General features: G+C 38.4%; 1 protein-coding gene across 3 annotated transcripts; it reads left to right on the top strand.

Annotated features, from left to right (window-relative positions):
• The first annotated feature begins 20,886 nt into the window (after nt 1-20,886).
• Nucleotides 20,887-55,797, top strand: MRPS9 (mitochondrial ribosomal protein S9). Of its 3 annotated transcripts, none has more exons than XM_071577082.1 (11): nt 20,887-21,017; nt 28,859-29,038; nt 37,386-37,448; nt 37,545-37,575; nt 39,796-39,875; nt 45,906-45,988; nt 48,662-48,737; nt 51,332-51,500; nt 53,114-53,222; nt 54,069-54,238; nt 55,592-55,797. In XM_071577082.1, the coding sequence occupies exons 1-11, from the start codon at nt 20,898-20,900 to the stop codon at nt 55,681-55,683; spliced, it is 1,173 nt and encodes a 390-aa protein (XP_071433183.1). In that variant the 5' UTR covers nt 20,887-20,897; the 3' UTR covers nt 55,684-55,797. The 3 variants fall into 3 exon arrangements, with proteins under 3 accessions (XP_071433183.1, XP_071433024.1, XP_071433115.1); XM_071576923.1 differs by having other exon boundaries at nt 20,898-20,975; XM_071577014.1 differs by lacking the exon at nt 20,887-21,017 and adding an exon at nt 27,407-27,487.
• The last annotated feature ends 16,292 nt before the right edge of the window (nt 55,798-72,089 follow it).

The following is a 72,089-nucleotide window of genomic DNA, read 5'->3' as shown; positions in this document are numbered from 1 at the left end:
CAACTGCTGCTAGGCAGGCAATAGCTAAGTATGCTTATTGGGTTGATTCTCTTCCTAACTTTGTATATCAGTCAAACAAAGAGACAAACTATGAACTCAGGATTTGTTATCTTCTTTCATCCCTTTGGGTGCTCACTTTTTTTCCAGCAGACATAGAGAAACCTGAGGTAGCAGGCCTGCTCCAACTCTACTCCTATCACCAGGATATAGAAGATACAGGACACCTTGATGTCTCTTAATGTATTGTGGCAGCAGCATTCCTTTTATTTTCAAAAAGATTTTGTGTCTCCTTGGACAGAATCACAGAATAATAGAATGGTTTGGGTTGCAAAGGAACTTTAAAGGTCATCTAGTCCAACCCTCCTTCAGTGAGAAGCCAGGAAGTTCCCTTGGGTTATGTAATTTGGTATTTCTGTGCACCAAGAATAACATTTTTGAACAGCCACAATGTCCTTTGCCTTCACAGTTTCCTTTCTGTGCTCTATTGCTGGTAATTTTTTTGCACACATCTGTTATTTGAACAAAATAAAATGTTTTCAAGTGAGTAAGTATATAAAATCAAGTTACTTGTATTTTGCTGGGAAGGTTAATGGAAAGCAATTAGAAATGTTTTTATGCTTAGCAAAATAAGCTGAAGATGTTATCTGCTTTGAACTGCAGAACCAGAAAGTGCAAACTCTTTTGTTATTTGAGACAATGTGCCACTATATAAAGATTGTTTTTATGAAGGGAAAGCTAAAAACTCCAATGATATTATATTCAGTTACTCTGAAACTGCAACCATTCCCTCTCCATCTCTGCTTCTACCATCATCCATTTAAAGCCCTTCTTCTTACCACAGAATATATCAACTGCAGGTCTCCAGTTAACTCATGTGTGAACTGTGCTTGATACCAAATGAATGGATGATCATAAAAACAGAGTTCCTGTTTCCTGGAAACAAAACACAGTGCTTATACATATTGCTTCTGTTTTCAGCCAAAGACTATAGTACCAGATGGCTAACACAACCATAACACCTAGCTGCATCTGGATTAAAAAGTTTGAAGGGTGTGAGCTAATCTTTAAACACTGCTAGACAACTTTTACCTCTTTAAATCATGCTACTGCTCACACTATCTTAGGACTGTTCAAACATGCCTTAGTCATGATCATTAAGCATCATGAAACTGAACAATAGGCTAGTAACTATCTTTGTCAAGTCAGAGGTCATCTTTTGGGATATGACCCAAGATCCACTGAAGGCAAAGGAAGATGTCTCACTGATTTTTGGCCTCTGAACTAGGAGTCTAGTGGTTATTTCCCTTTGTCCACATCTATTATAGCTGCAGATGAAACACACTGGTTAAGTTTCTTTTCCTCTTCTGTCTCTTTGTATAAAATGACTTGGCTTTTCACCCTTAAATGTACTTTTTCCCATGAAAATAAAGATGTTTGGGCTAGCTGTGTAACCTGAATACTGATCAGCCAGAGAAGAAATATATATTGTGGCTCTATCTGATTATGATATACCTGAAACAATAATTTGAAGGAAGGCCCTAGGCTTAGCTACACACACTTGCTTTGTGACAGTCAGGTACCAATTCAAATTAATTTTATTTCAATATCCTTCCAAATCAGCTAGAAATGAAGTTCATAAACTGTTGGACAGGAGAGTTGTTAGCAAGGGCTTTGAGGAAGAAAGCATTTTTATTTTGTGAAGAGCAAGACCAAAGTCTGTGGGTGATGAACTAGATACAGAGAACACTGATCTTTTTCTTTAGAGGCTGTGCCAGGCTACCAAGCAAGATCCTCAGTGCTAGCATCAGCTTTGCTTTTTCTTTCCTCTCTCTTCTTGTAATGGTAGCAGCATAGCTTAAAAATTCCACAATTCCCCATCCTAGTCTTTGCTATATTGTCAGACACTTGATGGTAAGAGTCTCACAATCACTCAGTGTTTCACGATGTTAAAACATCATAAGGATCCAAATAATTTTCCAAGTGAGAACATCTAAAAAACTTCATGACTCACACCCTGCTCCCCTCCCCCCTTACCCCCCCTCCTCACTCCCTAGCCCCTCTGCACCCCAGGACAGAAAAGAGAACAGCCTTGCAATACATTATGCTGTTTCCCGAATGTTAGCTATATTAATGGGGTCAGCAGTGACATTTGTCTTGAAAGCCACACAGTAATAGAGGGAAGTTCTCACACAGTCTTTCTCACAGATGGTGAGACCTGCCAGCAGTTTTATGGCTTGGCAGTGAATGGCTCTGCAGCTGTACGGGTATACCTGCTGGAAGGCTGCCCAAGCGATACAAACAACACGTGCGTCAAAAAACCCCATCGCCGCTGGTGGCTTCCTTTGTTTAATCTTCCTCCAGCAAACAAAAAGTGACTTGGCTTCAAAACAATGGGAGGGAGGGAGAAAAATAAGAGGAGAGGGTGCTACTGAAAGATTTAGTTAAAGTCTATTCTTCTCTGGTATTTCTCATAGTAGGGGTCAATGGTTTAAGTACAACAGGCTTGATTCACTGCCTGGATGAAGCAGATGGGGCAGATTGCCAGGCAGCGGCTTCCAAAGAAAAGCTGTGGAAGGCAGCTTTAACTTTCCTTGCAGACCAAAGGGCCATTATAACAGTGAGAAAGTGGGACCTGACCTGACTAAGCTTTCACTTCCATCTGTTCTGGAGAATTCTTCGTACAGCAGTTTGGGTCAGAAGTGCCATCTGAACCATCTCTCTTCTCCACCAGCATACTGGAGATCCAGTACAGGAACTGACAGACCATCTTCCTGCACAGGGGAGTACAGTGATTGTGTAAGACAATCAGCCCCAGTACGTTGACTTAAATTCTTACCTGGAGCCCACTTTATTCTGCAAGATAAGGTACTGCACCAGCAAATCGCAAAAAGTCCTCTTGCCCGAAAGACAAGACTGTCTAAGCATGAAACAAGAAAGAGCAGTGGAAACACAGACATTGAGATGGAAACACAAAGAGTTGAGCTTACTTTTTACAGCATCATGGCCAGCAGCCCAATTGTTGCTATATGTGTTGCAGACATCATGATGCTCTCAAAGCAGGGAATTATGTAAGTTTACTTATATCATTCTGCTGGGAGTTCTTCTGAGAGAAAACTTGAGTGAAGGGGTAAAAGTGCTTATTTGGAAGGGTAGCAAGTGGGTAGCAACTGAGATTTCATGGGACAATTAGACACAAGAATCAAAATGATGGCAGCACTTATAGGTCAAGTAGGAATAGGCAGTGAAGATCCAGAAAACTGGAAACAAGCAGTTTATATTAGAAACCAAGATGGAAACGAGAAAAGAGAAACAAAAAGATAAAGTCCAGTTGCAGTCTTAAAAGAGTAATTTTTTCAGTAGAAGTCAAAATACATTTTAGTTGCACTCAGCTTTCCATGATTTGACTGTGATGCTTGTACATCTATTATCTAAGACTCCTTTCCCTTGTCAAACCTGAACAGACCATAAGAAATCCCTCAGTGACCTGATTGAGGAGTGTCTGGAATTAATAAACACAAACAGATGCTTCTTATTGAAGCTTTTATCACCAGTGGTGTGAGCATCACTGTCAGTCTATAGAGAAATCTACAGTATGTAACTTTTCTAGACTTTTAGAGACCCTGCCTTTGAGCTACTAGTACCCATGTTGTTTCCCAAGCTTCTGCAAAGCCTGAGTTATGAGTGTCCATAGTAATAACTACACGAACCTCTAATGAAAGGGTATTGTACAGATTTCTTCTCCATGTATGGAAAAGTGTGATTAAATTTTCCCATGTTTCTTTCGGCTCATATATTATTAGCAGAAAGACTGAAAGACAAATAGATAAAAATAAATAGTTCAACATATTGTATGTTCAGAATATTCTACTGTCAGTAAAGCTATCCATATTCCTATAATAACATTTTTTTATTCACTGATTCATAATTTTTTCAGTTTTTTCACACCAACATCAGCTTGTTTCTTGAATCTCTGAACAAGTACAGCTAACTGCATTTCATATGTCCAGCATCTACTATTGCCTTTGCTTCCAGCCACAGCTTCCTAGACTCGAAGACAAAGCATTCTTCTGTACATGCTCAAGAGCTTTCGTCCCATACATCACACTCTGGGCAGTTACTTCCCACACAGTTGTACTAATTCCCACATTAGCTCTACTAATTCTGAAGAAAACTACACTTGCTGAAGTCCAAAGGGATCTTAATTTGGGGTTCTTGTTTTCCATGGGAAAACAAGTATGCACCAGACTACAGATATCCAGACACAAAAAATATTGCAAACAACATCTACAGGGCCAGGAAAAGATAAAAATTATGGAGGAGTTTGATTCCATGGTCCTGGATCTACAGGGCCAGGAAAAGATAAAAATTATGGAGAAGTTTGATTCCATGGTCCTGGGACAACAGCAATCCTAGGACCAGGTAAAGTCATCATTTCTCCTTTCTGCCCTGCCCCTGCACCTTATCATCAGTGTGTAATTCTTCAATTACCTCTCGACTCAAGCAATGAAACCTTGACTATTTTGACTTCAATTGACTTTAAAGAACTGGATCAGAATGCATGTATGACAGATAATAACTTTAACTATAAAAGCAATAAAAATATAGAAGGCACTAGCTGTGCAATATAGTCCCATTAACATATCACACCAGAAATCTTAATTTTAGAATTTCTTGAGGTAAATTTAACTATGCAGTCTTCACATTACACTAGAAGTCCTCCTTGCATAACACCCAGGGTGGCACAGCAAGTGTAGCAGGAACTGAAACGTGGGTTTCTGAGCTTAGTGACTTTAACCTCTGCTGCCTGAGCTTAAAGATGACAGTCAGGAGAGACACAGAGTGCCAGCGTGGGTTACAGTAGCATATTCTTTAGTTTTCTGCTTCTCACACGCTCGTTTTCACAGCAGAAAAGGAAGATAACAGGCCTGAAGGAAATAGGATGCCAGTGTTTCTGGACTTGAAATAAAACAGTAAGACTTATTCTGAGTATTAAGACACACATGCATATATGGGGGTTGGGAGTGAGCTAAAGAAAAATACTCAGCACGGGTGTTATGGAGAGAAAAACAGTGTCTGCTTTGACAGTTAGTATTTGGTGCCCTCTTCTGCACCCATCCATATTTTTAAAGTTCTTTAAAATGAGGAGAAGAGCATCTGTCTGTCGTCCATTTCTACATAGCAGTGCTTTGCTGCTAGGGGTAAAGGGTCATCCTAGCAGATGTCAGCCATCGTGGCGATGGGGAAGGTAGAATCTTTTTTTAGGTGAGAGGAATGAGTGTGTTAATAGAGAATAAAAGGGTGTGAATAGAAATTAAATAATATTTAACTGAGATTTCAGTTATGACATCTAAATTATTATATTAATAAAAGTAGATTGTATCTTGATTGTGACTGAATAAGAAGCATACCATGTATATAAGGTATATAATCAGTTTAATCACATGCTGATCCCAGGACAATCTCATCCCAACTTTTTATGAAATTACAAATAACATAAAGTGCACACAATTCTTCATAGTAATTTAAATGTCACTTTGCTAAATGAACTTGAAGACAGATTTGCACTTCCTGAATGCAGAATCATTTCAATATTAATTTCTATTTTTTCCATTACTGAAAGATAATTTTTTGCTAGAATTTCAAATACTTAAATCCAAAAGGTTCACTAATTCTCGTCTCAGCTTTTGAGACCAGAGCAATTGAAAAGCTTTTTTACTAGCTTTATTTTTCTACCTTGAACTTCATTTTATCTTCAGATGCAGAAAGCATTGCAAACATCTTACAACAGTTCTCCAGCAGTCTGACACAGCCTGGGCAGCTCCTGTTTCCTACAACAGTATTCATTTATTTTGAAGAGGGATGATATAGATGTTATCATTGTGCCAGCTCACAGTTCCTCCACTGAGTACTGAAGAGAACAGTATCTAAACCATAGATGTTGTTGTGACAGTGACAAGCCTCGGGTTCCTGTGCAGCAGTCCACCCGAGCCACTGACCCAGGTAGGGTTGCTCAGAAACATTGCAAGAAACAGAAGACTGAGGTCTGTTTTTACCCTTCCTGGTATGTCTCTGCTCCTGTTTATTGCTGGTTGACTTCATGAGAAGAAATCCATTTGACATTTTAAGAGATACTTTCTTGGATACATAGGTTTGAGCAGCTGCTGCTAACCTCCCCTACAGTTTTGAAGCCAGTTTGTTTTCAGTCAAGTTAAACCTTAGAGCCAAAACTGTCAAACTTGGGTGACTACATTCCACAGAGAGACATGAAAGCAATTGGACAGATTTTTGAGGATGAAAAACAGTCTGAGTTTGGATCATATAAGCACCTCCAAAATCAGGCCATTCATTTAAGTGAGCAAATATGTATTTAGACTCCCAAACAGATTTTTTTTTTAATTAGGAAAGGCTGGGTAGTATTTTCAATTTCCTCAACAGTGGACTGGCATCCTCACTAACCTGTCCTTGTTACCTTCCTTCTTATTTTTTAACTTTGGAGTAGAGAAGATACGTCTGTGGTGTAATGATGAAGTTTTATATGTATGTCAGAGAAAATGTAGAATGGAGTATATGACAGAACAAGGCTTAGGAAAATATGCAGACTAGCACTCTGAGCAGCCGTCCGACCTCAAAAGCACACGCAGACACAGGCACACAGGCGAGCTCATCCCAAATCTGACATATTATTGTCACTAAGCAGATCTGAGCAATATAAGGAATTTTGCTATATTAGATCTGCATCTTACTGTGAAGGAGTGCAAATCCCAAATGCAAAAGCATCTCTGCAAAGGTAACTTTAGCTTAAATGTTGCCTGAGTTTAACTCATACACAGGATCCTAACCTCATCGTGGCGAAGCCTGTGGCGCTAACTAGCTGGCCCACTAATGGATGCAGCCTAACAATTGATCTCCCTGTAGCAGGGACATATGTTTGCTCCATGGGAAAACTCCAAGGGTATACAGTCCTTCAGTGCCTTCTGCTCATCTAAAGTGGTCAGCCTTTTCTTACAGACAATTAACTGGGGATGTTTTGTTTTGTTTTGTTTTGTAGCTTGCTCCAGTAAAGAAATCCATAGGATGCCCATCCACAACTGTTAGTATTACATACAAGCATAGCGTGGACAAAACAAACTCTAGTGTTATTTCACAGTGTGGTTGCTTTCATGCAAGCAGTGCTTATACAAACAGAGTAATTCAAGCACGAATAATTCATGTTAACTTTTCACTAAAGACACATCCATCAGAGGTACATAGGAAGTGATTTTACCCTTGCTTTGTTTTCACTTAGGTCTCTAATTAAGAGAAGTTAAGCTAAACAAGTTTGAATAGGATTCAAAGTGTCAGCCTCAGGGATTATTTTCTAGTTTACCTAGAACAAATAAAATTAAATGATCTAAACTTTTGAAACTTTTCTAGCCGGGACAAGATCATGTGTGTAGTAGCAAATATAAGCACAGACTGCAAAAATAGATTCAAGAGCTTAAAGCACCTTTTTTTTTGTAATGTCTTATATTTTATATCTTATGGCCATCTGCAGCTAAGTGGAGCTGGCCATCCAACAAAGGGACCACTCAGGTCACTGAAATATGGAGTTGCCCTTTGCTTGTATTTGGATAACTCTGATGGATAAAACATTGCTGAACATTATTCAGGAATGACATCAAACATTTTGCCTGCATGCACAAAAAAGAGTAGTCTAGACTGAGAGGAGGCTTTCAGCATTCTTATTTTCTACTCAACTTTGCCAAAAAAGCCTCTTTTTGAATTAGTTATTAAAGTATTTAAAAATATAAAACCAAAACTGCATTTAAATCTCAAATAAGGATAAAGTACTAGTGGAAAGAGGAAGGACATTTCCTGCTTTTACCACAGTACAGTTTTTGAAGGTGATTAACTGTTGAATGCTCTAATATTAAAAGGATTCCTAAAAGGCATTTTATTGTGAGGATTCCTGATTTAATGAGGTGTTTTAGGAAGTAATCAGCTGTTTTACTATCCTCTTGAGATAACTATTTCTCTGCTACTGTAAGCTCAAGTAGTATTTATATCAATGTAAGCAACGTTATGGCATACAATCTGAGAATAAAGTGTGTGGAAAGTGGCTTCTAATATTGCATCATCTACATAGTAAAAATATATTCCATTAATAGAATGTATTTACAAAGACAACAAACAAATATCATGGGTAGGCTGCTTAGCAGAAATGGGCTTTATCACTATGTGATCAACATGTTCCTCTAACTTAATATAACAAAAATAACTTTGATGAGTCAATTAAGAACATGATTTCAGAATCAAAACAGAGTCTTCTTTTTCAGTGTCAGTCTGTGTATGGCAGATCAACTGCCTCAGTGTTTAAACTGCTTGCCTTGTGTCATACTGCATCAACCAAAATAGGCAGAGGGATTTGTGCTAGAAGTCTCTTCTTTAAAGAGGAGCCTTGCATGGGGTGAATTTCAGAGGAGTTACACTGAGTTTGGAAACCATTCTCTGTATCAACTGGTTTATCCAGGCTATTTTTGCTTGAGTTTGTTCTTACAGATTTCAGAAGCTAGTTCTTCTACTAGGCCTGGCAACAAGATTCTGAAAAATACCCTTTTTAACTCTAAATATCACCTAATACAACCAGAAGTTAAAAATAGTAGCAATAGTCTCAGTCCAAAGATCATGAGGAAAACACTCTAACCTGCTATCTAAGGTGGCTCTGCACTGATCAAAAAACATAGGCTCCTTAGGAGAACAGCTTCATTGATCTAATTCTAAATCTATAGTATTCTGCTTACATATGCTGATAAAAGGATTGAGGCCAAGAGCTAAAGTGTCTAGTAGCTGTATCCTGAGAAATTAACTTGGATATCACCTGAATAGAATGGGCTGTGGAAGTGTGTGTTGCCACACAGCTCCCCAGAGATCAGGGCAAATGTTACCTTATCTAACATTAACCATGTCAACACTTTGAGGGAGACAAAGCCAAAGCCCAGGGCTACCCAGTCTGCAGCATGAGGAAAACATTTCCCAGCAAAGGCAACACCTGTACACCAGGACCTCAAAGTCATCATGAAAGGTAATCTTAATATCAGTAGAGGTTTTCTGCTATGTATCAGGATAATAGCTGGGGCATAGAAATCAGACTCCTTGGCCTACATCTACACAATTCTTGGTACTCTCTTACTGAGCCACTCTCTAGGATTATGTACCAATAATTTAAATAGTTTCAGGAAAAGTTCCCAGGCAAGGGAAGTCCACCAGCTATACTGTAATATTACAGCTAGAATAGTTAAAAATAGTTGGAATAGTTCCAGACACAGCTTTGGTCTATGCTGAATGGGACTGTGTGAAACATAGTTCAGCAGGTGGTGTGGATGTGTATCCTCTTTGCTGAAGGGCACGAGCTTTGTTAGTGTAGTTGCAAGGCACTCTGTGACAGCTGGTCTCAGTGCCAGAACAGGGCCCTAGGATGCTTTGCTTACCACCAAACATAGTCTAAGCGCCTGCCAACTGAAGACATGCTTGGCCTTTGCACAAATTCAGGATCAGATGTGAGACATTCTCCAAAGGCCTGGAGACACTGAGAGAGTGGATGATGAATCAGACTACTTCATTCACCCTCAGAACTCCAGGGCACTCTCTGACATGCCTGTGGAGAGCAATACCTTGTCCACATGTACTGCTGTTAGCCTGAGTTACATTTCCTGATGAAAGTGAGGCAAGTATTGTTTTTCATGGCTATCAGAAACAGAAATAGAAACACATGGAGCACGAGATTGCTGCCATTATAGGCAATACGAAAATGAAAAGGGTTATATATCTTCCCACTTAGGTGTTCATTTCCATAGTCATAATTTTCAGATGAAAGGATATGTCCTGCTGCAGTTTTAACTTACAGAGATATGGCTTTTAATAAATACATACTGTGGCCCATAGAAAGTACAAATCATGTCCCTTGCTACTATGCAATAAACCTACTGGATACCTTTTATTTAATTAATCAATGCATAGTGAGATTTTTATTTTAACATCAAGTCACTCCTTAACTATTACAGCTCACTCCCTGGAGAGAAATGTCCCCAATTACCATAATTATCATATAGTTCAGCTACTGGAATTTTATATTACGCATTTAACTTCTGGCATCATAAAACATGAAGAGCAAAGTACACATGATGTGTCCTCCTTCACAATTTAAGAGTAGCACCACCTACTTTCTAGCTTTGCACACTTTTTTTGTACTTTCGATATGGGATTACATTAACACTAGCCATTTTTCTCTATTACTAAAGTAAGAGAAAGCATGTCTTGGTTTCAAAACCACTTGCTCTAAGCTATTCCTCCACTATGGCAACCAGTCAAAAATTGTATACTCAATTTTTAGAAAAACTGCCAGAGAAATTTCTGAAATCACCATAACAGGCTAGGTTGTGAACTTTTCTTTCAGAGCTTACATGTATAAAAACTTCTCAGACAAAAGTCTTCTGTCTATAGAGACATTCATTCAACTTGTGTGACTTTCCCCACTTATCTTTAAGAGGTGGGAACCATCTCTGTTACGATGGCACTGACATACCAGGACCCCTCCCAGCAATAGTAACATATGAGATGCTTTTCAAGAAAGAATGGTTTCTCTGCAGTGGTAGCCTACTGGCCAGATGAGTTATCCCAGAAATTCACTTTGTGAATATACTTATTCTTCTGTGTCTTCTTCAGAAATTTTTCTAGATATTTACTTGAGGAAAGATCAGGACAGGTCACAGTTGGAACTTTTAAGATAACCTTGCCACCTGAAACATAGAATTGAATTTTTCAATTAAATACAATTCACCTGTATTTTGTACTTTTGATATTAGATGCTTTAATTCTTGGTTAAGTAGCCTAAGGATGTATTTAAGAAATTTAATCTATGCCTTTTTTAATATGATGTTTTATTCTCAGTCTTGTTTATTTATGTGTTTTGGACACATACTACAGCTTCCTTTCTGCCAGACTTCTGTCCCACCATCATCATCTGCTTATTTTTACTCCTAAATGCATATTTGGAATTGTCACTGAAGAGAAAGCGTATTTTGTCAACGTCTTTTTCTGTTCTGCTTTACTCAGTTCTGTTTATTTTCTTTCCATATCTTCACTTCCATTTCTTTAAATATTGACTTAGAAATTCTTTAAATCTTAAGTAAGAAAAAAGACAGACATCTTTACTGCTTTTTGTTAGAATTACTCATAATATACTATATATGCCCATGCAATAAATAAATTTTAAAAACAGATTTTGTTCTAAATCAAGAAAATCTACCACAAATAGAATCATAACAGCTTGTTAGCAGAAAGTGAGAATATTGCCATGGCACAAAGGTTTCTAGATTTTTCCAAAGATAAGTAAAACAATGAGATAGTGGTGTGAAAAGGAAGAATATTCAGATATGGAATATGGAGGAAGGCTCAAGAATGTGATTTCATTTGATGCTACTAAAAACATTATCCTATTCCAACAGTAATGTTTTTATAGATTAAAATCCTAAGTATAACTACCAGTCTAAGGAGAAGTTATTTTGAAAAGATGAACCATCTTCTTATAAAATTGGTTTTCATTATTTGAAAGCATTTGGTTACCATCTGCTACAAATTATAAAACAAGCATGGAATAGGTACAAAAGATGGAATATTAATTACTCCTTTTGTTCTTTGAATTGATTTATGGATATAATCTTGTTTTAGCATAAACAAACATTATATATTTTGGTGTAATGAGCATATTTTTAAGTAAAAAGAAGATACTTCCCTGCTCACTCCCTTTTACAGCTCCTCTTTTGGATTTTCAGATGTTCAGACATCTTTAACAGGGTTCAAAAAGGCTGCAAGCTGCCTATACATAACTACGTATAATGAATCAACTATTTATTGGCTGGCACCCACAAAACATAGCTGGGATTCAACATTTAATCACCGGTGTGCTTGCCATGCTGGCAAAGCACCTGCTGAATCTTTGCTGGCCAGGCCACCTCAGTCATGGGGGAAAGGCTGATCTCAGGGGCTCCTGAGGATGGTCCCTCAGCATGACAAAGCTGCCATATCCCACCTCAAGCTGAAAGTCCCTGGCCTGAAAAATTACTACTAATTGATCATGGACGTGGTTTCTTGTTTTGTATGGCCATTAATGGCAAGAGCTTTGTTCATCAGGTAAGAAATCCTTCAAACAAATACGGCAGCACAATCCTGGCCTTGGCTCTGTTGTAAAATGAATTTCAAGAGAGTGGAATCCTTCCATTTTTGCAAATATGTCCAGGTTCAAAAAATGCAGTGCTATTTACTTTCAATTTTCTTATAATATTCAATCTTGTATTTCTGTTAATTTGTTTCACTGACCTTAAACTTAACTGCTGAAGAGTCCTAAATTTTACACTTTTCTGAATACCATATTCCCTAACAGTAACAGCAGTGCCATTACTCAGTGACAGTGATAAGCTGTTCTATGTATTCTATCAGGTAAAACACAGCATCATCTAGAATTAAACCTTAACTGAAAGATCTAGCAAATATTGCAAAGAAGACTCAAGAACTTGTAAAGGTCTTCTAATATTTTAAAAAAGACTCACTCAGATACGTTGATTCTTTTTGCTACATTTGCTCTACTACTGGAGTGAAGAAGCAAAATATTTCTTGTATAATTTTCAGTGTGAATATAAGACCAAAATTTGATTTTTCTTAAGAATGTCAAACAATTTCGATTTTGTATATCAAATGCATTAATTTGAGAAAACATCTGAAGTTCATTTCATGTTTGTGAACATTCTCAGAAGAATTAGAAGGTGCTTAAAACCTCTTTCAATAAATATAAATAAACAATTTAAAAAGTAACAATTAAACTACATAAAATTTGCAGAAGATTTAAAACCAAAAAAGGCAAAACAACTTTTGTTTCCCTAAGCCTGTTCCTCATTGCAAAGCCAACTATTTGCAGGTTCCCATAAGGTATTTAAAAATGTGAGTGCTATCCTAAGTATGCTTTACCAAGTAATTCCTCATTTAACTTCATGTAACAGAAGAGTTAAATGTAGTTGACTCCTCTCTCCTGTTATTTTTAGTGTTTGAAACTGTAGCTTTATTTTCAATAGTATCACAATTTCCCTGACAGTACTCTCTGAAAAATACTTTTTTTTTCTGAAGGCTTCTTGCATTTAAAAATGTATATTATTTTTTCATATTTGCTCAGAATTGCTACATTCCAACAGAAACTCTTACTGAAATTCCTGTTTCATTAACTGTTTTCAGCATATCCAGATGAGTGAAAAACTAGCAATCACATCCCAGAAGACAGTGAAGACCTTTCCCAAGAGATATTTAATCATCTTATGCATTTTTCCTTTTTTTTCCTTTTTTTTTTTTTTTTACGTGAACAGAAATAATGTAATCTGGTTAAATCACATTGTAATCTAAGTACAGATTGACCTTTCCATGTAACTTTATAAATGACTGAGAAGGATTGGCCTAAGAGACAAAATGTCTGGCATCTTTAAAATATGTTGGAGCCTACTTACCTCTGCAAGGTTCAGGATAATTTGCTGCCAACCAACCGTGTCCAGGTGGATTGTGGCAGCACATTATAAATGACACCTGACTTATATCATCAATAAGTAAATCAGTCAGCTTGTGACTATGCTTACAGAAGCTGGAGATCCTTTTTCTTTTCCCACTCAAAATCTGCAAACTTTTTCCTCCGTTTCACCTCCCATTTTGAAAATCTGAAAAAATATAGTTGCTTGCTGCAGATGTTCAGATTTAGGCTGACATGCAGTATTAGATTCTCACATGTAAGGAGGTGATGATTCAGACAGTTTCTACTGACACTTATAATAATCTTAATTACGTGTGCTATCTCGTGAGTTAGCTCCAGACTGCATCATTTGCCCTCTTAAGAGCTTTCATTGATGGCTGGAGATGGTAGAGCAAGAGATGCCAAAACAGAGACTGCCTTTCTACCTGCAGGTCAGGTTGATAAGGGAAAGCGTTCAATAGCATTTCCTACTTTTCTCAGGATTATTTCCCTCATCTGGAACTTGGCCCAAAGCGGCCAGTGGATGAGAGGTTCTTCAGGTAGGCACAAAATACTTGTAAGCAAAACTGTTTTCCAAGTGCCAGCTTGGTTCTCCAAGAGCAGAGTACTACTTCTGCATTTGGGTTAGCTACTGCACTGATGTGTGAATGTTAAAGAAACTTCCCATGCATACTTCCCTCTCCAACACACAAGATTATTGTGGACTAAGCTCTTCTACTTGTCCAGCAGAACAACGTCCATGTGTCATGCTGACTGGGTCTTCAGTACTAGCACCCACAGGGTAAACCATAAGGTAGTGCCTTGTTCCTCCAGTAAGAGAGAAGCCAAAAAGAATGACCAGTTCTTTAGTCAGAATATGTGGGTTAGACAACTGCAGTATGTCAGACATATGGTTTTGCTGGACACTTTATAGCCTTGACATAGATTCAATAGAAGCACATGAATTCTGTATATTGTTCTATAGCAAAAAAATGCAAATTATTTTCTTTTTATTTGAATATAATGGGCAGAATCTTGCAGCAGTGCTTGGTGGTTTGAGGGTTTTTTTCACCTGCTTAACCAGATCCAATTTATCATTCTCTTTTCTTGTTATTTCTGGTAAAGATGGACTGTATGTATTTCTTTAGACTTTCTGTAGAAGGCCTGATGACTCAGAAGCTTCTTTTGCTGCAGATGTTTTAAAATCTGAAACCATTTAAGTCACAATTTCTTGTACTTCTTTATTTCAGAAACTGGTTCAAAGCCTATTACAATAAAGTTAAAACTTCTTTTTCAGCTCTGAATTGGTTGATATTTTGGTCATTTTTTTCATTTTGAGAGGGGAAGAAATTTAGTTCTGAGTAACTACCTGGTCCTCTTTAGAGCATCTCCAAGAAGCATGGAAAAGTGCAAGGTGTTGGATCTGCCATTTCCTGAATTCCAAAGACACTGAGAAACCCACGTTTATTCTCCAGCATTTTGGGTCCCATCCAGCTCTCAGAAGGTGAGTGCAGCCTCCTCTCAGACTAGTTTGTGGCTAAGGTGACCATGTCCTCAAGAACTTGATCTCCTCACAGCATTAACTGAGTGTCTGGAACCACAGCACTCTACAGGACAGTGTTTGGACATTGATCATCCACACCCTGCATGATTTTAATCCAGCAAGGAAGGATGTGAGGCCACAGGAAGGTGCACACCAGTCTTAAAAACAAAATGGAGCATGCAGTCTGACAAAGATACTGATAAAGTTCACACCTTTCAGCAGCATCCATAAAACTGTACAATGGCAAATCCCTCATGTTGTCCCAAGGAGGGTGTGTTCTGAGATGTACTTTCTGGTTTGGTCATCTGGTGAGGTAGACAGGACTTTCAGTGTCTATTCCCCATCTATAAGTGAATCTTGGGAAGCATATACAATTTGAAAAACTTCTGTTTTCACATATTTATTCTGAATATATGTATGTATATAGCCCTTAGAAAAAATCAGTAATGAAAAGTTTATAAATTTGAACAGGTTCAGACATGGGAATAGCGATAAATTTCCTTCTGCATGATGAAAGGATAAAACTACTATTCCTCTGTGTCTGTTTGCATTTCTGCTTCTATTTTGGGCTGTTCCCAGGGAAGGTGGCCCTAATCAGCACTGATGTGACTCGATTGAGGTCACTTTGTCTCTAGGCCAGTCCTTAGGCCTCTTTTATTTAGAAGTACAAGCACTGCTTCTGGATATATTGCCAGCTCTGACTCAAAGATGCTGCTAGGATCAGTAATGACATTAGTCTAATTATACAAAGACGAAAAAGTCTGATGCAAACCCTCGTCTAAAGAACAGCTCCAAATGATTCTATTATTGAAATACTGAATCAGCAATAGGAACAGTGATAAACATATGGAGGCAAAGTGTATGGTAGACAAATGACAAAGACACATTGCATAGTCTAAAAGCATTTGCCAACTAAAAATAGGCCCAGACACTGCATTTAGTTCTCTTTGGGCTGACTCTGGCATTCATGTGGTATAAAACTATCTTCAGATGCCTTCAAATTACATCCATACAAGTTCTCTTTCTGAGAACTGTTTGTAAATGCAATGGGGTCTACCCAAGCACATAAATTATGGCAGAACTGGAACACAATATTGCAGAAAAGAATGTTTCTCAAAGTGCTTTGCAGTGCTCAATCATATCCATAAACTGGGGGGGGGGGACCCCAAAACCAACCAACAACCCTCAGACTGTGAAGAAAAGATGAAAGAGATTCAGGGCTGTGATCCATAATGTTGTGAAAATCTGGATAACACCTTCTTTCATGGAGAAGGAAAGCTGTGGTAAAGAACAAAACTGGGGGCACTACTTTACAAGCAAAAATCTCTGGCTATTTTTGATTCACCTTTACTAATTCTATGCTCAGTCCAAACCATTTTCAGTATAAAGTGAAATATGATGCCTTTGTATTTGGTGTTGTCATGCCAGTTTGCTTTATTTTTATGTTTGATAAATAGTGTTGGAATAATGATTCTTGAAATCTCTCTCACAACAGACTTGATTGACAGCCCCCTAAGTGCTGTGCCTTTTATAGTGTAACATAATTGACAACCCTTAGGTAGCTAGTGCATGCAGTCTATGAAATGAAGTGTGCTCGTTCCACATTTGAAGAAAAGCAGGTGCAATGAAATAGCTGTTCTTATTATTAGCCTTTTAAAATAGAATTTATGTGTTTGCATTAAAGAAAACATGACTTCTGGATATATCAGCCTCAAGCCTTTCAATAGTGATGAAGAAGAGCAATGCAAAACAATTTCTGTGTCAAAAAGCACACACATGTCATAAAATATCTGGAAATCGCTTAACTGGAACAGAATTAAAATACTGCCAAGTTTTCTGCATTTTTAACATGCTTTTTTTTTTTTCATAGTGATCAGCTTCTGAAACACAAAGGTTTCTGTGAAGCCACCCTTCTCCAGTGCTTTCCCTAGCCAAAATCTCCAACTTTTTGTTCAGCGCTGCACCTGGTTGTTCCTAAACTTCCCTAGGTCTGAAGAGAATCCAGAAAGTGGTTCTGGTTAGGCTCTGAAAAATGTTCTTGGCATGCGGATGCTCTAACATTCTCAGACTCTGCCACCTACCACTCAGCCCCTGGATCAGCTTTGGTGATTGCTGCCCCTTTTGGTACACATGACCCAGAACTTCAGCCAAAGTACTTATAGCTTAAAGAAAAACACCAGGAAAAGAGAAAATAGTTTATAAGAAGAATAACTTTATTTCAGAATTCCAAAACAAATCTACACTTTTATTTCTGTTTAGAGAAAATTAAAAAAAAAATAAAATTTAGGCATTTCTTCAGAAATGGATTTGGATTAGGTCATCCTGGAAAATTTTAACTTTCCTATAACTATTTCCTTTGTTTTCTGATGCATGGAGTCCCACCATCTCTGCTGCAGGTTAGCTTGTTCTGTTGCAAGGCAGCAAATCCTGCTACATCCTTCATCAAGTTCTTACCTCTTCTCCTGCATGAGTTTCTTTCATACCTAAGACTAAGATACAGTCTTTAGGTCATTACCAGTCAGGCTGAGCCTGTTACATGCATGGGTCAGAGGACAGCCTGAGGGGCACATCTGTAGTATATGAAAGTTCTTGAGCACAAACCTAAGGCTGAGCTTTAGTCCAAAGTTGCTGATTGCTTATATTACCAGTCTACATGCAGACAGGCCTGAAGGGCAATTCAGGATGTCCTGTAACTAGAGACAATATTTGTAGATAGCATGAGCTGAGGTTACTGATATGGGCGGTGATGGAGATGTGTGGCTCTTCAGCTCACTCTTAGATATGTAGTAGAAAGGATGGCAAGGATGGAAGTACTGGGTCACACCAAAGGTCCGTTGAGCCTGATGGATGGTTCCAGAAGTCCACACAGAGGCACCATTTTATTAATGTCAGGCCATCCCTCAGAGACACCACTCCAAAGCTTTTACCATGCCAAATCAGATGCTTAGTCTCATTACCTAAGTCCAAAACAAAAGCAGGTAATGTGCTGCAGGCAGCAGTCCCCAGTTCTGTGATTCCATAGAACATGATGAGCAAGCTGCACAAGGAAACAGATAACCAGGTTTACAGTTGAAACAGGTCCCTGGAGTTGAACATTGACCTGCTGGGCTCATAAAGGACATCTCTGTAACACAAGTGACTAAAGATACTCAGAGGGCTTAGTGAAGTATTGGGATAGTTTGCATGAGTTACGTAAGCACGTACAGTCTGTCAAATAAATGCAGAGATAGAAAGAGAAGCCCTCTGGAGTTAATCTTGGGATAAGTAGATTAAACATGGTTTTCTTGCATTTCCCTCCACCTCTGCCTTAACAAATTTTGACAGAAAGATGGGGTGCAGGTGGTTGAGCATGTAAATAACCTCTGCTCATTTTTATCCTACTTTGGCTTGTGCTAAAAACTGATTTTGAACTGGCAAACCCAGACTCCTGCCATTCAAGCAGAAGTGGCAATCCTTCCACTAGAAGAATCTTTCTGAAACATACCAGCAGTGACCACCACAGAAGTACATTTCCTTCAAAGCATCCCAAGCATCCCAACTACATACACTCCTGATCAGTCTAGAAACTACTCACTCAGACACCTCTGTAAAAGTGTCTTCCAGAGAGAAGAAAGCACAGGAAAAATTTTTGCAGCAGCAGGATTTTTGGGAAATGTACCTGAAATTTGTGTAAAAATCTTCTACCTTGAAGGGGCAGCCATTAATTTCTAAGAGCTGAGAGCTCTAAAGATCTGAGACCCAACATGGCCCTTACCTTTAATTGCTGGACTCCACACACACCAAGGTCTCCAGTCAGCAATATGCAAGAACAATTCTGCAACCCCCAACTGAAACCAATGTCCTCCAATAAACTGAAACCAATAAATTCCAATGAACCACAATGTCTTTGAAATCATGTTCCAGATTGCAAAAGCATTTAGGATTTTTTCACAGTGGGCATAGGAACAGATAGATGTAGGAAGTTAAGTTAGTTGGATTTGCATCAACTAGTTTCAAGTATAAGTGGGCGATACTTTATAGATGGCCTGCTGCTAGAGTTTAATTTACAATTAATTACATATGGGGAATAAAAACCATTCACTCTGGCAGTGCTTTGTTTCTGTAGAGCTGACAGGGGTGAGAGGTAGCAATTGCTCAGCATAGCGAGGACCGAAGGGCTCCTCTGCTGGTGAACAAAGCCAAGCCATGGGGTGACAGATGGCAGATGAGATTCACCACAGGCCTTGAAGAGACCATACCCATCATTGGCATTCTCCACCCCTTTAGCTCTGCTGGCTGCTTCAGGAGATGGGTCAATGGGACTGTGACTGTGACCCAACCCCCTTTTTCTCTTCTGGAGAAACAGCTGGTAACCAAATGCCATTCCTACATACCCTGTGAATCAAAGCATGGCTGCAGTTCCCAGTGCATGGCCAGGTGTGCACAAGAGACGTCACTGCTCTCCTTTGGTGGAAAGTTCAGTGTAATGAATCCATGTCAGTAAAACTACTGACATTTTCATTTTCACAGTTGGCAACTGCAAGAATAAATACACCTTTTCAGGTATCTTCTTCTTGACCCCCCTGCATGGATGACTTCCCTTACCCATGGCTAGTTTTCTTACAACTTCTCTTATACTCTGGGGGGAAATCATACTTACATGTGTGTGAGGGGAAGTAATGGCCACCTATGAAAAACAGAATAGAAATACAAACGTGGAAAAACAGAGATTCACTTCCAGAACTTCATCTCAAATAGTAACTGCTTCCAAAAGGAAGGACCCAGTAAGACTAAAGTAGAATTTTTTAAAATTCAGTTTTTAATAATTTCTACTTTTCCAGTAGTAGAAAACACTACTGACAAAATCCAATCACCTGTAAGGGTGTATCCTACCTTACTTGGGAAAACAAGGAACACTCTCAGGCTCTCAAAATTCAATGCCCAGACCGACATCACTTTGGGAGGTGACAGTGTTGACACCTGCCTCCCCACAGCAAGGCCAACTGCTGTGTCTCTAAATATGTGGTCTAGAGAAGGGCAGTGGAGTTGGTGGAAGGTCTGGAGCACAAGACCTGTGATAAGCAGCTGATGGAGCTGGGGTTGTTCTGGAGGAGGCTCAGGTGTGAGCTTATCACTCTTTACAACCACCTGAAAGGAGGTTGCAGTCAGGTCAGGGTCAGCCTCTTCTCCCAGGCAACCAGCACAGGACAAAAGCACATAGTCTTAAGCAGCACCAATACAGGTTTAGGTTGAACATTAGAAGGAATTTCTTCACAGAAAGGGTGATTAGGCATTGGAATGGACTGCTCAGAGAGGTAGCAGAGTCACTGTCCCAGAAGGTATTTAAGAAAAGACTGGACATGGCACTTGGTGCCCTGGTCTAGTTGACATGGTCGTATTCGGTCATAGGTTGGACTTGATGGTCTCGCAGGTGTTTTCCAATCAAACTGAATCTGTGATTCTGTGATTTTTTTTCCATGGGAAGAAACCTCCAAAACTCCCAAAAGACCCAACAAAGAAAAAAAAAAAGCAGTGAAAAAACAGGTGAAATCTGCCTTTTGCTACACCTCTTCAGAGCAGTGGAGTTGCACCACATACATTGCAAATCCCGGCACTGTCTGCGCAAACAGGAGTCTTCACTCAGCGCTGTCCTCCGGAGCCGGAAGACCGGCTCGGGTACAGGGACATGCCGGGGTTGTGCTGCTGACCCGGTCACCGTTACAGGTACAAACCGGGCATAAAGCGAGACGAGCCGGGCTATCCAGCCCGAACTCACACAGCCCTACCGAGCCTGCCCGGCTCCCGCCTCTGCTTTCCGCGCAGGCGCAGCCCCGCCCCCGGCCCCGCCCACCAATGGGCGGGCGCAGCGGCGCAATCATGGCGGCGGCCGTGGGGCGCGTGCTGCTGCCGAGCCGGCAATGGGGTGCACAGGTGAGAGCGGGGCCTGGCGGGCGGCGCGGGCCACGGGTTCGCGTCCCTGCGGGGGAGTCCCTGTCGGACTGTGTCCCTGCTGTGGGTGGGGGCTGTCCCTGCCGGAGTGTGTCCCTGCCGGAGTGTGTCCCTGCCGGAGTGTGTCCCTGCCGGAGTGTGTCCCTGCCGGAGTGTGTCCCTGCCGGGGGTGGGGGCTGTCCCTGCCGGAGTGTGTCCCTGCTGCGGGTGAGGGCTGTCCCTGCCGGAGTGTGTCCCTGCCGGAGTGTGTCCCTGCCGGGGGTGGGGGCTGTCCCTGCCGGAGTGTGTCCCTGCCAGGGGTGGGGGGTGTCCCTGCCAGGGGTGGGGGGTGTCCCTGCCAGGGGTGGGGGGTGTCCCTGCCAGGGGTGGGGGGTGTCCCTGCCGGGGAGGGTGTCCCTGCCGGGGAGGGTGTCCCCGGTTGGGGGTGTCCCTGCCGGGCTGACATTCCCTGGGAGGCCGCGGCTGGCACTGCCCGCGCCCCTGGGCCCCGGCGCTGCGGTGGGATGGGATGTCAGGGGCCGGCGCCGCGTTGAAGTTGTCCCTTCTGCCGTGAGCTGAGTTTGATTTCCTTACTGCGAAGCAGAAAAAGCGTGTTTAACCCGTGATGTGTTTTATGTATCTCGTTAGAGTTAACGGAGCTGTGTATAGAGCGAAGGCTACACTGAGGTGCTTTAAGATGGCAATTTTTAGGTTGATAATTTTGAATGACAAACTGCAACTGAAGAAGTTCCACCTCAACGTGAGGAAGAGCTTCTTTACTGTGAGGGTGGCAGAGCACTGAACAGGCTGCCGGAGGGGTTGTGGAGCCTCCCTTCCTGGAGACATTCCAAACCCACCTGGTCGTGTTCCGGTGTCACCTGCTCCAGGTGACCCTGCCTTGGCAGGGGGGCTGGAGTGGATGTTCTCCAGACATCTCTGCCAGTCCTCAATATTCTGTGAGTGGTTGTTCGGGCAACAGGTGAGTAAATAATGAATCTAGAATCACAGAAAAGTGTGGATTGGGAGGAACCTTAAAGGCCTTCTAGTTTCAAGCGCCCTGCCATGGACAGGCCTCCCATTAGACCAGGTTGCTCAGAGCAGGTCTCTTGAATACCTGCAGTGAAGAGAAATGTGCCTCACAAGTGTAGTAACTTCTGATTAAACAGCATCACTTTGTTTTGAGAGGGATGGATGTTGAGCTGATTGCCCTGTAATTGCAAAATATAGCTGCTGTCAGTATTGTTTGTGCAGTGGTATTTGATACACCTGTATATATATTTAATCAGTGACCGGCAAGTAAGTAAAAAGGCATACTGGTAACACTTTCAAGTTACAAAGTAATTTAGGATAATAAGTGCTGAAGAGCTGTTCCTGAGTGAACTAAACCAAACTATGCAGTAACAGAGGATAGATGCAGTGAGGAAGTGAAAGGTAATACTGGAAGGAGCAATTTGAACTGTTTATATTGGTTACTTCTAGATTAACTTTACCCATTATGGATGAAGACCTGGTGCCTGTGTGGGTAGTTCTTTATGTAGCAGTCAGGAATACATTCTCTTAAAGTGTGGAAGGAATGACAAAGAGAATGACTGAAAACACTCAGTTTAAGTTGCTTTAGTTATCCTGTATCAAAGGTAAGACTATGACAGTAACTTGGTTTTCCTGGCCAGGCATATGCCTGAATTTGAGCTGAAAACGATTTGTATTGTAAATGAGGAAATAATCTCTAAGGAGGAGTCACTGTAGAAGCTAGACTGGAAGGGGCCTTGAAGGATCATTTGTCTACTCTTCTCACCCCCAGAGATGGGATCAGTACAGAATAGCCTGTAGCTATATACAAATTCTGTAGTTGTCTGTGAACTGAAGGATATGAAGGGAACTAATGGGAGACAGGGCCTGGAAAACTTAAAGACTCTTCTTTCCGTTAGGTCTAGTTAACTTGTGAAACTGGTGAGGATGTTCAGGATACTAAGTATTTATGTGAATACAAAAGGCAGGTTGAGAACCTGAACTACAGATTGCTAGAAACCGGGCAAGTACCCTGGGAAAATTATCAAAGCCTGTTTGCCCTGTCCGTGTGCCTCTGATACAGGCTGCTGTTGAGGACAGGGGAATAAGATGATGAATCCTTGTTCTGACCTGCTATAATGATTTCTTACATCAAAACCTTATCTGTCCTTACTGTTCAGAAACATTTTTGTGGTACTTGTCCTAAAAATGCTTTGTAGTAGTTTAATTCATTATTTCTTGTCTGCCTTAATGGGGAAAAAAGTTTAATTTCTTGGATTTCTTTTGCTTTGTTTTTTTAATTTTGAAGTGTCTTGCATTGAGAGAAAAAATGGAAGAGAAACGTAATTCCAGTTCCCTTAGCTTTGACTGAGCAACAGGATTAGTTTCCTATTCTTCCAATAAGCAAACTGCAAAGATCTACTACAGTTTATAAAGAAAAAGCAATCTAGCTTAGTTACTATCAGTCACTTCTGAAGTGACTGAATAGCTGTTCTCAACAGAAGAGTTCAGAGGGCCACACATCTATTTAATTTGATTGGATTAAGTACTTTATCTAAATCACTGTGGATGGTGTATGTATTGATATCAAAAAGAGATAATACTTTGGTGACCATCTTTCAGAACTACATAATTTAAATGGAGAAGCCTTTTTTGCAGTTGTTAACTAAGCTGGAGTTGGAAACCTGTTAGTGCTTGAAAACTTGTGCCTCAAAACAACCAGATGTAAATTCTGTTCCCTGTTACGTACGTCTGATACTTGACATGTATCTATACTTTCAGAGCTATCTTTTATCTTTTTGCATGATCAAACATGCACAGAAAGTAAGTTTTTTGAATAGTTGAGATACAGTTTTATGGTTGTCTTTCAAGGGACTTAATTTTGAAAAAAAAAAGTTTCTTCTGATATTTGTTGATTCTTTTTGAAATCAGTTATAAAAAGTAATATAAAAATCACTTAAGCATATTTTCTGACACCTTATGATACTTTCTAATGTGTTTTGCAAAAGGTTTCTGAAACATAAACCTGACAGTGGTCCATGTAATTAGTTTGTAGCCCATCTGAAATCGGAGATTGTATAAATGTTTTAAATAAAACAATTGAAACACATTTTTGTGAAACAGCACACTAGAAATCCAAAACTCACCTGTTGAGCACAAAGCAATTCTTAAGAAACTGGGATGACTCTAAGCATTTATATTCTGTATGATTACTACATAATATATGCTTTTTCTTGTACAACAAGTGATCAGAGGGGTGTTGGTGGTGTCTTGCATGTGTACTGGGTTCAGTAGCACCAGCTATGCCAGTAGTTGGAGAATTGGACACCAGGCAGCTTTAGTCCTGCGTGCAGATGCGGCTACACAGCTCCAGCTCCACATCTCTTAGAGAAGCCCTATCCTAGAGATAACATTTTAGTGCAAATTTGTTTGTGCACTGCATGGTGTTGGAAAAAGAAGTGGTTGAAGTCTGCCAGCTTAGAACATGGAAGCAACACGAAGATGGGGAACAGCATGTGTACTGCGTCATGTGGTGTTGTCTTCTGTCACTGTAACTGTGTCTTGTAAAGCAGGCAATTTCCGCTCTTGGATTTAAATCTCCCCACTCTGAATCACCTTTCCGCCCATACCAAAAGTGCAGGAAACTTGTTTTATCTGTTAGTGAGACATGTTGGGTTTTATATCCATATAGCTCTGCTGAAGCAAAACGAACTGAATGAGTAAACAGACAGGGCCTGATTATTTCTCTTCTTGGAAAAAAAAAAAAAAAGTAGGCCAGACGAGCTGAAGTTTCTGAAAATGCTAATTTTTTTTCTAAGGCAAATTTAACGTAAGCTGATTTTCTATAAATTTATGGTCTCCCTCGAAAATCAGGATTTGCCAAACTGTTTCAATACTAGGTTGCTCAGAAAGTTGGGAAGGGAGGGTTAATCCCAATGAGCTGTGTCCAGAAGTAAAGGCTTTCCCTTCTCCCTCGTTCTGGTGAAAGAGTGTATTATTTTAGGAATACTGTTAATGTAGGCACTTAAGTGCCTGCCTGACACCCGATTCCATCAGGTCTGGGAAGCTCACCAGGGTCAGCCCCGGTTAGTACTTGGATGGGAGACCTCCTGGGAATACCGGGGTCTGTGGGTTCTAGTCCTGAGGACTTCCCTGTCATTGTCCGAGCTCGCTCGGCCGTGGCAAATGGACCTCAGGACTTAAACGGTGGGGCCAGTTCTGCGCACGCTGTGCTTCACCTAAAAAATCCACTGGGCAAGCTGGAAGGGCACACCCATGTGGGGAGAGCCCTGCCCAAATCTTCGTGCACAAAGACCAGCCATACAAGAAACTGTTAATGAGCATAATGACTGTTTTAAAAATGGTGAGGCTGCTGTCTGCAGTAATGCTTTATAAAATGTGTAAGAAGTGAATGCAGAGCTCTGTGGTTTCCTCTACAAAGTAGAAGAGCATGGTCTCTTGTTTGACTGAAATGCCAGAAACATTTAGCTGTGCTTTGCAGATCTTGCCTGTGCCACCCATGAAATAGTGCTCTTATCCCAGAAGAGGTACCCAATACAATAGATATTAATTTGCATAAGAGGCTGTTTTCTAATTATGAACAGTTTGTGTGTCCAGGGACTTTTGATTAGTGACGAACTGAAACTAGTGAAGAATATGAATAGCTTGAGGGAAGGAGGACAAAAATGAGAAAATTACAATAGAAATTGACATGAATAAGATGAAAGCAATCCTTTAAAAAGTATTCTGTTTAAAGCATACCAGAGAAAGCTATTTTGGACCAAGTAATAAGGAATCATATGTTCATTCATAAGAATTACAAATAATTAGTTACTATTAAGTAAGACAGAAGATGAATTGAATTCTTTCCTTAGGAGTGAATAGGAGAGAAGAATAGGGAATATGTGGAGATACCTCTGGTTTTTTTACTGCTTTGTAAGGAAATCACCAGAGCCTTGCCTGTGGAAAATGTGTACATTTAAAATTTTGATTATTTTTCTTTTAATTCTGTGTGTGTCAGTGTAACCTCACAGAAAATACGAGTATTAAAAAGAAAAGAAAAAGTAAGGGGCAGACTAGGATTAGTCGTACATACTATAGATATATTAGCTGTGGAGAAAATGAAGCAACAACAGGCTCTTCAGCGTCAAATATTGCCTTGGACTTGGTTTTAAATCATTTGTGGCAGAGATATTGATTACTTTCCTGAGGTGCAAATCTTTATCCATGTCAGGTTGTAAAACCATAGATGGTCAGTTCTTCCTGATTCATGTGACCTTATTCAAAGATTACTTTACCTTTTATATCAAACCTGATTGAATTCATAGAACTCATCCTGCAGCTCAGGCATATACTATATACAGGTTTAAGGCAGGGTATTGTAGTCTTAACTTCAAATTGAAATTTCAAGTGGGATTTTTAAATTTTTTATACTGAAGACTGTGACAGTCATGGATGGATAAATTGATGATGAATAGCTTTACATGTGTGCACCAAATTGGATAAGTTGCTTTGGTCCATCCTGGGCTGCCAGATGTCCAAAATACCAAGTGGGCTCTGTGGAAGTACAGAGAAAAGCTGTATTTCATGTCCTGTTCATGTAGGACTTGAGCATGTAATGCAGAACACCAAAAGCTCCTTGTCACAGGAGAAGTTCATGTAAGCTGACTGCATTACCAACAGAAGGTGGAACTTTGATCTGCTTTTGTGTTTGTCTTGCAAATATATCCATGTAATCTTGTTTTAAAGAGACGTGTTTGTATCGTTGTTATAAGTGGGTTTTGAGATTACTGTCATATTTGTATTAGTTACAGGATGGTAGCAAGTATTTTATTCGTATTAGCTTAACTCAAAAGGGTGAAATCAATCAAAATGGTCAGCATGTCTAAAATTGTGTTCTGGAGAAGACAATTTTCGTTACTTGGAAAGCATTTCATTATTTCAAATACTACCTTTATTCTGTTCCTTGTGATCAGAACTCTGACTAGTTCACTTTGCTGTGTGTGTTTGGGTTTTAATGTTTGGCTAAAGATATCACAGATGTACAAAATAACCCGAGTTGGAAGGGACCCACAAGGATCATCATGGACAACTCCTGGCTCTGCACAGGACCATCCCCAAGAGTCACACCATATGCCTGAGAGTATCATCCAAATGCTTGTTGAACTCTGTCAGGATTGGTGCTGTTCCAGTGCCCAACCACCCTCTGGCTGAAGAACCTTTTTATAATACCCAACCTAAACCTCCCCTGATGCAACTTCAAGCCATTCCCTCAGTCCTGTCACTGGTCACCACAGAGGAGAGATCAGTTCCTGCCCCTCCTCTTCCCCTCATGAGGAAGTTGTAACTGCAGTGAGGTCTCTCAGTCTCCTCTTCTCCATCCTGAACAGACCAAGTGCCCTCAGCTGTTCCTCATATGGCTTCCCCTCCAGGCCCTTCATAAGTAGACTGAGGCCGCAGTTCAGGAGCAGCAGGAGCAATTTAATAATTTACTCAAAGAAACTAAGGTAAGGAGAGGACTCCTCCTCTACTTTCTTGCTCCCAATTGTGTGTTTCTGCCACCTTCTTGTGCCAGCTTTGGCAATTCCCAGAGCTCTCTCTCAAGTGCCTGGACTTAGCAGCTTGGCTGAGAGCTGCCCACTTCTTGGGGTGAAGCAGAAGTTGGTGTTCTGCCACATGTAGGGAGCTCAGCTGGCTTCCAGAGGAGTCTCAGTGCCAGAGCTGGCACAGGGCAAGTAAAGGGAGTGGAGGAAAGAATGCTGGCACAGGGATGGACTGTGAGACGGGCTCTTTCTGCCCTGTGGAACTGCACTATCTGCTCACAAAGCCAAGCCATGGCATGTTGAAGGGACGGGAGTGAAGTGTTTCAGGATACTATCTGATGAACAGTATTGGGCATTTCTCTGAATCAGAAGTGATTCTTTTTCTGTCTTTGCTTTTCTGTCCCACACTGCCTTCTTTCATGTGATTCCCTCCCTCCCGCCGCCCACAGAAGACCACACATAATCAGTTCTCATTCAGTTCGTAGAATAATTAAGCTGCAGAGGACTTTAATACTAATGTTGGAGAGCCAAAATAGTGCATAATATTGGCACTAGGCCAGAATTGGGACATTACAACTCTGTCAGTGAAGCTCCTGTTTTCTGACAGAGAGCTTGGTGGAAATTAGTCATCTAAAGTACTGATTGTCTTGATAGAAGTAAGACAAAAGCTGTGTGCCACAAAGATCTGAAGATAACTGTCCCCTGAGTTATGACCTCTGAGCTAGTACAATACTCAGTAGTGATTGCTGGTGAGAACTACCCTACTAGTTTTCTAACTGTTATACTTGAGACAGTGAAGTAGTTTAAGAACCATTCTGGCACTGCAAACAAGGAAGGAGCACCCCATGGCCTTTCCAGAGCCTTTAGCAGTATTTGGTCTGGGGCTTCTGAAAGGCCACTAGGGACCTTCCCCACATATTGTTTTCATACTTTGTTTTGGGATGCCTTTAGGGGAAGGCAAAACCTGCATGTTCACTGATGGATTTTTGTTTTCTTTTAAGGCTGCGTCTCTTTATCCAGTACTGTCCTTTGCTTTTGCAAATGTTTCAGGCGGGATGCTACATTTCTCTTCATCAGAAAAATGTTCCGAATTAAAGTGTGGAAATGTGCAACTTTTAGAATAATGTGTTTATCTGTTTATGGACATTAAATGACTGGAAGAAAATGGTTTAATGAGTAACACTGCTTTTCCTAACTTATTACTCTAATGTGTTGCATCTTGTTACAGGTTGTTTTACTACTCATTTTTTCATTTTATTTCGAGCTCACTGTGCCAGAAATGTAAAATAAATCTCATGTGTTTGTTTTTTTTTTTTTTTTTTTTGTTGGTGTTAGATGTTAAGGCTGATCCATACCACTACAGGAGTGCAGAGGAAAAATGTAGGAGCCTCAGGACCTGAAAAGTACACGGAGGCATTTATTAAAAAACAGATTGAAGAGTTCAACCTAGGAAAGAGACATTTAGCCAACATGATGGGAGAAGATCCAGAAACTTTTACCCAAGAGGATATTGATGTAAGTATAGTTGCTCTGTTGAAGAAGTAATTTACTGTAGAGTTTCACATATTGAAAGCACTTTACTTCAGCATGAGCCCCTCAGCTCTATGTGAATTTTAATCAAACTGTCAGGATAAGGAAGAATGCTACTATACATTGCAAACATTGCAACTGTGACTATGAATAGAAATTCTCCCTCTGTTACCATGCAAGGTCAGACATCACAGTATAGAAATGTATGCTATATCTTGCTAAAGCACAGGAGGTTCTTTTAAAAGTGCTAATGGATAATCCCTTTGATCTGAGGTTATAAGAGGCACTGTAAAGGTTTATGTAGCATTTCAAAACATTTACCCACAATTTGACCTGCTGTGTATATTTAGTTTTCTTGTGTGATATGGTGGTTGCTGGTAATGTAAATTAAGTTTTATAGAGTATTTTACAACCAACACACTGGTTTACCTTAAGGATTTTAATCTAGACATGAATTTAAGCTCGTATCAATATCTACAAACATACTATTTTATTGTCATTCCCTCTAATGACTGGCATATGGCTGGCCTCCTCTTCCTCTCTGTCATTTAGGCTCATGTAAAGATATGCTCCCTTTCACTCAGAAAAATGTTTTGTTGCATGGATTTTTTCTTTTATGTCCCACCTGGTCTTCACTTCTGTCATTCCTGTCTTATCACACATCAGAGGTAGGGAGAAGAAATGTCATTTGGTGACATTCACTCTTAGATGAAGCTGCATGAAGTCTCATGGCTGAAGTTTTCTTTGCTCAGCAGCAACACTATTACTATACCCATGGCAGCCCAGTGTTATCAGCAGTGCCCTTAGGACAGGTGGAGTAATGTGGCAAGTGCAAAGAGAGAGCTGTCTGTTGTTTAGTTTTTTTCAGTATGAGGAGACTCTTTGTTGCCTCTCTCAGTGGCAAAATTCTGTCTGCACAGCTATGTCATGTAAGAGGTCTTGACAGTGTGCTTAGGCCAAGAAAGAGCTACATCTGCACATGGTGATACAGGCTGATTTCAAATGTGTTTGACAGGCTTCAAAACTAAGTTCTGAAAATCTCTCTGAAAATAGGCAGCAAGGTAGAGAGACACAGAGTTAATGACTTGTTGAGAAAAAGGCTGAAATGAGCCTTGAGTTTCATCAGGTATCAGAAAATCCATAAAGGAAGCTTGATTTCAACTCACAAATCCATAGGAAATGATTTTATGAGTACAAAGCTATGCACTGATACTGTGTCTGCTTTCATTCAGAGTTGTAGATATCGCTCTGCTCTTCTACAAACAAGTGCCTGTGCAGAGACCCTGCCAGTCTCAGTGTAGAGTGGATAAGGTCAACAGTCAAAGTATTCATCAAGGTCAGCAGTAATAGCAGGCTGTTTTCTTACATTGGCTTTTTTATTTCTGTGCAAACTGCAGAACTTCCTTTTCATGTATTTTTAAGAGGTTTCTTCTTACCTTTAATGACCTTTATCTTTTTGAGTTACTTTTTTTAAAGTAAACATGCACAGACCTACCACCAGAATGCCTTCCATGTTAATACAGCACAGAGATGATGCTGATAGTTCAGTTTGCCTGAAAGGTTAATGGCAGGAGAATGCATTAATTGTAGTCTGGCTTCCTTTCTTGATAGGGTCTAGGGGGAAGGCCTATAGAAAACAAGACTGCAAGAAATGCAGAACGATCATATCTAAGTAGTGGTTTCTTCTTTGTGAATCCACAGCACTATGATCATTTGCATAAAATTAACTGAGCTCCACCATTAATAAAAGCAGACTCATTCTATAAATTAGCTTTTACAAATGCAGTGAAGGTGACAAATATGGGACTTCTTTGCAGACTGTTACTGAAAAGTGGAGAAGTGGAGCAAAAGAGTAGTGTTTTATTTGGTGAAACCAAGTATCTGTGTTACATGTTTGATTTCTTCATATTCTGTCAGGTGTTAGGAAATAATTAGAGTGTGTAATAGTGTCTGCTATGCATAATTAAATTTCTGTTATAAAAATATAAAAGCTCCTTAAGCACTGGCAGGAGAATTATCAAGCTTTACATTTTGAACAGCAGTAATTCTTTCTGATGAGTGCTTATATACCTCCATGTCTTCTGCTGTTAATCAGTCTTTGCAGTGTATTTCAAAAGTAGACATCACAGGATTCTGTCCTTCACTGGAGTTTTAGGTATAGTTTAATAAAAGCTAAACCATGTGAAGTTTTAAACAGGAAAATAAGTTGACTTACTTGCTAATCCTCTGGATGTTGTGGAAGCAGAATTGCCTCTTACTGATGCTTTTATTTAGGAATGAAAAGTTAAGCTGTGCATTACAACAGTATTTCTGGAGGAGAAAAAAAAATCCAGCAAATTGATATATAACTCTGCACAAGTCTACCAATTGCTTTTTAATTGGTATTATAGACCTCGCTCTGAAGCTAGGATGTTTTATTCTCCTATGTGTGAATATGTGCTATGAAGTTTTTCTAATTGATTTGCTTTGCCCATTCCATTTGATGTATCATTTTTCACAATATTTCATAATTTGTGCTCATTTCTAATGAACAGAGTCGTTAGGACAGGCATGTCTAAGTACAACTGACAGCTAACATTAGGTGCCAGATGCAGTTTATAAAGCTATGTAGAACTGCAGAGAACAGTTTAAATAAATTAGCACCTGTACATTAGTCTCACTTGCTGGTAATTTATAAGCGAATCAGTAGAGATGACATTTAGGTAAGTCATTGATCAAGTTAACAGCTGCATACCCACTGCCCAGCTGGGATACCTAATTAATTGAGATTGCAGTCCTGACCTAGTGCTTTCCCTGTTTGAGTCTGTAATCCTTTAATTTTGTGCTTTAACTTTAACTTACGGCTGTAGTAAACAGCCCACAGTCATTTTCCACTGTCAGTTCTGTGATATTCCAATTTAAAGCCCGGAAATCTAAGTAAGATTAATACAAGAGGAGCATCTTAAGCTTCATGACCTATTTATATGCCAGTATTTTTATTATTCATTTTTATGCAGTCACTAAATGCTCTCCCAGATAGGAGCTCATCATAAAGTAATGCTCTTTCCCCCTAAGAGTTAGTAAAACTCAAAAGCTAAAGATCTGTGTTCCTTTTCTCTTGTTGTCTGTCTTACAACTTAATAGATTGTTGTCAAGCAGATGGAATAATTTGAATGTAAAATATATATTTTTCCCCACTAGCATATATACTCTTGGAAAAGTACCACTAAAGATTGTTAACTATGAATATGTTAAATGTGGAAAAACTTAATTCCCCGTAAAGTATAGTTTCCTTGCATAAATTAAAACCCCTTTAATGAAAAATATCTTATATTCAATTGCTTAAAGAAGTGGCTCAGCACATCTAATTTCTAAATAGTCTTCAAATTTTAGCAGTGCAGGGTGCTAGAAATGAGTCAATATTGGCATATGTGAAATGTCAGAAGTATTATTCAGAACGAAATGCATTTTTGAACTTCCTGTTGTCTGCAACAAGAGGGTCTTGTCCAGCATTGTTCTTACAAGAAATAATTTATTTTGTATTGTTTTTTAAATAGTTGAAGATAGAATGCTTTTTTCAACTCTTTTTTATTATTTTTTCCCAGTGGAACCAAACTCTGCATCAGTGTTGTCTTCCTTTTGCATCAATCAGAGTTGATGACTGCTGTACTGGGGTTTTTTATTCTTTTTAATACTGTTCAGTGTTTTGAAAAGTTGAAATGAAGATGGAAATACTGTCTGTTTCTTTCAGCAGGCTTTTGGCTTTTTTTTTTTGCTCTGCAAGCTCTAGAGAAGACAATTTTTGTTTTAAAAATTGTTAGATATAAAAATAATATAAGATGAAAAGAAGATGGTTTTTTTCATGTAATGTTAGTCCGTTGCGGTTTTTTCTTTTTTTTTTCCCAAGTGATGAAGTTAAAATGGTATGTCACTTTGAACTTGAAACTTCCCTCTGTCCAAGCTGTAATTCAGCTTTAGATAAACAGTGACAATGATTGGGGTGGTTTCAATAAATTTTAGAAGGTGTTAGTGGAGGACTTTGTTTTACAGTAAAAACTTAGATGTGTCAGTGATTCTTATTTTGTTGTTAACTTTTTCTGTCTTGTTAAATAAAAAAACCAAACCCCTATTTTAGAGGTAGCCTTTTGTGTGCCGTTTTTGTTTTATTCACTCCTGGGTTTGCCCGGAATATTCTGGATTTTGGGTGCTGAAAGCTGTTAAAGAATACTGCTAGTGTGGTTTGAAGGAAAACAGCTGTTCCAGAAAGCATCTCGGTCTGAGAAATGATGAAGTACAGTGACTAAATGATGTGATTCAAGAGGCACAGTTTAAGAAGGGAAGTGGTTCTCATGTGATCAAGTTGAGGAGTGGAAGAAGCTGAAACAGCTTTTGCTCAGGTGTTTCATTAAAATGTTACGACATAAAGTGTCACTTCTCCCTTCAGTATTTTGGTGATTAAAGTTTTGTATATATTTAAAAAGGAATGAGCTGGATTCTTGAGCCCTCTGCCAAAAAGGATGCTGTTGCAAAGGAGCCTCAGGCTGGAGGTTTTTGATTTTTTTTTTTTTTTACATTTTTTTCCATCCCTTATTTTTTTCTTGTTTTCTATGAACTACTTTTCCTCACTGGACATTACTTAGATAACTATCTTTGCACATGACTTGAGCAATGAGAATTGGTGGAATGTTTTGTGTTTGAGCTGTTGCTTCAACAAGTGTGGGAAGACACCTGGGCCGGATCAATTTAAGAACTGAACTGTTGTTTCCTCTTCCTACCCCAGTATGACAGAGTCAACTCTATTTGACTGAATCAACTCTATTGAAATTTTAGTTTCTCAAGACATTAGGAAAAAAGGAAAAAAATCAGTCTTACTGACCCAGCTGAACTTGTTTGATTGAGACTGAGTGAACAAAACTTTTTGACTTGTAGAGAGGTAGGAGGGACAGGAGGATCAGGCATCAGCATGTGCAACATGCACAGGGAAGAGCGAAGTGTGGCAGTTACACTGAATTTGCACAACATGCCACATGCAGTGCTAGACAGATTATTTAATGAATTGGTTTGCTTGTTTGAAGGACTGCCAGATATGGTTTTTGTTGTTTGGGGGTTTGGTTTTTGGCTTGGTTTGGTTTTTTAAATAGGAATGGAAGGTTGTTCTCATTATTCCAGCCTGCTTGAATTTGAACTTAAAGCTACAAGTGAAAGACATTTTGGTCCTGTGGACGATATATTGACTCATCTGGTCCCTCAACTAGTGATGATAAAACAATTTCTTTTAGTTTGCTAAAGGAGTGTTAAGTTTACCAATGCAGTTTAAGAAATGTCTGGTGTAAACTATCCTGTTACTAACATATATTCATTATGATCTGCTATTTTTAAAGGTGTGACTACTGGGTATTTTTCTCTGCATGGATTAGCAGTAAAGTTTAAGAACAAAGGCTTTCAAATCCTGAACAGAAATGGCTAACATTTCTCCAGTAACTCAGCAGAAGGAGACTGTATCCATTCCGACTTTTTAAAGTATTTCATGTTACTGTTTTTGAAAACACTGTTGTGTTACTAAGTATCAGGATTTTTAATTGGGATTGTGCTGAAAATAATTATGGGTGTTTCCTTTTTAGAAAGCTCTGGTTTATTTCCAAAGATAATGGCAACATTGTTATTTGACAAATGGAACTCTGAAATAGCAGCCAAGAACCTGTGGAGTGTAGAGTGGGGTGAATGATGCCCTGAAGAAAGTCGTTCTTGGTCATCATACTCAGCAGAACAGCTTCTTTAATCTAGAATTCAAGTCTTTATAAGCACTAGAAAAAGGATATGGGCCAGGACCCTTAAGCTGAAAATCACTTCTGGAATGGAAAACTGCAGTTAAAAAGGGTTCTTTGGAACTTTAGTGGTAGGATTTACACCTTGATTATAAAGTTTCAAGAGGGACATTCACCTGCTTTTTGTGTTCAGGAAAATGCAGAATGTACAGCTAATTGTCTGTGAAATTTTGGGTTGAGATGTGGAGATCCCTGAAAGGAAACCTGTGTTCCAAATCTGAGGACACTGTCAAAAGATTTCAGGAGAATAATTTCATGGTTATATGCTTCAGCTGCAGTTTGAAGAGACTAATTTGGATGTAATTCCTAAGACTCATCCACCATCCTTTTTTATTGTTAGTACACATGGGTGTTAAGAATTACCGGCTTTTAGAAATGCTTCTTTTCTACAAAACTGAAACGTTTACCTAGACAAAATCAGCTTCTGTAGATAAAGATCCCGAGAGGCAGTCTGCTACATAGTTGCAAAAAATACTGTCTGAGGACCCAGCTATGTAAAATGAAAAAGAAACTTCTGAGTAAAGTTGGAGTCTGTTGCATCCCACGGTAGTTCATCCTTGATTACATTTCCATTAAAAGGGAGAAGGCAGGAAGAGTATTTCTTTCCATTTTGGAATAACAAAAAAGTTAATTATTGTGTGGAGAGCTGAAAGTAGATGTTAGGATTTCTTAATGCAGGATGTGCTTATGCTCTAGTGTGAGAGACATGAGTATAAACTTTCCAGAAGAAGAAGGTCTCAGATGGCAGCCAATTTCTTCATTATAAATGTTAAATTGTTACATTTGGCATTTATTAAGGTGTCATCGTTACAGTAACTGTTTTGACTGAGGTTCTGGAAATGCTTGTATAAAGATTATGTCTTAAGTACACACACAGTCAGTCTCAGTATCCTGTAGTAATTTCTTTTAATATATTATATAAGGTGTTTGTTTAACATCATTTGGCTCACAGCAGATTTCTCTATTGTCATCATAATTAATCCCCATTTGTTCGTAAATAGGTGTTCACCTACTGTGTGTATGCATAAAATGCCCATTGACTAACAAATGGGAATACAGTAGTCACTAAGAGAAACAAAATCACCATTTTGTAAAAGCAAGTTAAGCCTTTTGTTTGCTTCAGAATTCTCAAAATTTCTGCTCAGAATGTCAGTAGGGGATTAATGAAAGTAATAGGTTAGGTCTTTTTACACTCCATGAATATTAAATCACTTGAAGCACTGACAAACCACTCCAAGCCAATGGAAAAAAATTATAAGCAAGTAATAGCCCTAAGGTAGCCTAACTAACAAAGAACCATTCTTTTTGAGAGAAGATTTCAAACTCAGATTTTATTGTAATTCTGCTTTTCTATAGTGTCTAGTGGAAATATAATCGAGACCACTGCCAGAGGGGTTTATTTGGTTAGTCCATTTTACTGAATAATCTGAAGCTCTACAACCCACTGTCTGAAGTTGGCTACACTTGCCAGATGCCAGCATCTGGGGGGTTTTTGGTGGCTAGCTTTTTCTGTTTTGTTTTTAAAAACAAATGAAAACAGTTCTCACTAGTGCATATTTGTGTGTTATTAAATTCAAGTTTATTTACATTGAAGGAGGAGAGTAAGATCATGGTGAACAGAAATGCATGTAATTTGGCTTAACCTTGTAAGGTGCTTTGCCTTACATTTTGCCAGAATATTTTGGAATACTGCTATACTAACTTCATTTGCTGGAGACAAATAATGCTCATTTTATACATCATGTGAGTAGTCATAAATACTGGTTAAGTAAATGCAAAGTATGTACCTTGTCTGTTGTGAAAATGGGGTAAACAATGAGTGTGTAATGAATGTAATTTTCCTAAATTATCTTAGCAAACCTTTAGGCATCTAAGAAAGATGTCATTTAAGAGTCTTCCCTCTTTTAGTGATTCACAGTTGTTTCCAAATGCAGTGATCAATGAAATGCTTGTTTAGGCTGTGTGAAATATCTTCTACTGCCACTGCAAACTTGGCTTTTTAGACTTGAGGAAAGTATGTCTAGAAATTGTAGAAACTGGAATTTTAAATGTGTCAAATTTGGCTTTTTCCTCTTGCTTTAAATAAAACTTCTGTGCTTGGACTGTCAGTAGGCACTGTTAACCGATAGTTTCAGAAAGATAAATAGATAAATGCTGTGATTTCCTTTAGAAGTCACAGTCCTTGAAATTTTAGAGAAAAATCACTGTGTATAAAGGTGGTCTTTGCACTTGAGTAGTTCTGATAAGTTATGATAAATGTATTCTATAAAAACTAAACTTTGCCGTATAAGTAGAGGAGTAGTAGTAGAGTACAGCCTTCAGAATGAGGTTTTACTTTTACTTGGGATTCCAGAGGAAATGATCTGCTTTTCTTTTCAGTGCAGCACATAATTCTTTCTTACTGATTTGGTTGCCTACTGTACAGAAGTTAACGCTATTTTTCCTTCATGAGAAAGTGTCTAAGAAATGTTTTCATGATGATTTTGTGGGGAAAAAATCACATACAAGATTTCTCTTCTTATTTTCAGAGAGCTATTGCTTATCTCTTCCCTTCTGGCTTATTCAACAAACAAGCTAGACCCATGATGAAGGTAGGAAATTTTTGTTGTTTTTCTGAATACCCGTAGCATGATATTTTAAGTAACTTTTTATTTTTGCTGATATTTGTTTATTTATTTTATTTTCAGCATCCTACTGAAATTTTTCCAGAGCAGAGAAGTAAGTGTTCCTAGATATTTATTATTTCTAAGTATTAAAATTGTTGCATATGTAGAATTTTTTTTTTGATGAGTTTACTTTTTTCCCTGTATTCTTGATGACTGCCAAAATATGAGCAGTAAAAGTCTAATCTGATAGTCTATATTTAAGGATAAAAATTATCTCTGCATTCTGGAATACCGGTGGTCTTCTTGCAAATCATGTTAACTGAGATAAAGGGTTTTCATTGTTTAAAAATAAACAATAAGTAGGATGATGTTGAAGTAATGGGAAGACCTTTTCTTGGATTGAGTAGCTTTTTGTCAGAGCTGTCTATCACAACCATAAAATATTCATTAATGCTATTTTAAACTGAAAGTTTTCCTGGTAACTTTGTTGCTCTAAAATATTAGAAGTTACAGCTTAGACATTTTTAGTTGAGATGATAGGGAGAGTGGAAACTCCCAATCAGATCTCTGACTTCTAAGTCCAAGTCTCTATTTCTGTCCATACTATCTTTGATCTTACTCTTGAAGCACTGTATGAAAGCCCAGTTTTCAGTGATATGCCAGTATGTTAGTCAGTTCACTAAAACTGACAAATTAATTTTACATGGAACATTTAAAAGATAATGTCAAAACCTGTTTTCCATTTTTGACTAGCATTTTAGTATTAACTAGTAGCACAAGTGGGAAATTCTACATTCGCTGAGCTATCAAGTCCCAGATAAACACTTCTGATTACCATCAAAATCTCAAAATTTTCCTTCCTTTTTTTCCTACTCCTGGAATAATTGTTTTGGGGGGGTGCTCTGTGTGTGTTTTGGAAAGCTGTCTAAATTAACTGAAATTTTGGAATTTCAGCTTCAATATAGTATCATCCATTATTTTTAAACTTCTCTATATTGTGATGTAAAAGGTAGAAGGTGAAAGGGTAGGGGAGAGTCAATCATGATGCAATTTTAAAATCCATGGGCTGTTTTATGGCAGAACTAAGCTACTATTCTTTATGCTTTCAGGACTAAAGACTTGTTTGAAATGCTAGCTATGTCCTGAGGAGTGTAAGAACAGATTAGTATAAAGTGTAGTTTTGTATTTACATCTCAAATAACACGTTCAAAAAGTATCTCTCAAGGCAGCTTTGTCTTGCCTATGAATTGTGTTGTTGATAACTTTGAAGTATCAGAATGTTCCCTAAACAGAAATTTCAACAAAATATGCTTTCACAGCTGCATACATGGAAATTCACACAGTCCTCTAGTAGTATATGCAGGTAAAGTTGCCTGTATTCCTTCTGTTCTAGTAAGTTTTGCATCTTTACATTCGACTACTGCCATATTATATCTTAGTGTTCCAATCCAGAACAGATCGTGCTTATCAGACAGGTTCTTAGAGTCTTATCTTTGCCTATGGCTTATACCCAGGTTCATTTGTACTTCACTGGATAAAATGGCTGGGAGTTTCTCTACAGTTCAATTTATAGAAAGCTCTCAGGTTTTCATTTTTATCATTTTCCTCTATTTGGAAGACATCTTTGTCATGTTATATAAGTTTTGGGGTTTTTTTAATTCTTTCTCTGAAGTTGAAATTTATTTGTCCTTAAATAACATTTTGTAATGAATAAAATATAGTGGATGTGCAGAATTACAGGGAACATTTGTTTTCTTCCTGACTTAATTATGTAAACTGTAGGATAGTTTTTGTATTTAAATACCCCAAAAGTAATGATATGAACAAGTTCTAAAATCATCCGAGCTCTGAATATGGTGGTTGCCCAAAAAAGACAATTGTACAAATACTTAGTTTAGCTTAGACATATTATGCTAATAAGACATGCTCTTTGGCAGAGCTGCTAATCTTTCATCTTTCACAGTTATTATGTAGATTTCAGTTGTCTCTTACTTTGTACTTCTTTCTACTCTAAAATGTGTACTTCTATCTGTAATACCACCTATACAGTCTTTGAAAGTTTAAGATGTACATCAGGGATTCCCTCATGTAAAATGATATTTAGAAACGTTATGTTAAATATGTTGTTATAATTGAAGATGAAGATTAGCTTTAAACAAGGTTTAAATCATTAGATTTCCAGACAGGTTGAGCACCCATAAAATGTCTTTGTTCTCTGCTATGTAAAAAGGTAAGCAGTGTTATGAAAGAGGTTTACAACTGCAGTTAAATACAAGAGATTTTTTTTAAGTGATCGTATATTGCTTCCTTGTCTAATCTTGCTTTCCATTAGAAATCCAGTGGGGAGAAGATGGCCGACCATTTCACTTTCTCTTTTATACTGGCAAGCAGTCATATTACTCATTAATGCATGTAAGTATGTTATCTATAATAAATAATGTCAGCTCCCAGTCAAGTATATGTTATCCTAGAGATGCCTGTCAGGAGCTCCTGAGTTTAGTTATGTTTTCACAGTAGGTCATAATATCACCATTGAAGCTAAATGCAATGTATATTTTTGTGTCACAATATCCATTATTATGAGAATTTTTATGTCACATTCAAGAGAACACACTACTTTATAGTTCTGCTTTAATTTTTGGTTTATTTTACTGTTTTGGCTATGAACTGGGTTTGAATAGTCTGAACACTTCCTTGTAAGCTGTAACTGGTTGATAGCATAAGGTTAGTACTGAAGAATGCACATACAATAAAAATGGCTAGTTCTAGCAAAGTTCATTGTAGAATAAAAAATAGGACTTTTTTTTCCCCTTGAAGGGCAAAGCTATAGGAAATGTTATTTGTGCTGACATTTAGTGTGAAGAAAATTTGCATTTAAACTGCTTAATTGATTTTTCTAAGATGGTTCCATTCATGGAAACTTAAGGCTTTTTCTGATTAGCATGGTTCCAGGAGTAAAGGATCTGCATCTTTTACCTTTATGAAAAAAACTGTATCTAATAGAACATCACTAGACCCTGAGTCTGAACATGGGTTATGAACAGACGTTTCATATCTGTGACCATCACTGGCACAAGCATTATCTGCTCCTTTAGGAGCATATATAGAAAGATGTTCATGTTTCTTACATGTACTTATAGAAGACAAAAGCATTAAAATGTATGCAGAAATACTTAATTGGACATTCATGTCAGATTTTGTTTCCTTGTTAGATAGTCTTAAAAAGTCAGTTCTGTGGCTAGTCACTTGTCAAAAATCCAAACTTTATATTCTCAAATTTGATGCAAAACTTTACCAAGTGCATTGCTTTTATTAGAATTATCTGATATTTACTTGTGTTCTGTGTACCCAAAGGACAAAATCCCCACTTGTCAGGTACATTTATTTCTTTGGGAGAGTAAAAAGCACCCCCTCCTTTTTTTTTCTTTTTTCTTTTTTTTTTTTTGTTGACCTTGGGCAAATGAGCTTCTTGCCCTGGCAGAAATGAAATGAATGATAAATGTAGAGTGTGTCTTTGCTGAGTAATGGAGCTGCAGCATAGGCTTTGCACAGAGGTTTTCTCCTGCACAGCCCGAGGCAGCCCGAGGACCCCTGCTGTTCATTTAAATAGGTATGTCAAATCTGCCTCGAAACGCCGCTGGTTTGATCTGTGGTAATATTTGTGAAGGTTCCATATGGACTTGAGCCCCCTGCAGTGCTAAGAAATAATGTACAACGCTTCATGGTGCAGACGCAAATTTTCTCTGAAAAGGGATGCGATGCTGCGCTTTAGCTGTCGGAGAGGATGATGGAGCTGACGCGCTAGGCCTGTCAACTTGTTACACGGATGGGTTGCACGCAGCAAGGCTGTGGAAAATCTGTGCCTTTTAACTTTTCTACTTAATCACGGTTGTAGCATTGCCTTTAGACTCTATGCTACATTAATTCTCTTCCTGCCTTCTGCCTTTCATCCCAAGTTTCACGGAAAAAAGTAAAGCATGCAGGTCTTGTAGAGGAGCCTTATCAAACAGCTGTCATCTGACAAGCCATTTGCATTTGTTTTGGCTGAAACAGAGCAACCCAAGGGCAAGATGTTTTGTTGCATTCCATCATAATGAAGAAATTACAAATTTTACAAGGAGCACAAGTTTATTTTTAGCTCTTCTAGCAGTTAGAAAGAGTGTGTAAGCTTGCCTTGGAAGTCTCTGAAAGTGTAGTGTGCATTTTGTTTCCTAAGAGTGTGGCAACCCCCTTCAAACAAATGGGCTTGACAAATGCGGTTTTCATTAGTATACAATACTTGAGTGTTCTTCAACTGTTTCTGAATATTTTCATTAAATAGGCTTCTATAAACCTGAATCCATTAAGTGAGGTTTAACAGGTTTTCTTTAGTTGGTTAAACAAAACCCAAAACCTGCATGAAATTCCAACATTGTTTTTACCTCTTATTAGACTAATGTATGTTTAACAAAATGTATTTTTAAGTCTCAAAGCTAATTAATTTGGCTAGGAAAAAAGAGTTGTGTGTTAGTACAGCCTGGTGTAAGTAATCAATCCCATCTGAGGATGTCTTTTAAATTGCTACATTAAATCTAATAAAACATGTGAACATAATATTTAGCTTAAACTTGTATGCCATTAATTACTACATATGTTCACGTGGAACTTGAATTTTATTAATTGTTAGTAATACAACTAGTCATAGCATTATTGTTAAGGCTAATAAATAATATTATCCACTTACATATAAATATACGGTTTATTTTCAATATTATAGGTGCCAATATACATGTTGTTATATCTTCAATATAAAATGAACTTTCACACAGGATATTTGTTATAATCACTATTTTCTTTGTTCTGCTTGTTGAATACAGTTTAACTGTAGGGAAAAGAACAATTTCTTCTGGTACACAGAAGAATGTTTTTTGCATGAAACACCTTTTCACAAATGTTTGATAATATACTTGATCATTTAACTTAAAAGTTTTTTAGAGTGATATATTTTTGTAATGTGCAGAACAAGACAAAATGGTCTCTTCATACTATTGTGTATAGCAAAATAGTAATTCCATGTAATTATGCTTGTACTTTTTTAGACATATCAGGGGTTGTAGATTGAGATAAATGTTTTAACAATTGAGCATTTTAACTCTTAAAAAAAACCAAAGCATAAAAACTGTCAAAATACATGCTGAACTCAAAAGCAGAAGAAACAAGGAAAAGTGCAAACTGAGGTAAAATCTGGGCTGTGCAGCATGTTTAACCAAAATGTTAGTATGAATTCCCCCTTCACCCTGCAAGAATCGTTCCCTCTAGGGTTTCATTTGCTAATTTCTTTTCTATTTTTTATATAGAGTAAAATAATTTTTTTAATATTTAACAAGAGAGTGTCCCTGTAGAGATCCAAAATTTGATCCCTCTATTAGAAGTGGAAGCATTTCAGTACATAGCCAATCTTGTAAAATCAGCTATTTTGCTTGTGTAATAGCTGAGTTTACAAGACACACAGATGTGTACAGTCATGAATTGGACTATTGAATCCTCAAGTGATTAGTAAAATCTTCACCTGCCAGCCTTGAAAAAGCAAGTGTGTCTTCAGAAGCTTTCTTTAGCCATTGGGGAGTGAAGATTTGTCAGATAAATTATTGAGCATTACGTGTGATTCCTGATTTTGCAAAGGCTCATCCACATACTTTACTTCACAAGTGAGTGGTTCTTTCAGTCTGTTGGCTTCATCTCTATACAGAGATTAGATACATGTGTTAATTTTTTTTTCCGTACTTCTGACCAAAATTTTGTTTCATAAGAGATGCAAGTCCACTTTCATTGCCAGAAATATGTAGGAAATTACATTTAGCATTTCTCTTGCACTTGGAATTATTTTTAAATGCTGCTTTTTAATGTTTGACTTCATCTCCTGTGTAAAGGGTTCTTGAATGGACATGATTGCTGTAATTTAACCAGAACAGTTTAAAGAGACTGTTTTAATTATTAAAATTGCACATTTTTAAGAACTTAAATGGACTGTGGAGTGTTGGTGTTCTTTGGGAATAGTTAGGGAGGGTCTTCAGGAAGATCTTACTGTTTCAACTGTTGCAAAGCTTTATTTGTCATTGTAACTATGAATTTCTGAGGCTAAAAAGTGGTAGGTGGCAACCTGTATCTCATTTTATTTGCCTGCGTTTATCACTAGTTTCCAAATGTGACAAGATCCTTAAGTCTTTTAACTTGTTGCTTGAAAGTACTTCAGTTGCTGTTTGGAAGCAATTCTGGCTGTAGTTAGTCTGTCTTAAGATAACTGTGATTGCCTTCCCCTGTCCTTGTTTAAAGACCTGTGATAGAGTTGTGGTTTTAGTTGAGCTAGTTTTTTGCTGACCGTTCCAATACATAAATCTGTGTGCCAGAATGTAATGGAGATGATGAGTATTTGTGAGGAGACAGATAGGAGGCTGCTTTTCCCAGGTAGGATTGTGACACCCTCTGCCTTGTGATGGCAAGAGGTAAGCCAAGAGGTTAACAGTAAAGTGAAAAGCCTCATACATTTATTAGAGCTAGTACCTCAGTACCTCTTCTGATCATCTGACACCGAAATTTCATCTTCATGTCTGGTTTAACTTCTTCCAAATGTCCTCTAACACAAACTGTCTCTGTGCTGTTAATGTATAGACAGCAATTTTTGCAGCCTAATAGTCAGCTCTGATTGTTCGTGGCACTTGCCCACAGTAGTGATACCATATCTTGTTATCTTTGAGAACTACAGTTATATTTGTGAGGTTTGGAAATACTAAAAATATGATTTATGCCCTTTCATATGATCTTTTCTGTATTCAAGGATAAGAAGACTTTTTTTAGGTTGAAAATTTTTCCTAGTTTCTATCTGATATAATTATCTCATGGAAAAGAAAGGATTTCTGAAAGGCATACTACTGTAATATACTAGTTCTCATGGTGTTTCAAAAGTTGATTTTGTATTTCAAGATTTCTGACTGTGTAATTATTTAAAAAATATTTGCCATTAAAAATTCACTAGTGACCTGCATCAGAGACTTCAGTGAATTGTCTCTATTTAAATGCTTTGTGTGCAGCTCAAATAACAATCTTGTTACTTGTTCGTATGCTTTAAGTACAAATATTTTTAGTGTATGTGCAGGTGCATTTTATATTAACAAACAAATCAGCTTGAACAGTAGGTGTTGATGACTAAGCAAGGGGCTTCTATTTTGGATTTTTTTTTTTAAAGCTGTTGCAGAAATTTCACTGCATCCTATTGCAAATCCCAGTATTATGTTAAGAACTTTATTTCATTAATTAATTTCTGGCAATACAGAGCTGTCTCCCATATCTTCTTTTCCTGTTTTTTTTAAGTAATATAAAGGAAAAAAAAACCTAACCATTGTTCTTTATCCCCACCAATTCTTCCACTATAGTTTCTCTCTAGTATTTGCTAAAACTCATATTAATACAGTATAGGAAAGTGACTATAACCTTTCAGTTTTCACCTGTAAATGGAAGTATATTATTTGTCATGTTAAGTACTTGGTTGTAGTACAAGTATCCGATTGTTTCAGTATAATTTATAATTATTTCTCCAAATACTCCTATTTAACTTGGGATTTGAATCACTGTTGTGATTCAGAGTATTAGGTGTTTTATTTTGGAACAAGGTAGTCTCCAGAAGTTTCTAAGCTGAAAAAACCCCCTGAAAATACTTTATTTAAAATATGTTTCTTCTGTAATATTTTTACTGTGACTTTTTGGGATATTTTCATCTTTTTTTTTTCTGAAGTGGTAAATTGCTGTCACAGCATTTTTTTGAAAATAGTAACATAGCTAACAATCTTGAGAAAACTTTAAAAATACTGAAAATTTAGGGTAAGTATATCTGTACATTTGAAAAAACAGAAATTTCTGTGATAAATTCTGTGATGACTGTGCAACTTCGTGTCCCTGTGGACATACCAAAGTAAGGAGTTCTGACTCACACAGACCACCAGTAAAACTGACACTCTAAATGTACAAAAATCTTAACCAAATGAAATTATTACAGTCTTTAACCGTGTCAGGATTTTGAGGATGTCAAACTAAAATGTGGATGCACTGATGAAATTATAGTGCAGTATATTTTGGAGTTGTGTCCATTATACAAATGTAGTTGCATTTCTGTATACAGTTGAGTACTTTTTTTTATACAAACATATATAAGATGACAAAAATCACTCTTGCAGAAATCAAAATTAATTACTTTGAACTGCATATGAGAAATTTTTTTGTTGGTTTGGCTTTGGTTTTTTTTGGTGTTTGTGGGGGGTTTTTTTTGTTTCAGTCAGCTCAGCTTGTCTTCTTACCTCTGCATTTTAAGTGTTTGGAGAGTAAAACCATGTAAAGATGTGTTTTAATTAACAAAATTTTGGTATTAAAAGGAAAAATTGCATTTAAATTTTTTTTCCATATACATTTAAGGAAACATATGAAAAATTGCTGAATATTGAGAAATATCAAGATGAGCTGATAGCTCAGGACCTTCCTCCTCAGAAGGAAAAAAGGTAAGCTTCTGATTAGAATGAATATTGTTGGTAGTTTTCTCAATGTTCTTTAACACGTTGTATTGGCATTTTCTGTAATTTCCCAATGTACCTGCCTTTTGTTCCACAAACATATTTTCAGACTTTTGCTCTATGTAATATTGTGTGTGGTAATTTTAGGTTGAAAAATCTTTACCAAGTGCGTGTGGAGCGCTCGCTTCTTGCTGCTAGAGTAGGGAAACACCACCTATTTCTCTTATTCTTTAATCTCTCCCTGCTCTTTTCAATATTCTTCCCTTTGTAAAATTTCTAAAATCTTATTTGAAAATAAATAGAAAATATCCAGAATTCTATGTTTCTGAATATGAATTTTTCTAATTATTTCGTTATTAAAGGATTATGAAAAAGGAACTAAGGGGCTGAATTCTTTGTAAGAAAACAAGGACTTTTAAAATGCCAAACAAGCTGTTCCCAATGAAAAAATCCTAAGGCATAAAGCTGAGCTTTTTATAATAGTCTTTAATTACATTTCTGGAATATTTTAACTTAACAGTATTTAAGTTGAAGAGTATCAAAATACTTGATTTCACAATTTTTATTCTAATGGCTTTGAACAGTTAAGTCATCAAAAACTAGTAATTTTAAAAAAAGCTCTTTGGCTTGTATTTGTTTCTCACTATTATTAGTAATTGAATTTACTTTCTCGTCTTTTTTTCTGTTTAACTTTTTTGGTATGCACAACAAGCTCTTAGCTAGTTGGCCACTGCATGGAAAAGATCCATGTCAACCAGAACAAGTTATGGGAGATCTACAGTTGTTAGTATCTTAGTGTATACAGTCAGGATTGTCTTTGAAATGAGTGTGTGTTTTAAGAACTGTTGTTCCCCTTAGGCTGTATTCTTGATTTTCTGTTTTGAGATTTCTTGCAAGGATTTTATATTAGAATGTTACATTAAACAAGTCTTTAAAAGAAATTAATACAGCAGGGAAGTTTTGATTTTGGCATTTACTGTTTTTCTGTATAGATATGTTTTTACTGTCCCATCTTTGCTCTTGCCATGTGTTTTCTAGCCAGATTTATGCACAGCTCCAGTTGCACATTATGTTGGTTTGTCACTTCTTAATTTCAGCCATTTGTTACTTATGTTAGGAAGAGAAGGGATTAATTTGCTGAGATAATTTCAATTTTTTAAATAACAAGAAGTTCATGTTTGTTCATGATGTAAATAGTGTCCTGTGACCCATGGAATGTTTTATCATAGATTCATATTAGCTTCTGAGCAGACAAGAGAACAAATGAATTTAGTTTATTCGTGTATGCTGCTGAAAAATAACCTGACTCCTTACAGGGCTCAGCCAGTGGATTTACTCATGTAAAAAATGACCTAAAGGTAGTCAGAGATGAAAGGTTTTTTCCCTGTTAGATTTGTAAAACCTCAAAGAATTGAAAGGATTTTTGAGACTTATTTTCCATACTGGATATGGTGCTTCCTCTGAGATTAGTCTGGATGATTTATCTCCTAAGTGTAGGTACAGGTTTGGTGGGAAGGGCCCATTTTTTGGTGTGGGTTTTTTTTTTGTTGTTGTTGTTGTGTTGGTTTTTGTTTTTTCCTCCAGAAAATAATCTATCGTAGATGCATTCTGTAATATTAACTGTAGGGTTAGGACCTGATCTTGAACTACTTCAAGTTTATAGCTTTTCACATGTAAAATATTTCATTGACTTCACTCAAAGTAGCAAGTAGCAATATGTAAAGGTAAGTATACACTTACCAGTACTGGAAGCTTTTCAAAAATTACTATTAAAATCAGCATGGTTTTTAAATAAACATTCCCTGTGTCCAAAGCATTAAAATACATGCTTAAGAAGCAGTGCTACTTAAAATGCCCTTTGGAAGAGTGTTTTACTGAATCATAGCTTCCTTAATGCAGTTGAAAATACTGTTTCTAAAAAACCTGAAGAAGGAAGAAACTGGTTACATCTTTGCCTTAAATGTACATGTAACATTGGTGTGTACATTTATGTTCACGTTCTGTTTACTTTCACATACCATATATGTTTCAAAGATTTATTTGACTCATTGATTTTTTTGTGTTTGTTAGCATTTCTGTATGAGGCTGTTTTCTGAGTACTTTTGTTATCATCAGTGCAGTTTCTGTGCTGAGCAGCTCAAGATTACGCAGAAGATGGAATACAAGATGTCATTGCTGCATTAGTACTTAGACTATGCTTACTGCTAGTGCAGTTCTTTTTATTGATCAGAAAAGTAAATACCAGAGGCAAAAGAATTTGCCCTTAACATTGTGCCTTTGATTTTGTTCTTTGCTGCTGGAAAACCAAATTTTTCCTGGCAGCAGGCTTTTAAAAGTCAGTCCTGAGTTGTGAGGAAGATTAGTTGCTATTACAATATTACTCTGGCTCAATCTCAGACTTCAATAATATGAATAATGCATAACTGATACTCATAATGTTCCTGTCGTTAATTCAATACATGGTTACCATCCCTCTCAAAAGGCAGATCTTTTAAAATCAACGTAGGCCTTCTCATGTTTACTATAGGAATCTGATCTGTATTCATTTGTAACGGGAAATGTATTTCTGAACGAAGACTGACTGTATGTGTGGTCTTTTGTGATGTAACTCTAATTGCATGGTTAATTAAAGGGAGAATATATATGTGATATTTTAAACAGAAACCTGGTTGGCAGCAGATGGCTGACTAAGATTGAATTGGAAGGAATGTTGTTAGAAAAACTGTCAGATGATGATGTAAGTAATTAATCTTTCTAATCTTAAAGAGGCTTGTGCCTTAAAAATATGAACTCTGGGTGTGTTTTTGGATACTGAAAAGGTACTGTGTAGAAGCAGGTGCATTTCAAAAGAGTTTACTGTCTTCTGATAAAGTTGGTATGTGTTCATAGCACTGTCAAATTCAGGTTGTCTTGAAGTGACTTGTGTTGATTTTTTCATTCAACTCAGTACAGAACTATTAAGTTTTCGATTGTTACTAACATAATTTACTTTTTCTCCTGGCAACGTTGTGAGGACTAAAGCACTTGTTCCTTGTCATCTAATTATTTAGTCAGGAATGGGGTATAGTAACACTTTATAGCAGAAACAGTAATTTTTTGTGGTTACAGAAGAAGGCACAGGGCTATAACCTCTCTTACTTATTGTAGAAAAGGGGTAAGTATTCAAGATGGGAAACACAATGGATTTGTATAATGATAAACCTTCACAAAGTTTCTGATTATTTAATCTTAAGGTTAACATGATAATGATAGAAAAATCACAAAGAGCTTATCAGAAATAAGGAGTCCTTTTTCTTAGTGATTGACTACAGAATCAGATATCAGAAAAAAGATACAATGATATATAGATCCGTGGTTTCATACAGATATCTCCTCTTACATTCTCATTTGTATGAATATGGTGGGAGAAAGGAGGGTTTGCAGTTTCCCCTGCGAACTGTATTACTCTCTAGGTTTGAAGTCCTTTACATCTCACTCTGGGAATAAGGTTATTCATACTAATAGTCATAGATGTTTTTTTCTCCCTCAGAGCTTTTCCCTACAGTCTCCTGAAGAGCATTTTGTAACAGCAGGTTCAGTCTGTGTGGCCAGTTCTGTTTTCTTTTGGAAGCTTAAGCTTGAATTTGACAGTACCAGAGAATATAACTCAATTTGTTTGAACATCCCAAGTGTTTTCTCATGTAGAAGCAATGTTCTTCAATCTCTTCTGTCCTGTAGACAGCTTCATTGGAAAAATAGCAAAACAGCTGCAAACATGCCCTTTGCTCACTTGTCATCCAGAGCAGTAACATGTGATGGCTTCCTTGTCTGTGGGGGATGTGAAAAGGCCATGAGCTGATTGTGGTCCATAAGCAGAAGTAGCTGGTGTAAGTTATCCATCGTGGTAATACCCAGGAGACTTTCTCTATCTTGTTCACAGTAGAAGCCATTATGACCTCAGTGTTTTCAGCAGGTCCTGCATTTGGAATGGCTGTTTGTCCTCTCAGAGTGCTGCCAGGTCTAGTTGTGCAACCAAACAATTTGGTGTTCTTCACTGTTTGATTTTATACATTCTGCATCTCTAAAAGTAGATTGCAGTAAACTTAAAAAACCACAACCAACCAAGCAAAAACTAATACCAAACCTTTTTATATACTGGCCTCTTGCATGTAAAACCTTAAAGCCTCAGGCTATAGAAACAAACATTGCTTAAATGTATTTGATATGTTTCAGGGTAAGTCTTACCTGCTCAAATTCTTATATTTTGCCACTGCATTGAAATTTTCTGTGGTGGTTGCGTTATTAAAATCAGAGCTATTGATATGTTTTTTCTTTGCACTCTCCAAAGGCCTTATCACATCTGTGTTATATAGTTAGACAGAAGTATTCTTCAAGAGATGTCAGAGTTCCCAGACCTATTGTTAAGTTAAAAGAAAACTAGTAATTTTGTGCAGAAGACTCTGGTAACAAAGAGAAGGAAAAATACTTTTAATAATCACTTGTAAGTAAAAAAAAACCCAAAACTTGAAAAATCAGATTATGTCTTGTATATGAAAAATCTATTTTAGATGGTATCATACCTTTATATCCAGTGACAGCTGTCTGGTGCTTCTGCCAGTAACACTTCATAACAGGACATCCCAGCTTTTAGCACAAATGGGTTAACACAGTGGTATGTACTCTTTAATCACATGTTAAAGAACTTTGGAGGGAGGTATAAGGGGGAAGGAGAACCACGCAGTAGCAAAGGATAATTTATTTCAAGAGGTTGCCCTTTAAGTCAAGTATCTCTTGAATTTTTAAATAGCTTGATTGTTCAGTTTTAAAGGAAATCATAAACATTAAAGTAACTCAGCTTGCACAGCCAAAATAGATAGATAGGCATTTTCTGTATATGTTATGAAATATAATCATTTATGAGATTCAGTTTAGTGAAATAAAATTATTTCCAAGTCAGTGAATATGCTGACTTACAGAAAATCAGATGAAAATTTCTCCCTTTTGCCATTTTAATAAAACAATAATAAAATAATTAAGACACTCCTCCTGATCTTTTCTTTTTGAAAGTCGGATGAACTTCATTCTAATACAATAATCCTTTATTACAGAGGTTTTGGTTATGCTTTGAATTAAAGTTTCACTGTTGCCTCAAGAAAGAACTAAGTGTCTTTAGTCACACAGAAAATGATGCAACTGCATGCTGTTCTTAAATCAGCAAGTAGGTGCAAAAGTGTCATCTTGTCAGAAATCATCAATAAAAGTGAAGTAGGAAAAATCCATTATATAAAAGTAGAAAGTTTTAGCAAATGCAATTACATTTGCATCCTTTAATGAAGTCTTGTTGTCTTGCAGTATTCAAGATTTATTCAACTCTTAGAAAAATTGATGGCATCGCCATGTAGTGACATTGAGGAGAAGTATATACAGAAGTTTTCTAGAGAAGTTCCTGTGCAGATGCAAAAGGTAGTGATTGAGCCCTTGCAGCATGACGAGCGAGGAGTGGCCTTCAGCACCGGTGAAGGTAATAATTTCAAGTTGACTGGTAATGATGCAGATTTTTTTTTTCACTTCACATCGCTTGCTTTATAGTGTGTACTACATGGCTGGAAGTGTCACTACATTTTATGTGGCTATGTATATACTGCATGTATAGTTGCTAATGATATTGTGGCATACGAAGTTGTGACATGGTCTGGGAACAAAACGGAAACTTTTGACCTGAGATTCTATCAACTGGTTTTTACCTGTGTTTCTGTACATGGTACCTCTGTAGAGAGAACCCTGTTGTGTTACATTTTGTAGGATACTAAAGGACTTTCACTTTGTCAAGAGCTGACCGTTGAACATAAAGTCTGGGGAAGCACAAACACTTAATGAAGAATTCCATGGATATAACAGTGTTGTTGCTTAATGTAAAAGACCACTCAGTAACCTTTATCATGATTTTTGTAGGCAGTCCAGCAAAGGAGAATTTTGAAGATAGAAAGAATAAATAACAAATTATTTACAAACAGCATAAGAAAATGCAAAGGGGGAATTCATAAACACTATGGGACAGAGATGGATGTTGGGGTATTGTTGATTGGTAGAGATGGAGGGGATGTTAGAGAAAAGCCATGAAGGTCTCTGTAACTTCTAAACACAGACTGCTTATGTTTTCAGTGGAGGGACACAGTTGAAGAATTATACAATCTATGATATGAGGGATTGCATAGAAAAAATTACGTAGCAGCAGCATGTGTAGGAAAAACTGAAGACTATCTGCACAAAGCATGTGTGCACACACATTTATGCTGTACATTTAAGAGGAATCTTAGAGATGACTTGCATTCTTGAGAAGCATGCACCAGATGACAATTGGAATAAACATCACAGAGAATTTGAGGAGCAAAATTACTGGAGCACTCCCCTCTAGCTTAGTTGTCTTCAAGACTGCATGACAACATAGAGATGTGAGATCACCAAACTGTGATTTAATTCACACTGGTTTTCAGTAGTATCTTCAGAAGAGGGGTTACTGAAGTTTGATAAGCAGCAGCTCATGTTATTTGAGTAAAGCTACCAGATTTAGTAAGTTCGAAACCAATTTTGTTTGTGTCCCATAAGCCCCAAAATCAGAAAAATGTTGTACTTAAAATTCTTCTAGCAGAATGATTGCTTCGTGTGTGCTAAAGGAGATTGGTTTTAGGCCTTAACACAGAGAGTTTTTCATGGTTTAGCTTGAAACTATTGCACTTAAAAAGAAGTAATAGTAAGTAGTAATTTCTGAGAAAACTGCATTAATACTCCATTGCTGTTGCTTATACCAGTGTAATTAGTGTTAATCTTTACCATGTGAATATTCCTAAATACATTCTTAAATGTAGTTGTTCAACAAGCTGTGTATTGAAGTTATAGTGTTACCTCTACCTCCTTGCAACACTCCCAACTCTACCTCCTCCTCCACTTAATAAACATTGATTAAAATGTATTGAAAGATAGTTGTTCTTTCTTTGCATTTTTTTTGTTATCTCAGTCTGCAAAACCAAACAGCTGGCACTGTATGAAAGTGTTGAGATTTGCTTAACTACTTGAGCACTTGAAGTTCTGTAGAATATTGAAGCCTCATAACAGTCTGGGTTTAATTTCTTTAAGGTAAAAGAAAAACTGCAAGAGCTACAGTGGTAGTTTATGATAATGGGACTGGAAAAATGACAGTGAATGGAATAGACATTTTACATTACTTCCCAGTGCTGCAGGACAGGTGAGAGCACTGTGAAATGCTGTGTTCTGTACTTATATTATTCCAGCAAAAGTAATGTCATGCAATGATGTATTGGTGCTGTGTTCCAGAGAGTTGATTCGTTGTTCTTGTTTCTGTATAACTATCTGTTTTATGAAAATGAGTCTTGCATTTTCCCCTGATTTACAGAAGTTTAAGAACTGATAGGTAAGCCTTGCTCTGTGTCTCGTCTCTCCATTTCTGAAGGCGGTGCAAAAATTAAGAGCATAGACTGTTTGAATAGGTCAAATTTTAGTCCCCTTAGAAAGGGCTTGTAGTTTATTTTTAAAATAAATAATAAACATTTTCTTTAAGTGTTTCCCAAGAGATTTGCAAATTGTATGCATGTGTAATTACTCTAGCATACAGTAACAGTAACGTAGTGGAAGCAAAGATGATGAGATACTTCATGGAAAGCTCCAGATTTTGGAGGATGTGCATAGTCTGATACAGAAAAGACTTCTCATAAGGCTGACATAAGGTTTCTATCCCTTATGTGATTTTTATTTTTATTTTGCGTTGTAGTTTTTAAGATCAAGGATAAAGGGAAAGGTTGCTCAGTTTCAATATCCAGAGCAGACAGGTCTTGGCATCTCTAGATAAGTAGTGGAATAAAAGTAATTGCAGAACTGAACTTAAAATACTTACCACTGGCAGTTGGAATATGCTCCCAGCTGCTGACTTCCTATTGATTTGAATGAGATATAAATGCCCAAAAGTTAACTATGTTTTTGTATATACTATAAGAAATGTGCATAGCATGTAACTTTATGCACATAAATATATTTCATTATTTAATATATTCATTTTTTTCTTTTTGTTTTTTAGGGAACAGTTGTTGTTCCCTTTCCAGTTTCTTGACAGAATTGGGAAACATGATACAGTTTGCACGGTCTCTGGTGGAGGAAGATCTGCACAGGCTGGAGCAATACGTTTAGCCTGTGCAAAAGCCTTAAGGAGTTTTGTGACAGAAAAGGAGGTGGAATTCATGAGACAAGGTAGGAATTGAAATTACTTCAGTGTTTCTTAGTGTGTTTCTGATAATTAACAGAATTAATACAAGGATCATTAAGGATCAGATTTGAGTAAATAATCCCAGTGAAACCTTGTATATTGTATGAGAGGGATCTGCATTTATTTATAGATTCTTTTCACTTGTTTCCTAGCATCCTTTGTGTTCATTTTGGACAACTTCTCAACCAATTTTTCCGTCTGTTCATGACCTCTTTTAGGTGTATTAACCAGCTTATATTGCCTCAACATAGAATCACGAAACATGACTGTGTATTCCCTAATAATTAAATCTGGATCAGGCATTAGTGAGCTGTAAGGTACTAAGATTGTGGTTTCTTTTGCTTGGCTAGTCACATCTTGTTCATGTTTAAAAAAGTTTTCTTCTCAAACGTAAACGCTGGAGGGTTACTTTTGAAGAGAGAGTAATGAGCATAAACATATTGCGTGCAACTAGCTAAACTGAGGGAGCTTCTCTCCGCTCTTGCATTATTTAGTGTTTACAAGTTATATAGGATAAGATAGAATTTATTTAGATAACTGCAGTATTTGATGCTTCTTGGTGATGAGATGCCATACTGTTTCAGCAGATACACAGTTATGAACAGTGAGCTTTTAACTCTGCTTTTTCAGGACCAGTAGCAAGAATACCGTGTTACTGGCAGAACAGCTGTGATTTTTTTTTCACTCTGTTGTCATCCATGGAATCAAAGCTATATTCATGATACTATCTTTGCAACAAGTTTCTTTGACTATACCTTTTCAATACTGGCAAGTATGACTTGCTAGAAATACCTTTGTAAACAGACATTGTAATGAGTTTGGGTGAGCATAATTCTGAACGTGTTTTGGACATTGCCAAATATACCTTTGGAAACACCAAAGCAGTGGCCTCTAAAGTGGGGTGTGTGCACCTCACCTGATCCATTGGGATTCAGTAAGAAAATCTTAAAGTTTGTGAGGTGTATTATTTACAAATGAATAAATACACATATATTGGGAGTGCGTGCTCAGAAATGTTTTACTAATAAACTTCAGAGCAGTGATCTCCAAACGATTTCGCACTATGAATAGTTATAAAACAATGTGGAGGGTTTTTTAGTGGTTTGTAAAGGAAAATGTGAAGATAGTTTTATTACTAAAGAAAAGTTAAAATGTTGGAGGATATGATTACACCCCTTTCAGTGTGTTTTGATACTGTACCTTTATCCTTCTAGGTGTTATTATTCATATTGTTAGCAAAAGTTATTTGCTACCTTGAATCTACTACGCTACATTTAGTATATCTGTAATATTAACTAGTAGCAGGAAATAAATGGGTGCTTTTCTGTGTTTTATAGCTGGGTTGCTAACAGTTGATCCACGCGTGAAGGAACGAAAAAAGCCTGGTCAAGAGGGAGCCAGACGGAAATTCACCTGGAAAAAGCGATAAGTCTGGTTATTTAAAGAATGACAGAGTGTTACCAAAATTTCAAAATGTTCTGATTTATCATTTAAAACTGTTGTATAAATATATTCAGTAATAAAGACCTTTTTTTCATTACAATCACTGTTTTCTCTGTTTAAAAAGCAACAAGTAACATTCATTAAATTTATTTAAAATTCTGGAAAATCCTGGTGTGATTTGCCAGAATGCTAAGTCTAAAATAGCAGCCCGAGTGCCAGTTTTGCATCTTAGCTTCACTGAAGTCCATAATGATTTGTGGAACTGCTGGTGGAGCATAACTTCTAAAAATCAGTGTATTTGTTTAATGACTTACCGATCTAAATTCTGAAATTAGGCAGCTCCTAACCAGGTATTTGGACATCTTTGACATGCCTCCCTTTCTGCCTCACAGGTATCTGAGGATAAGTGACAACTTCTCACCTAAATTATGCTGGAGTTGAGAAGCTAGTGAGAATGGTACTGACAATTGAGGGGATGTTGAGAGGAACAGTCACAGAGGATAGCCTTTGCCTGTGGAATCAGTTGTCTCCGGGATGCTTCCCTAGGTTAAGTAGGGAGTGATTCAGAGCAAGTACCTAAATTTAGGTGCTCTGAATCACCCTCTGGAGGAGTCAGTTTTTCTGTTCTTCTCCCAAATGCAGAAAGAGCTGGAGGGATTAGGCTGAAGTTAATCTTTTAGAATACTCGTCTCCACCCCTTAAATCTCAAGGGGACTGATCAAGGATGCGTGTTCCGAATATGGCTAATGCACAAAGATAGCATTGGACTCTTTGCCAAATACAGTCATAACTTTTTTAAAATCAGAAGCAGGAGGTGATGACAGTGCTGCCCACCTCCTGTCTATAATTGTAGTCTTCCAAAATAGATCAGTGGTTACAGCACTTATCCAAAAGCTTAAGGTTTTGGTTTATTGCCAGGTTCCTTCCTGGGACAGCGGTCAAACACTTTCAAGAAAGAACGTATCCTTCATCTGCCTTGTAGGAACTGGGCTACTGCAGAAAGGAGGATAAAGTTTATCTCAGCAAGGGGAAGCAGAAAAAAAATAAAACTCGGTAGTTTTAACAACAGGGCACCTTCCAAGTTTTTTTTTAATTTAGAAGACTTCATTACTGTGTAGTACAGATTTTTTTTAAGTGCTAGAGTACCTGCTCTTCTTATTATTTGCTGTACATCATACCAAAAGCTTATCACCTCAGAGGTCACAAGAGATGCCAGCAGGTCTCCGCAGGTGATAAGCAGCTAGGAGGGATCTATGTGGGTCATTATTTTCCCAAGCAGCATTCAGGGAAGTGCAGCACGTAAATAGAGCTCATGAGCTGAGTAAAACAGAGGAAGTCAGATACTGGGTATGCATCTCTGTCTGACCTGTTTGTAGTTTCTTACTCCCCAAAGACACCCTGTGCTTCTTTTTAACTCTTGTTTCATGAGAATACTCTGTAAACTTGGCAAGATTTCTGGTTGCTAAGGTAGTTCATTTCAATGAAAGTTCGTGACTAAAATTACCTGAAAGAATGTTGCAAGGTGAGTATCAGATTCTTTTCCAAAGTATCAAGTGATAGGATGAGAGGAAAGAGCCTCAAGTTGTGCCAGGGGAGTTTTAGATTGGATATTAGGAAAATTTCTTCACTGAAAAGGTTCTCAAGCACTGGAACAGGCTGCCCAGGAAAGTGGTAGAGTCTCCATCTCTGGAGGTATTTGTAATATGTGTAGATGTGGCACTTGGGGACATGTTTTAGGGGTGAACTCGGGAGTTAATGGTTAGACTCTGATTTTAGAGGTCTTTTCCAGCCCAGAAGATTGTGTGACTTCTTACATTGAATTCTATGGCTGAGGCAGTTCACCTATCCCTTTGAAAAACAAATGGGGGTTACATGAGACATTGTTTACACTAAAGCAAATACAAAATGGCTTAATTAAGATTTCTGTTAATTTGAATCTGAATTTCTTGTGTAGCAAAATAACTCTATGTTATGTATCAGTGGAAGTTGTGACTTGTAGCAAAAACATTCATTCATTCTGAGACAGAAACTTAAGGATTCTTTTGACATGCCCACATAATAAAACATACATAAGCACATGGACTTCAAGATGCCAGCTGAAGAAGATTCTGGAGGAGATTAAGTAGTAGAAATTTTAATATCTTCTCAAATGAGAATTGATCAGTTTGGCCATATTTGTTTTCCTGCCTCATTATCAGTCAAAAAGCTATGCATGCAAGAACATATCAGCACTTCCAACATGCAAAATGTTTTATTGTGCTTTGAAGGAATTGTTAATGTTTTAACTTTCAAGAAAAGAATGGGCATGGTCTTTGGTGTTTGGATCCAGCAAAAAAATTGAAACACAATTTCAGAATTTATCACAACATTTTAGGAAATTCCCAGAAATACTAGTTAATGCTGTGCAGCCAGGTCACTTGCTCAGGCTTCCAACTAAATTGGAAACTGAGCCAAGAGAGAAAAACATTTTAAAAAGAAAGGAACTCACCAGAACAGGATTGTACACTGGGGTTTTTTTCCATTTTTCATGTGTATAAACTTCCTCTGAATCATCTGCAATACATGTCAACATTTCAAAGTTAGGAAATTAAACAGTTGTATTAAGGACTATTCCCGTACTGTTAAAGCTGATCAAAAGGTGAGACTACCATTTTTTTCACTTGTTTTTACAGTTTCATCCGAACCAGAACCGTAAATTTGGGTTGTCAATTGTCATTTGTGACAGCAGCACAGTGGTAGAATCAGTTCATTGGTTTGAATGATCTGTTTTCCCATTCCCCTCATTCCCTTGCATTCCTGAGGTTATTGAGAGAAGCAGTTCTAACACCTGCCTTCTGTGTCAGAGTCAGGCTTGTTTCTCAGGTCTTGAACACCAGACCAGTGTGGACCAACTTACGTTGACAAAAAGATTTGAGAATTTAGTGCCCTGAACGTGACAGATGCCTATACTCTAAACATGAAAATGTTTTCTGAATGTGATCAAAAAGATCTAAGCCTGCCATACTTTCTGGCCACTGTATGTTATGATTCATGCAGGCTCTTTTTTTTTTTTCTGCTCTTCCAAACTGATGTTTTTTCTTTGAGTTGAGATACAAAAGTTTCCTCGAAGACAAGTGGAATACATCGATTTCTGGTACTTTTGGTCCCGTTCCTTTGGTGTGGGAGCCGGTCAGTGGGAGGGTGATGCTGTTAAAGAGGCTGCGCTGCCACGAGATGGCGCAGTCCGCAACCTAATGCAAAAAGCCATTGCAGGCAGTGGGATCTGAAGGATGCTTGGAAAAAAGATTATGACGAATTGTCCGTGTCCGTATAAATAGTGATTTGATAACAACAGATTCATCTGAAAATAAATCTCTTTGGTTTCAAAGGGGTAGAATCGGATTGTCTTTCCAGCATTTCTGTTCTCCTGATAAGAGAAACAAGTTTTAGTGAGAAATAATAATAGTTTTCAGCAATCTAATTTCAGTGTATAAGTAATACCTTCAAATTAATATTATAATTTTATGCTGAGAAATGCCCACTGATGTGTGAAACTTGTAAATAGTACTGTAACATAGTGCCAGTCATCAAAAATCACAGAATGGTGTATGTTGTAAGGAACCTTCAAAGATCATCTAGTTCCACCACCCCTGTAATGGGCAGGGACACCTTTCACTAGACCACATTGCTCAAAGCCCTATCCAGCCTGGCCTTGAACACTTCCAGGTATGGCACAGCCATAGCTTTTTGGGGCAACCTGTTCCCATGTCTCATCACCCTCACTGTAAAGAATTTCTGCCATATGTCCAACCAAAACTTACCCTTAGCAATATCATACTAAACACATACATAACATAATAAATTTAATTATTTAGATAAAATGCCAGAAATCAGTTTTGGCTAAGGGGGGGAGGGGAGGGGATTTGTTATTGAAACTGCATTTTATCTGTACAGTTTCATAAAATGCTTGCAGATACTGAAATTAATTTTCCCAGTATTGTGTGATTTTTTATAGATAAAAATTCGTGGGCTGGGATTGCAAGCAAATATATTTTTTATGCTGTGCTAGCACCCAGTAGATATAGGTTGCAGTAGCTTACTAAATGCCCAGACAACATGTAAACATAAATCACTGCCCATGTACCTGCCCACATAAACAAAGCAGTGTGGGAGCAGAACAAGATATGCAAACAAATGAGCAATCATGGTTTTAGACTGTACAGTGGCTAACATGTACCATCAAACACTGTGTCAGAAATCACCTTCTCTGTTAGTTTTCAGTATTAAGTAACTGAATATTGAAGTCTTTCTGAGGGGCAACTCCAATCCACCTCCCATTTATCTCCTAGTTACCAACCATATGAGCAATAATGGATACTCCTCTGCTATGATGGGAAATTGCACATTTTGAAGGAAAAAAGCCTTGGGTGTTCCACAGAAGAGGTCTGTATTTCAACACACTGAATGTTTAAGGCACTCAAGATGTGTCCTGACTATTTCTTCATCATTTTAATAAATGCCAAATTCAGATGCTGATGATACTGATAATAAATAATGTAAGCAGAGTGGTATGTGCTTGCCACAAGTCCTGAGCAGAGTAGTATATCACAGAAGCAATTTCAGACTGACAAATAATGAACAGGATAGTAGCACCAACACTTTCTTCTCTAAGTGCTGTTTGTTTCTGAGATCAAGAAAAGCAAATTCTTTGTTCCAGGACTGGTCCCACTACCTTCCTGCTTGCCTGGTTACACTTTACATTAGTAACTGCTGTTTCTCATAAGAGATGATAATGTTAAGATAAAAGTGATTGCACTGGTGGTACCAGGGCAGAAATTATTCAAAAAAATTCCAGCATGTCTTGGGACAGTCCTTATTTCAAGTCCTAGAGTAGCCCTGCAGGATTCAGGTTGGTGGTACCTCTAAAACTTTGGCTATATATACCATGTTCCTTGGGTCACATATGGGCAGTGACAGCTGTAATGCTTTTGAGATGGTAGAGATAGCAACAGATTTTTTCTTTGTTTAAAGTTGTCTTCATATTATGTAACAGAGGTTTTAGAGGAACATGTTTTACAAAGCAACAGTGTTTATACATCATCCATTGTCAACAATGAAGTTATAAGAATATTATCATAGACTGCATAACAAAGAAAGGTTATTGATTTGTATAGGACCTTGTGTATCTGTTTTATAAGGTGCTTTTCACACTTAGTCTGAGCACCACATGCACATCTCTGCAAGTGTGAGGTTACCCAGCAAAATCCCCACTGAGGGCTCTTAGGCAGGAACAGCAATGCCCAAGAAAGCTGTGACGTGAATACTGACAGTACCATGAGACAAAACATCTACTTCCTTCGACTTCAGTGCAAAAGGATGCAAGCTCGTGGTTGCACAGTATCCTTCCCACGCAGCTCACATACAAAATCATAGGGCAGCTTGAGCTGCTGGGAACTTCTGCCTTTCTGCTGTGTGTCACCTTTCATGCTCAACCCGGGTTGGACATTCCCATCTCACTAAGCAAGTTTGGGGACAGCTAAGGAACCTCCCCAGGCAACTGCTGCTGTGGTACAGTTGCACTGCCAGGCTTGGTGCTGTAGTGTTTGCTGCTAGAGGGAAGTGAGACTCTGAAAGATCGCACTGAGGCTGTCACCTTCTAGTGGGGAGGGACACCATCATTGCTGAAGCAAGGGCTGCCCCTACTCATACAATAGACATCTAGGACCTGTTATTTAGCAAAAGTTCACCCTCAGATTATGTCACCTGCAAGGTAGAGAGGGTTTTGGTTTTCTCCTCATTCAGCTGCAGTTAAATTCTTAGGAATTAAAAACATGGTCTTTAGCGAGATCTTGGTGTGAGTTCAGACATCTCTTTTATGTTTTTAAGCCAAGGCCACAGGGGTCCCTGCTGCGTCTTTCCCCTGAGACAGGTCTTGGTAGCAATACTAGGAGAGCTGATGACACAGGTTTAACAGTCAGCTTCCCTTGCAGAGTTTCTTTCCCTGTGAGAAAGTCACTTTGGGATCTAAATCCCATTAGCATTACCTCTGAACTCCGTTAAATTTCAGAGGTTAAGCAAACAGGCAGATTATTTTCTTCTTTAAATGCATGCCTCCAAGGCTGAAGGGCTCATTTGTACTCAAGTTGCAAAGAATCCTTAATGATTTTATTTCACTAAAGCAAAATGAGCGAGGAAGAGGATATTTAGAAAATTTTGTTTGAAAAACATTTGCTTCTTTGTTTCTTTAAGAACCAGATTTCTGGATAATCTCTGCCTTAACTTGCATCAGGTATGCTGATGGAGCTGATATTGACAGGCTGAGTGTGCAAAGCATACACATTACCCTTTGGAAGACTAATGCCTCAGTTCAGGAATGTGCAAAACAGCTGCCCCTTGAAGATATCCCAAGGGACAAAATGAAAACTAGACAGGAGACAGAACAACTCAGAGCAGAAGCAGAGAGTCAAGGGCAGCTGAACATCAAGAGCACCAAGCCAATCCTCCTCTCTGCTGAAGGCTGGGCAAGCCCTAGAAGGGGAGCAGCTCACGTGGTGGATTGCTGTTCAGCATGGAAACTATGGCACCGACTGATGCAGTGATGGTGTCTAGTGCTTCAGCCATCTGGGATGTCACCCTTAATTCGTGAGGGATGGGATTCCACAACTCCCCTCACCAGCACACCTGGCAGCAGGTGCATAGGAGACAGGCAGCTGGGCTGCCCTCAGGTTGGGAGGACAAAAATTGGGAGGGGCTTCACCATGGGAAGGAGGAGCCACTGGCCAGAACTCTATTTGTGCATGTGCAGAGAGGATGTGCCCTTCCCTACAGCAATGCAGCCAATTTTATTTACCAGTGAAAAAGGGATCCTGGCTGAGTTTCATTGTCCACCCTGAGTTTGGTTTTGTCTTCAGGGACTTAAAATTTACAAATACAGCACTTTATGTTAGCATAAAGTTTATCAGATGTTTTTAACATCAAAAGTCAAGGCTTCATCCATTGCCTGAATTTGGCATAAATCTGATTGGTTTCTTTTGTAGAAAACCAATTTAGGAATCAAATTATATATTGTGATGGGCGTGAAAACAGCTTCTCTTTGGTCATTGTAGTAGATTGCAGCTTGTAGTCTGACATCACTTAACTATGTAGCAAATTGTCTGAAAATGAAAACTCCTATTAGGACACTTAAAAAATTTCTGTTTCAAAATGACTACTTAACAAGCATTAAAGTGTCTCTATAGAAATGTCACTACCCTCGCTACATCTGTACCTTTGGTTAGTTTCTTTCCCCCTTTCCAAATTTCTCCCATCATCTTGCAGCTTGCCTATTATTTGGATGTATAATTAGAAATCCATTATTATGTTTTATAGAGATGTAAAGAGTAGGAAGAAAGCTGTGTAACTACTTTTTACATGCAGCATGCAAATTATCCACCTTGTGTATTTTGGCTCTGAGTGTTCTGCAGATGTAGTTTCATTTCCCTTGGATCTCTGTTTACCCATTTTTATTGCCAGTCATCAAGTATAGAAGCAGAAAAATCAAAGTAGCAGAGGAGGAGGGACTTTCCCATAGAAGCAGCTTCACATGCCCCCATCACAGAGCGGTATCAACATTAATGTGCTTCACCTACACAGTTCTGTGCCTGGCCATTACTTATAATAGATGGTCATGGAAATGGGAGGGGTAGTCAACATCTCATGAGAAAATGGTTGCTGCCAAAGCTGAATAGTTGTGAAAGTGCTTTGAAGGATGTGATTTAAAATGTTCTATGCAGATGATGTGTGTACTGAGAAAGGATGCAGGATGGGACTTCGGCTGTACCTCACATCTGAGGATGAGCAAACACATCTTTTCTCAGCCCAACTCTTCCAGCAGGCAGTAGTTCTGGCCTTGCCTAAGGGTAATATCCTGCTGTGTGCTACACTCAGGACCTGATCCAAAGTCAGTGGAAACCTTATGGACTTTGTGGCCTTTACATCATGCCCTTATGTTTTTAAGGATTTAAGATCCAATCTTTGTCCTCCCATCAATGCATACGGCACAGTGCAGTTTATGGGTTGCACTCTTGCCATGGCTTCTTCAGATTTTCCAGTTCACTAGAGAGAAAATGGGGTGGAGGTTTGTCCCTTCTCCTTCTCCCTCCCACTAAATAGAATTGTCCTAAGCCAAGAAGCTCCTCCACCCTCCACAGCTGTTAATTAAAAAGGTCTGGTGAGGCCAAAAGCTGTCAAAGTCTTGGGAGCTGTAACTACCTATTTCAGCAGAGCATTAAATGCTGTACACTAAGAGAGCTGCAAGCTTTGCCAGGCCTTTTTGGGTGTCCCTTGTTGGTTGCCTGCTGGTGTTTTCTGTGGTGGGAAGATGCCTCTAAAGGGTGAGAGGCCTCAATGTAATGGCCTTCAAGCAAAGATAATTTTAAAAGTTGCATTGGGTGTTGGATCTGATAGTGCATGGAAGTGGCTCTTGGAGAGACTATAAAAGCACATACTCTCTCTTTTTTGGGGTTAGGAGGAGGGTCAGTGTCTTGAGGAGGAGTTGATGTCACAGGAGAGAAGAAGCCTCCTCAGTGGCAGTCTGGTAGAGCTGTAATATGGGAATTAGGATGGCACATAGTGTATGGTGAGGTTGTATGGTTTAGTGGCTAAGTGTAACTTTTGAATATTGAGTTTTAAAAAGAAAAAAGGACAACGTGCACCTAGTAGGTGCATTTTATTTGTTTTTAAATTTAATATTTCTAATTAATTTAGTCTCTGACTGGACAAAACAAGATACAATATTTCTACAATACACAGATTTTTCCCTATTCTTAATGGCTGCTGCTGTTGCTTAGCTTTTAATTTCATATAACTGGCAAAATAATACATTATCCAAGAGTTTCAGTCTCTTTTACTCACAGTACAAGTTGAAAACATATTGTGGTCAACCAGACATTAACATTTTATAATAAAGTATTATTTGATCAATGTATTATATGCAGGTACTTACACACACATACACACACACACACACTCTCATACTTCCAGGCATTCTACACATATGTCATATGTATTAGAAGTAGGGAATATAGTTTATTCTTTCTGCTAAAAAATATAAATTAATTATTCCTTGAGCTAATTTGATAACTATGCTACAGTTATGACCTAGGGAAGCCATATAGCTATAAAGATTAGAACAACTCAGAGTAAAATTGTGGTTAAGAAGCTGTTACAGTGCTGGGCTAGCACATAGTTCAACTCCTGCTCCTTTCCAGAGTTGAGTACGTGACTACAGAGGAATTGCTTATGGCCTGACCATGGGCTGCAGGAATTTGGTAATACTTGAAGAGTGGGAATGGCACTGGAGTTCTGTTTGGCTCATGACAGTGTCCAAGCTTTCAGTAGAGAGTCCAAATAAAAGCATACTAATGCCAGTCACCCTGATCCTCCTCTCTGTCTATCCTCATGGCTGCTTGCAGGCATCTTGCAGCTCATGTTGCCAGCCCTCGTACTGTATCCTGAGCCAAGTTGTGTCTGATGGCACCAGAGATGCTGCTCTCAGAGAACAGTTCTACTTCTTCTGACTGCTCCAAGTTGGCCACCACACTCCCAAGGGCTCAGTGCAATAGGCTTTTTGGGAGTATCTAAACCTAATACAGCTACACAGCTTTTAGCTGGTGCTCAAAACTGGCCTGTGGCTTTTTGGAACTGTAGATGAAATAGAGTTGTGTTTCTAGGATGAGAGACTGGGTACAGGAAGGAGAAAAGGGGGGGCAGGAGAGTGTGCCAGACCATTTGTTTCTGCTGCCACTAGCAATGCTGGAAAGGTACCACGAATGACCACTGCTTTGGGGTGGCAGCATATCATTCCTCAAAACTGAATTATATTGTTTCTCTGTCTTCACCTCCCCCTTGATGGCAGCACCAGTGGCCGAGCTCGCTGTTGTGTGTGTGGATGAAAGTGGCAATAACACTGTTACTGCCAGTTTGTTGCATGAAGCAGTTTCCTTCCATGGGTGATGTGCTCGCTGTGCCTAAGCCTCAGCTGTCCTGTTCACCAGGTGGGAAAAGGAGGCTTTGTTCTGGTTGGATGTCTGCCACAGTTATTCCCAGACATGACCAAAGAGCAACTCATCTGCATTTGTGCAAACTTACATATGTTTTTCATTTTAAGGTTGCTGTAACATTTTATCCTTATTTGCAGGATAGGATGGGATTTCAAGGCACTGGGGTTGTTGCTTGCAGTGTCAGTGCTGTGATGGAGTTCAGACAGGTCTGTGCACGAAAGTCTCCAGCTCCGTCCTGCCCCATTTGTGGGTTGTGTCTTGCTCATCCAACAGCTGTAGAAACTTTTTTTAATCACTAGTTTAAGAAGATATATCTCTGGATACAACCAGGGAGTAGATCTGTTGAGGAAGCAGGTGCCAGTTTTCCATAGTTACTTTTAAGAGCCAAATTGTGCCTTAGTGCTGATTTTTAGTTTTAAGGCAATATTGAGATTTTAAAAACCCTTCTTTCTTTTTTATTATTTTTTATTTGATCCAGCTGGAGCTCATACTTCCTCTTTAACTTTTTCTTTTATTATTTAAAATCCTTAATTATCTGAGTCAAAATTGGTAAGAAAATCTGCAGAATCTAGGGATTCCACAGAGCTCTCTCTATAAACACTCAGGCTATTCACTGTTGCCAAATAGACATGTGCCAACTCTGAAACACCCACCCACTCCCTCCTTCTGCCGCAGCAAACTAATAAGCGCATTGATTACATTCATTTAAGGAAAAACACTGCTCTTTTAATCTTTACATCCCGCGTGCTTTAGATTTCTGATTACGAGAGATATCCTGTTTATCACACATCATGTGGTGAAAAAGCTACTTGACACACCTCAACGCATTAGATATTTTAAAAGAATATTTTATAGTGTACCAGCAAGTGGTAGTAGGAGATAATTATCATTTCCTGCAAGCTCTTCTACTATTTGCAAGATGAACGAGAGGTCTCTTAAATGTGATTTTTGTAAAGGTCCCTTAAATGCCTTCAATCCCCCCAAACAAAAACGTTCACATGCAGTTTCTCTCTTCTTCCTTCTCCACACTCTCCTCCCTCCCCAAATCTGTAAGAATTTTGTTACAATGACATGAGACAACCACATAATGCCTATTTTGCTGCCCTGTAGGAATCAGTCATTAAGAATGATAATTATATAGTTGCATATGGGTGCATATGTGCATATATATATATATATATATATATATATATATATATATATATATATATATATAAAAGCAAATACAAAATCATACATATGTGTTGAACATGCATTGATGAAATACAAAGTGCATGTTTAAGCCGAAGTTGAAACGCACTTTTTTAAGAGTAATTTTTTTGATTTGAGGATTGGCAGGAATGTCCCAAGCAAGGTGCAAAATCCTTTCCAAATGTCCTGTGCAGGTATATGTAGTTATGTACACAGACGAGCTTGCTTTCCTCCAGCAGACCATTTTGGAACTCACCCATCAGACCTCATGGCCATGGAGCTGGCAGTGGCCTGTGGCCAGGTTTCCTGGGAGTGTCAGTGCAGGGAGGGAAGGCAGGTCCCTGTTGGGGCAGCTGGTGCTGGTTACCACCTCCAAGCAGCAGAAATGAACAACAAACACATTGCAAAAACCTCTGGAAAACCTTGTTTAAAATCCTCCTCTCGGCCTATTTGAGTTTACTGTGGTAAATCTTTGTCATAAAGAAGTGATTTGGCCACTTAAAGAAACACTGTCAGAGGTATCAGCAAAAGCAGGACTTAATATGAATTTGTGAAAATATGACTTAACAGAGTTTGATGGCAAGGTTTACTCTACTACTTACCACACAGATTAAAGCATTCAAAGGAAGATGAAATTAGAAGCAATTTGGAATGATTTACCTAGAAGCCAGGAATGCAAAAGGGATAAGGGGCAAAGGGCATGGATGCAAAGATAAGGTTGTAAAAGGCTTTAGCAGCACTTAATCATTGAGTATTTTAACATTTACAAAGTGATTCAATAGGGTTCACTACAATTGCAACGACTCAGCTATAGATTGGAGATAGTAACATTCATACTATAATTGATTCACATGCACATGGGTAAAAGGGTGTGGTACACCTATTTCTTGGTATGTAAAGGTACCTACCAAAAATTCTACTTGGGTTCAGCAAAATACATCAAATCCCTTTGTGTTTACCAACAGACAAGGGTTGCACCTCAATGAGCAAGGAGACAGATGTGTGTGTGGGATATCAGCCTGGGCCTTATTGTCCGAGATGGTTCTTTGAGTATTGCAACCTTGAGGGTTTGTGAGATCTAAGGGAGGTTCTGGCACATCCTGCTGCAGTCCAGGAGACCTCAAAGGGCCTCCCTTAGGGCCACTGTTTACAGGGTTCCAAGATAATTGACTTTAGTCACCAGTGAGTTTCCACTGTGGCCATAACCTGAGTCAGTAACTCCTGGGATACTTTTCTGAAGTGCAGTGATGATAGTACCATTCCTCTAAGGCTGTGATACACAATGGTACTGTTTCATTTGCACTGCACTTCAGGGAAATGGCTTACCAAGGCTGCAAAGGCTAACTGCTTATCCTGTTTGCCACCTTGTTTGAGCAACTGATGTTTCTGATTGTTCCCAGCTCTGTCATGCAAGGGTTCCTGGTATGGCCGTGGGATGCCTCATAGTCCAGCTGATATGGTCAAGGGATGTTTACCTGCTCAGCTGGTTCAGTCAGGGCTTATCAGTAGCTTCTGAGATTGTAGAGCAGGCCTGAGGATGGAGGTGGGGGTTGTGCACCACCACAATTTTGTATCCCGGTATTCAGTACACAGGATCTGCATTGATGCCCTGGTTTCAACACTGCCTGTCCCGACTTCTAGAGCTACTGAGGCTCCCAGCCATGTAGAGAGGCTTCTACATCCTCTTGAAAAACACCTCAAATCCAGTGACTTGGACCAGGTTCTTGAGGTATTTAGTGTTTAGTGAATTTGGGTGTCCAAGCAGGACTCCTGTTTGGGATATAACATTTCACTTATCCTTGCTTAGGACCACTCTCCCACTAATGCTGAGGGGGAGCAGTGCCCCATTCCATCAGCAGTCCCATCAGTCCCCAACTGAGACTGAGGAAAGAAGAACAACAGGAGCTAAAATTTGCTGATAATGAATACAGTCTGTATTGTTTATGTCCGAAGAGAAAGTCTGTCCTTGCTGTCCTGATTTCATGGCAGTGTGCCATTCCCCACTGCAACAGTGAAGCAGTTATAGCACCAACATTTAAAGCATCTGTCAGTAATAATTGCCATAATCTAATTTCAGGGTGCAGTTTTCAACAGGAGTTTCAGAAGCAAGCTGGAAGGGTCTGGACAGAGTCTCCATGGATATTAAAATCAGTGCCCAAACTGGTTCTCAGGAACAATGTTCAGTGCAGGCTGTGTGCCAAGCACAGTGAGATGGGGAAACAGTACAGAGCTGTGGATTAAGTAAGAGGAGATAAAAGGAGGCCCTTCTGCAAGTGTTACACATGAGTGTGAGTTAGTAAGAGAAATTATGCTCTCCAAGTTGGTGAGAAAAGTACCCATCCAGCTGCCAATGAATCTTAAAAACTTGATTTTGGAGCCTCTAAGGGATACAGGGAGGAAAGGTGGCTCTGCTCCACAGAGTAAGGCAGAGAGTGAAGGAAAGAACTCTGGAGTTGCAGTCTTCTCCTTGCTCTTGCATTAAACCAACAGATTTGGTTGTGCATGTGCATGTGCATGTGCGTGTGCGTGTGTGTGTGCGTGTGTGTCTTGCTTTGTTAAATGGGGAAAGTACCCAGAACCTGAGTAATGAAGGAGAATTCTGATTCATTCCCCACACTTGAAATAACCTGAATAAAGAGGGTGACTGGTTGGACACCAGCCACATTTGCTAACCCGCAATGTCCCACAATGGTGGGATAGTGCTCTGCCATAATAGTGCAGTGTTTAGTTTCCAAGTCTCAGTATTTTGTACCCCTGAAGCTCTTGACTGGTCCATAACCTTGAGCTTGGCAGTACCCCCTGAAAGTTTGCCAAGGCATTAATGGTGCAGAGGGACAGCGTCTGTAGATTCCCTGGCATTTGACCCTGCAACTTATGTTACAAGGAAGAACAATCCTGTGGTGGCTCTGGCAGTACAGCTTTGCTTTTCTTTCTCCAGAAAGTATAGGCTATCTGCAGGTAGCAGAGAAATCTGTTGGAATCCAACTTGTCTTTGCTACTGAACTTCAGTATTTGTGGTTATGAATTCAATGCCAGGTGTTATGATAATAGGGAATGAAGACTTGTGCATCTCTAGAACCAGACACCATAACCCAAATAACTCATGGGCATGAGGTGGTGTGAGTGTTTAAAACTCACTGTGCTTATTTGTCACCTGAAGTAAAACCTGTAGGATTAACATTTGTTTCAGGTCCTGCTTGTGTAGCCATGCAATAGCTCAGGTAAAGACAGATATCAGAATAAAACTGTCTGGGGTTGTTTTGTTTTTTTTCATTCTGTATGTGTACAACCTTCATAGCTATTCTAGTAGACTTTTAAAGGCATAATTTACTAAGAATTCTTCCTAATATTTTGACTTCTAACCAGTTTTTTCCCCTTAGAATAGCGTTTCTAATGGAACAATTCAGAAAAAGCACTATCATCATATCATAATGTACAGTGACAAGAACTGTTCAGCTCTACATTTTTGCATTTAATGTATTCTTAGGTCTTCACTGTGTCTGGCAAGATACAGTAGAGTAGAAGTTTAGAAAGATTTTTGTAGTAATAAATTGAGGACAAATCATAGCAGATCTTATCAGGCTGTTTTTCTATTGTTTTTGACATGTGTATGTTTCTGTCTGGCATCTTCCAGCACAAGTAGAAGATACCAGCTGTAGATTTCTATGATTCACAACTGCAAAATTTCTGTAGGCTTTCTAAGATTTCCAGCTAGAGCTTATCTCTGTCCTTGGAAAGAAGGGAGTAACTGGCTCACACAGAAATCGTGGCTCACGGTACAGGGATTTAGTTGTAAAACTTAGTTCACTTCCAGAAACATAATTGTGTTGCTGTTTGAATATGAATTACTTTGTTGTTGCAGGTTTGGATACATGTCACAAATAAGGATCTTGTAAAGCTAAAGAATCACCTGCATTTTCAAGTGCTGATGAGAAGCCCTCTACAGAGGTCTCAGTAGAAATTGTAAAAACATTTCTCTGAGTTTAAAGGACTTGCAAATAATTAAATGTATAAATTTATGCTGTTGAAGCTTGTTCCTCTTGCCACATATTTTTGTTGCTGTTCCTGTTGAGACTCTGCTGCAGTGATCCTTACAAGGAGGATTCCCAGAAGGCCTGAAACCTTTCAGATCTCATTGCTTATATGTTTTCTTTTCTTGACAGAACAATATGAAATAGCTGACCTTGCCCAGAGCAATATCTTTAAAGCTAAACAAGATGACACTTGTGCTATGTCTTGGTCAGGAGCTGTCTAAAGCACTTTCAGAGTTCTTGTGTAAAAAGAAAAATTTCAAGGAACTGGAATACATGTGATGACAGACAAATAATGTTTCTTATTTTAACACACATTATTATTATATAAGTAATATTATATGTATAATAATACCCATATTTAAAACAAAGAAATTAAATGTTTTATATCTCAGAAGCTCATCTTGAAATTTTTTTTATGATACAGTAAAAGAACTTCAGTCCTAGGTATTTTGAAGAACCTTTGTTTGAGGGTCTACTATTGTGCTTTGGGCTACCATCAGGTGACCAGCAGAGGTCTGCCATGATGTTTTATACCTCAAATGAAACATAGGAGAACATATGGAGCCTGGGTGACATTATCTACCAACTGTCAGCTGTACTTCAGTCAAGGTGAATGGGGAGCCAGTAAGGACTTGCAAAGGCCAGCAAGTAGGGGGAGTACACAGCAATTTTCTGCATTGAACACAAGAAGACAAAAGTGAATTTTTCATCAGCAGTAAATCTGGTCTTCCTTTGTTCCCTTTACTTGGGAAGGAATTCAACACACTTTACATATAGGTCCTATTCATGAAGCCTTCAGGTCCACATAATTAACTGGGCAAATATTTTAAAGTCATGGTTCATTTCAGCTTTTCCTTCCCAGTGCCCCTGAGCTTCAGGGCCTCAGGCAAGCACAGCTTCTGGTATGGTGCTTGTGTCATCCAGTGAGCTGGTGAATGGTGAATGGCAGCTGCCAGTTATAGGAGTGAGATGGTGAAACCTGCTCATGAAACCCTGAAGACAGCACACACAATACCCTACTTTGGGCAGTGTGTTGTACTTCCTTTTCTGCCCATGAGCTAGGTAAAGCCCCTTTATTTTCGTTTTCCTTTGTGCTTGCACAGGATGGATAGCACTGAGGAGGGCATAGAGCCCCATAAAGAGGATTG

This window comes from Pithys albifrons, chromosome 1, assembly GCF_047495875.1.
Source record: "Pithys albifrons albifrons isolate INPA30051 chromosome 1, PitAlb_v1, whole genome shotgun sequence".
Lineage (NCBI taxonomy): Eukaryota > Metazoa > Chordata > Aves > Passeriformes > Thamnophilidae > Pithys > Pithys albifrons.
This window is presented reverse-complemented; position numbering and strand designations above follow the sequence as displayed.

Excerpts from the sequence above, each read along its gene's own strand:
- MRPS9 (XM_071577082.1), top strand. The coding sequence starts at position 20,898 with ATGGGCGGGCGCAGCGGCGCAATCATGGCGGCGGCCGTGGGGCGCGTG. Across the intron at positions 37,449-37,544 it reads AAGCTAGACCCATGATGAAG|CATCCTACTGAAATTTTTCC; the intron begins GTAGGAAATTTT and ends TTTTATTTTCAG. Across the intron at positions 53,223-54,068 it reads TTCCCAGTGCTGCAGGACAG|GGAACAGTTGTTGTTCCCTT; the intron begins GTGAGAGCACTG and ends TTTGTTTTTTAG.